Below are 72,089 nucleotides of genomic sequence, written 5' to 3'. Positions count from 1 at the left end.
TGTCGCAGCTCGCGGTCTTCATGATGTACGCCTACTAATATTTTGCCTAGATGCCGAAGTCTTTGAACGGGCTCTAAAGGCTATATATTTTCACGGTCATATAAGGCAAATTACGTTGCATAATTTTAAGAACACAACCACCTATTAAAGACACTCATACAAAAGGTGTTGCGTTAGTTTAGTTTCCGCTACAGCTTGTTTGTGTAGCCTTATCTTATTGATGTTTTGTTAGAGTAACTTTTCTCGCATTGTGCTCTTTCTTTGCGAGCGACAGGCGCCTCGGCGGGCATTGGCGAAAGCACGGCGAAGCATTTTGCTTCGCTTGGCTGCTGGCTCTCCCTGAATGCACGGAACACCGCGAATCTGGAGAGAGTGGCTGAAGCTTGCTGCGCACAGGGGCTTCCGCGGGACAAGGCAAGTAGCCGGTGGTGCCGGGCTGAACGTTTATTCACGCAGCTCACGAAACCGGCACTTGAAAAACTGTCCAGATCGCATCCGCACCAACCTCAACATTTGCTGATATAAACGCCACTGTCATTGTAGGCTTAAAATCAATAAAACAGAACCTCTCTAAATTTAAAGAGTAACGATGAGGGTTCCTTGTTGAAGCATATCACAATTCTTCTATAGATGCACTATACGTACAAAAATGCTTAAACAAGGAAACCGAAGAAATAGCAGGTAACAAGGACGTCTAGAAATTTTCTTATTGTTTTTTTGCTTCGTGATTGCAAAGGACACTGAAGGTGCTAGTTTAGGAAAGATGAAGTGCAATATATATAGCGTGACGTCGCGAAATATGTAGTTTGATGGTGATAGTGTTTTGTTGAACAATACAGGATGTACCTTGCACAACATGACTGAGGGCCTATAGAGGCAAAATCGGTATAAATTTACTAATCGTAAGGAACCTAAGTAACCTCCAATAGCACGAGAAAAATACATTTTTGCAATGAAAAGTTAGTCTCTTGAAGAATCACAAGAGCATAATACTTCACCTAGACCGATTGCCCGAGGGGCATTGGAGGGGGAGAAAGATGTCTAAATACGGCTAAATATAGGCGATATCGTGAGCCAAGGAAATTTCCAGGCATGGAATTCTGTCGGTTAACCCGAGACCGGGATGTCTGTAGGTCGTTGGGCAAGACCGTTGCTCTGCAATGTACAGTCCGCGCCACTCTTGTGTAGAGCGCGGGAATGCCGGCAAGCGGGCCGCCCCGTAGCCAGCCAGTGGCGCCTAAACGTAGCTGCTGGGCTCGAGATAAGAAGTGTCTGGGCATCTAATCTCGGGCCTAGCCACTACCGTTAGACGTCGGTGGCTGTCTGTGGAAGGCCCTGGTGGCCGATATTCGTGCGCTCTACACATGGGTGACGAGCACTGTACATAGCATAGGCTGATGACAAAGTATCATGCGACTTAGTTCGCTTTACGGACATTCACTCGAAACAAATAGAATGGCGTTTAATTAACTTTTGCGGCGCGTTTTGTATTCATAACAGTATCATCGCCTACTGTGGAGACAGTCGGCGTGTTCTTCAATCTTTCACTTGCGATTAGCTCTCCCACATGGTCATATTTTTAAGGTTCTTCTAGAAAGGGACCAAAGCTTGGAAAAACGTATTTTTCTTTTCGTCAGGATGACGAAACGGCGCATGAAGTAGCGCAATGCTTAAGAGGAATCTTTACTTCTTCTTAGCAGCACATTGCGCAGACATGAAAAAGAATGTGAACGGCACATTGCGCAGACATGAAAAAGAATGTGAACGGCACTTGGAGAAATGTGAAGTTAGTATGACGGATAAAGTAATTTCCTATTCATAATAAGAAGCGCACGACCTGCAGCTCTACTTGTGATCATGACTCGACTTTCTCGCTGAATGACCAGGTCTTCCTGCATGAGGTCGCAGGTCCTCTATCGGCCCAAGAAGCCACGTTGCTATGGGGGCAACTAAATGACCCCTGTGTGCTCGGCGTTAGATTACCATTAAAGAATCTCACTCGGTCAAAACTTGTTCGGCGCGCTTCATTATGGTGTTCATCACAGAGTTCCTTGTTTTTGGTGTTTTCTTTTCGACCGAAGTCAGTGAATGTATTTCGGCGTTGATTATATTGCTGAAGAATTAGGTGCTTATCTGCGTCATATTGCTATTTCCAAGTAACCTAAATTGGGAGTTTAAGTTTTGTGTTTTGAAATGTCGTACGTTATAAACAGATACACCAACTACAGAAAGACGTATCCAGAGTGCCGAAAGTAACTTTATTTAGATGAAATATTCACAGTGATGGTAGATACAAGTACGATGGTACCACGCGCGTTACAACTTGTTGCAGTATTTAAAGGTACACTCAACAAGGTTCGTGTTAGTGATGCTAGCACGCTCCTTTCGAATAATATCTCTTAGCGTAAATGCGCCTTCCACATTGGTGCTGCGAACTGATAACGCGAGCAGTGTGAGTGCGCAGCTTGATTTGATAGGTTTGATAGTGTGCACCATGTAGATTTGATGTTTTATGCAATCATCCATGAGGTACGGTATGTAGTCTCTGCCAAGGCACCAGCTTCAAAATGTACTCATGGTGCGCTAAGCAACTTGGAGGCTCAGTCTAGAGCTTACGATTAATGTACGCAGTCTGTACCGAGTATTCCTCAGAGTATCTGAACACTGAACCAAACATATTCGCTCGCACGCTTCATTTGCTCAACAAGATCGCTTCCAACAGTCTGCGACTCTATTTAGTAATAGTGGCATAGCACGTGTGCTGGCATCCCACCGTATTGGTGCAGTAATGATCGTCTGGCAAGTCTAGAAGACCCGAAACATCAGCAGTGAAGCTCATCACTGATTGATTGTGCCAATGACCTGAGTAAAGCACAAAAACAAAATCCTACTTAATACACCGCTTTACTGAATTATTGACAGCACAATGGATCAATTGGCCTTAAAGGGACCGACAACTGTCTAGGGTGCCTCATGACATGTTGGGGCAAATGAAAAGACCAGAATTTATAGTGATATGATAGAGCACGCAGTTCACGGCATAAGCATGGATTTGGATTGTATATCAGCGCAGAAAATGGCGAAAATTAGCCATAACACCTTGTTTCCGGAGGTGTAGTATATGAGATTACTGCCGCTAAGTCAGCTGTTGTAGACTGCCGCACACTTATTGTTAAACATCGTCGTGTTAGTATCACATATCCATGTGCACTTTATGCAAAGCGTGTTACGAAGTTAAAGCAAAGTTCACGCTAATTAGCGGCGCTGCCTGACGCGGCATCGAGTAACGTGGCAGGGCCGTAATATGCCTCAATTGAAGGCGACGCATATGCGTGGTTTTGTACAAGCAAGAATTTGCGAGTGAGTAACTCGAGTTCTGCGTTCTCCCATAAAGAAACGAAATGCCATGGATTAATTTTGTCGCAGAGGTGCAGCGCCTCGTAAATAGGTGTAGAACGTGCAAATACATTTATATGAATCGAACAGACCTTAATAATAACACTACTTGCATATCTTATGCCTTATCACTACTTGGCCAAAAATAAATGCTTTACCTTTATATTAGTAGAGTCGCTGCGTAAGAAACCACAAAAGCACGTGGCTATTACTGTAGAAATCGATCAACGATTCGGAAAAGATGTGCCGCTTTAACATTGGTTTGATAAACGAAAAATATCGACAGAACCCATCTCATGTTGACTGTCGATGGCTATGCGTTTGGCAGTGCATCAATATTTAGCCATACAATGAGTCGCCACAGTCTAAACGAGTTATGTGTGATGCCTATACTGCAGCGGGACACCTCTTTCCCACTTTCCAAAGAACGCTCGGTGCCATCTAATGTTGCTGCACTGGAGCCTGCTTCTAGGCTCTGAAATGCATGGTGCGCGGGTGCGCAGAGAGAGAAATGCGTCATGCGGCAACCAGGCTCCTCTCTCGTGCTTTTTTTTCTGAACACTCTGCACCATCTAGTGCTTATGTTGACAATTCCGCGCTCAGCGTCGCATTCGAGAAGCGCTGCCCTCGGGTGCCCGCAAAATCTGACAATTGTTCCCTTCTTTGCTGCCCACTCTCTCACATGTGCACAGTGATCCATGTTGGCGAGAGGTTCATTGACTAGCGCCACATGCGCAGTGCGTTCGTGGCTAAGCTCGATAAAGTGTGGGCTTGAAAGACGTTCATTGAAACGCGGGTGTGCCCAGTGCGCTGGTGGCGCATCTTCCTAAAGGATTGGGCAGCTGTCCTTGAGGAGCTCTTGAGACGTGGTTTCGATTACGTTCGGCATAGCCGAAATTTGAGGGATCTTTTTCGTTATTGCAGAGACGCACATTCCCCGTGGCGCATACCTAGTTATCCAAGTTGGCGTCAAATACGTTCATTGAAAATGGGTACACGTCTACGGGCACATATTCAGCCACTTCCAGAAAATTACATCAATGAGGTCATTGAAAACCAGGAGAAACTGAGTTCCATATTCCCACTGCTTCGAGTCAGCGTCAAAGAGTTTCATCCGACAGCGGCAGGAACAACTGTAAGAGGAGTACGAAGGAGGCAGAATGAAAGGAAAGCACTGATACGATGGCTAAAGCCTTTCCAATTTATTGTAGAGCTTCCCGTAGCAGCACGCCATTGTATACGAGGTTATACTGATGAACTTCTTGCAATCAGTGCCATTCGGCCTGCAAGATCATCGTCGTGGAACTCTGCCAGTATTCCGACTGCTGGACGACCGCGGAACTGAAACGTTTCACCAACAATGATGACGACTGTGTGACCTTTGACAACTGCTTTGATAGCGTCAATGTCTTTTTCGTCGATCTTGTGCAATTATTTTTGGCACAGATGATCCCTGTTCGGCATTGTGCGTGTAGCGGACATTTAATTCGAAATAGACTACCAACAATTCCGTTGGCTTGGTGCAGGTGATTGCCAACTTGGCTGAGGGCACGGCAGAACGTGCGTAGAATATATTCTGTTTCCTTCCACGAAATCGTGCGTAATCGATGCATTCCTGAAATGAACTTTGCTACTGCGATTTACAAAAAATACAAAGCCGAAGTTAGAAATGTGGATGTAACACTGGATCCAGCTGTGTATAGGCGGGGTGAAAAAGCTTCACGAAAGCGACCGTACGCGAAATGGACTCCTGACATAGTTTCGAATTACCTCAAGAAACTTGCGTGCACCTTGCGAGGCCACAACCTGGGACCTTTGAGTCGCATATATCGCCGCACTCATACGCAAATAATAATTATCTGAAAATCAAAACATCACCAACCTGTTTCCAGGCGAGGTTTTTTTAACTTGTACGTGCTGTTGACATTGCAGATGATCTTCCGTTCATATGGCGCCTTTGCTATTCTTAAATTCCGGAACACTCGACAAAACTTTCCAATGAGGGTTCCTTCGTTCGACGATTCATAAAGATCTGTAAACTTCTTGATCTAACCGCTTCTTATTATGTGGTTTTACGTGCCAAAACCACTTTCTGATTATGACGCACGCCGTAGCGGAGGACTCCGGAAATTTCGACCACCTGCGGTTCTTTAACGTGCACCTAAATTGAAGTAAACGGGTGTTTTCGCAATTCGCCCGCATCGAAATGCGGCCGCCGTGGTCGGGATACGATCCCGCGACCTCGTGGTCAGTAGCCCAACACCATAGCCACTGAGCAACCACGGCGGGTGATCTAACCACTAGGAAAGTTTCGTTTCCTTCCCATTTTTCAGGTTTTTGTTGCGCTTGCAAATTTTCCCGACAAGTACCCTAATTTCGCGGTGCATTGGTTTAATATAAGGCTCCTTAAGAAATTCGTATTTCAACTTCTTTTTGGGCCGGTGCTGCTTTCCCCCCGAAAAAATAGGAGTCGGATTTTCTTTCTTTTTTTTCCGTCTGTCAAGGTGGACAAACAGGTGTTTTTCTCAGATCAAACTGAATCGTCAAGAAAATTACTTGTGGATGTTTTTGTTTCGCTTTAAAGAGGAAACGCATAACTCTAGTCATGACACCTGTGTTGCATTAGAATGTGAAAGCCGAAAAATAAAACAGGAAAAGCCGACTCCTTCCCTGCCATAAACTCAGCTGTAAATGCTGCGTCAAAAGTAACTTTCTTATAGACATACCGGCTCGTCTGTCACCAGTGCGTAAAAAGTGTTCTTTTGGTAATAATTAGGAAATGTTTTATTGACCAGAATACGTGCAGACGCCTGTTGCCTATGGCGATTGATTAGAGGGAAAAAACATACAGTATTCTTTTGTGGCGCAATTGGCTATACCCGTTATGAACCCTACGCGAACATTTGTAGAACAAGTTTTTCATGACAAATGTGGAACATCAGAACGTTTCATTTACTTGAGTGACCTCTCCGTACTAGCATATCACTCTACTAAAATTTGGCACCAAATAAGAGGCTACAACGCTAAATTTCTGCCACAGTGAAAGTTCATATATTTAGTTCACTTGCGAAATTTACAGACTAAAGGATAATAAACGGTGCACCTTTTATATAACCGATTTTTCCACAACTCAGACAGTTAAAAAGTTTTAGTCCTCTCAATTATCAACAGTGGTTGAACAAAGACTATCACGAGAGCGAACGCTTCGACAAGGGGAAATGCTTTCACAAGACCAACCACTGCTTTCCTTTTGAAGAAAATAATTTCAAATGAAGCAACCGTTGCCAACCCGAAGACAAGGTTTCTTGTCGAAATAACAACTTTAGTCACACTCTTTGATCTACCAGTGCTGAAATACTTGAACTCTCTTATCTTCCTGTGAGCCGCTCTTTTCTTTTAATTACTCCTGCCCATGAATATTGCGAAGTCTAAAAAGGCAGCATTGAGCCGTGACGAATATAAAATTGAGAGCATAATTCACATTTGGCTCTAAGCACATGGCCGCATGTAGACTAAAAATCCCAACGCTCTATAAAATTTCCTGGTGTTGCATCGTCAAAGTGCTCCTTATTCTTAGCACGGAACTTTGTGTAGTGCGGAGGAGGAGTTCCGTGAGTTACTCCAGCTAAATAAATGTGTAATTATCTGTCTTTTTGAGGAAGTTACTAAAATCTATACCACCATATTACACATAAATTCACATTAAATATGGACAGGGTATAAGCGATTAACGGTGGTTGCAAAATGCATGTCTAATGACTCGAGTCAATGTTTCGACAAGTCGGGTTATGATACGGATCGCCTCGCGAGTACATTGGCTCCAGCCTGAGGCACGTCGCTATTTCGACTTCTCGTGATCAGATTAGACATGTACATGTTACTAAAGTTTTTTTGATAAGCTTCCGGAATTGTTCTTTCTATAATCCGCCACGTCATTTATATTGTGGTACTTGTCGGAGTAACACTATTACGCCAGCGCTCAGCTCTTTAGCTCACTTCGTGTTACATCATGTGTACTTCCTTAGTACATTGCTGCCTAATTCTTTCCAGGTTCTTGTCGTGCCTGGTGACATAGCGGTGCAAAAGGATGTCGCAGATGTGGTGCAGAAGACAGCGAAGCACTTCGGCAAAATAGATATTCTCGTAAGTTCAAAGCTCTGCAAATGGCTTTAAAGCCGTTTGCGGAGCATGACGTTTAAAGCATGACGTCTTTAAGTAGCTAGTATCACCTCGGAAGAACAAGAAATACAAAGAAAGGTGGAACAGCTACGCTAAAGGCAAGTTCTTTCCCTTTAAGAATCTTCGGATGAAGGTTTGATGAACCTTTGCAACAGAAACAAGAGCCTACACAACATAAACTGCGCAATCGGGGGTTAAAATACAGCGTTAATATAAGATTTGACAATATGGTTGAGCGGTAACGCGAGGACTGAAATGAAGCAGTCGTGAAATAATACTGAAAATCAACTGCCGCTATTTGAATTAGCTTTATTGCAACTTCTCTGGCATAATGTCAGCCATGACCCCCTAGTCAGCAGTAAATATTGTTGCGAGAGCGAAATTGACGAATGAATCTTTACTACCACTAATGTCTTGACAATAGGAATGTGCATATGTGATTTAGACGTTCATGTGTACGTCGCTGCACAACGTGACGCCTATCTTTTAACGGGCTACGCTTATGTGAGTTCAGCCCTCGGCTAACATCACACTCTGAAAAAAAATTCATGTGCCTTTATCAAGGATGTATTCGCAGTGTCGTACGTAAAGCATCCTGTGCCTCCTGAAGAACGTGTAAGAGCCCACTAGAGTACAAAAACAACGTAACCAAGTATGCCAAAATTTTTCGCGCATTAGTAAATATTTCGCGCATTAGTAAACGTGCATGCCTAACTTATGTTAGAGCTATTGAGTACTTTTCAGTGTCGTTTAGCAGCCGTGCTCGCTTCCTACTAGTAGTGAACCCCTTTGTTTTGCAGAGGGTGAATGCACTCTAGTGCAAATAAAGGACCTTCCTACTAGTGGTGCCCGCGACTACCCTGCGCCGTTCCAGACCGCCGCACGAGTAGATAGTTGCGACTCCTGGGATCCCCTGAATCTTCAGCGCTTGTGTGTAACCCTTTAGAAAGCAAACGTTCCACCGTAATCAAAGGGGTTGCTTACATACATAAGCGATAATAGTACGCTTTTTTCACAAGCGGTTTTAACGACTTGCAAGATATTTCACGTCAAGAAATAATTATGTTCCTTAACTATATCCATTGGAACACGGAATATCACATTTCCATTGCGGGAGCTTTATTACTTCTTCACAGCGGAAGAGGTATTGTGTGCGAGAAAACAAAACAAAAAAATGTTCTTCCATTGTGACCTTACACTCCTAGATCATAGAATGGTTTTAATACGTCACACTAACGGCAGTCTCATAAAACTCTCAAATCCATTCTTTTGTTATAGAAATCAACCTGAACCAAACTTCGTCCGGCTGCCCTTGGGTACTTGCTGCACTTAATGGTAATTTTAGTGCACTAAGCGGTGATTAGATAGAAACGGGAGTATCTCGGTAACACCGTGTACCATCATACTCGAACGCATTGCTAACGTAAATATAGTAAGAACAAGATCAGCTCATTACTTGGGCGCAAGCCTAGGATTTGTGCTATCGTGATTAAAATAATGCCTTGAAAATACTGTTACAAGAACATAATGTGCTAATCTTTTATTATACGAGCTGCAATAATCGGAGCGTCCTGAACAGTTTTAGCATATTTAATAGCCAGCTACTCAGCACTAAACAGCGTTGTTCAAGCGAAGACGAGTCTTGAGCTTTTATTAAGCAAACAGTAATTTGGTCGTCTGTGGCTGGCAGTCATGCGAAGGATGCTTCGCGGAGTCATTGACTTTCCGCTGTGGTGTCCTTGTGAGGTTTTATAAAATCTAAATACCAGTCGAACACTAAGAAACTATATTGTACCAAACTAATTACGATACCATATATGAGGTAATATATAGACCTTGCGGGGTTTCTGTAACTTGCTTTGGAGTGATAGAATAATTCTGATCCTTCAGATGGATGACACGAACGTGCAAACATCGTTTGCACGAAAATTGGGGATGCATATTCGGCTAATAAATAAACTATCGCTCAATAAATTTTTATGCTTAACAAAAACAGCAGCCATTGCTATTTTCGAACTTTAAAATTATGGGGTTTTACGTGCCAAAACCACTGTCTGATTATGAGGCACGCCGTAGTGGAGGACTCCGGAAATTTCGACCACCTGGGGTTCTATTAACGTATTTTCGAACTGTATCTGGTGAGTATGCAAGCAAATTCGCTTGGGACGACTAATGTATGCGCCGTCAAAATTACTGTAAATAACCACTTCGGCTCAAATCGCACTTAAACAACGCGCTGTTTTATGCATTGAAGCACGAGAAAAAAAGAAGCGTCAATTTATGTTCGTTGCGCTATTTAAAGGAAGTTCTAGAAACTAGTTTAAGCTGAGAATTCCTTAAATGTGGGTACGCCTTACGAGAACAACGGCTACAATAAATAAATTACAATATGTCGCGCAAAGTAACTAATTAAAATCTTATTGAATGAAATTTTGTATATAGCTGATTATGCATTTTTATTTCTTGCTCAGGTAATGCACACCCCGTTCAGCAATTCAGCAGAAGGGCCACAATTGCGGCGTCTCCCACAGGCAAAGCTTTAATAATGCGTATAGACTAAAAACCACCATATTAGTCGATTGAGTAGATACTGAAAAGCGGGCGAAGCAAAAACAAAAAAAAATAACTTCCAGGTAATAGGTTTGCCATGTGATCGTTCACAATTGGCAAGGACATATATGCAGTCAAAGATAAGCAGTCCAGTGTCAGTAGTTACTTCTATTAGGTATCTGATAACCAGTATATCTCGTGTGTACAACTGAACGGCCAACGGGAGAGGCAAAATTAGCCCATTTGCTTGCTGCAGCCGGACGTTACGTTACAATAAGTGCCGGCAATTCCTGAGCCAAAGCGTTACACACATGAGCATCCACATCAAGTTTACAGCATGCACAGCCCTGAGCATGTTTCCCACAGCAGACGTTCTAACCGTGTATTTATTTAGCTAATGAGAAAACTGTCAGTGCTATTACGGTGTCACAAAGTGGACTCAGAGTAAATCATGCTGAAAGGGGCAGTCTTTAGTGAAGTAAAGTTCGGGTTGCTGGCGATGGAGGCGGCGAGTTCTTTCAATTGAGATGTCATCTTTGGCGCGAACCAATGGGTACATGTTGGTCGGGTAGAATGACACGCGAACTTTTGGGCGACGGTGGACACGAGAAGAAATCTAAGAAGGTTGAGTGAATAGTTGACGCATCACTGCACGCTCCAACTTATTTACTTTTTTCCTTTCGGTTTCGAGAGCAGTGAAGTGCTCATAGCTCATTCCCCGGACCACTTTATTAACTTTACATCCTGCTAGGTTTATCAGAAATGGCTGTTTGGCCCATGACGAATATTCGGTATGCACCACTCGGAGAAATAGTTAGCACCCCGTGGTCCAAGACAGGCTGGCTTTCACAGGAAGATGCATTCTTCAAATGATCGACGGTGGTCCAAGAAATTATGTCCTGGAGGGGAAGTTTCGACAAGTGCCTTTCTCCTGACAAAAGCAAGCCTGCTTGTCAGACCATTACCTGAAGGATAATTTCTTGTTCAACCACTGTTTATCACACGCATCACACGTGACCGAAACTGCTAAACCTATACTTTTTTTTCGCAGCTATCTGGTACACACTGTCGGCTGGAAGAAAATTTCCCCTTTCGCTGAACTTCCTGTACATTGCTGATTACTGAAGTGACATTTTTTAGTAGTGTTCATGTCTATTCCTTGCAAGTGGCCTTTGACCTACGACGTAAGGGTGTCAGATACCAAAACCATGCGTTTTCGATGGTCACTTGATTGTTGTCTCCCATTATAATCTGAGGGCCGACTACGCTGTGTAATGTCCGCGTTGTGTGAAGTTGTGACAGTAACGTCAGTCACTAAAGGCAAATGACCCCCTCGATTATGCCTCTCGCCGCAAAGGTCCTGACAGGTGCCCCGCCACCATACGTGGATGGTGCCCAGAGCCTATGCGTATGGGTAAAGAAATCAGGAACGTGTTAGTTTTGAAAAGAAAGGCAGCAAAGGCTACGTTACTACCTTGTTAACCTGAATGTATAGCAACAAAGAAAGATCCTCTGACAATAATGATGAATTGGAAAGCTGCACAGCAAGATTACAAAACATAGCTATTTGTTTCGATATTTAGGCTTGAGCACCGTGTCACCGAGATTGTCGCTGTGAATATTTTACTTTAGTGAACGTGTCGACGGTATTTGTCGAAGTACGTCTTACAATATTCGGTCGTTACACCAACATTTTTTTTTAAAAATCACATAGCAGGATGTTCACTTTGAATCGAGATCTTATACTTTCATGGGTGTAATTTTAAAGGGACAATAAGACATACCGACTCTGACGTGATAGCGCTTCCATTTTGCTGCGTTCTTTCTGTTACAGGTTAACAATGCGGCAATTTCTGCACGAGGATCCGTTCAAAGTGCCTCAGTGGAAGACTTCAACCGATCGTGGCAGACGAACTTCCTCGGCCCTCTCTGCATGATCAAAAACGCTGTGCCCTACTTGCGTCAAACTAAAGGTGCAATTCCAATTGTATTCCACCGCGCGCTATCGCTGTGCGACCTTGTTCGTTCCCTGTGCGCTAGGCCATGTCCTAGGCACGACAGTTTGAATTATACTGTTAGCTATTTATTTTATTGAACTATTATGTTTATATGTTCACTAGATAGGTAATGCTACAATACATGCTCTCTACGACTGCAAATGCAATCCTTTTATTCGCATCACCAAAGCTGGTGCGAATGGGGTGCGGTAATCTATCATTTGGCCACAATCGTGTTTCTTGTTGTAGACGGACCATGATCAACACGTGTTGTGTTCACTAAACACTAAAAGTATTGATGTACCGCATCAAACATTCGCATTGTCATTTAAGTTGTCAGTGATTGGTGTATTTTTTGAAATATATTTCAGGTAGCATCGTCACATTTCTAGCATTGCATCGCTGATAACGGTGAGTGAAAAATCAAATATCATCACCCCACTGCGTTTGTCGACCTTTATGAACCTTGTACCCTTTTTACGACGCTACTACAGCATTAAGCAACATTGCCACCTATGGCGGAGACTTCTTCCACCGTCTTTGAAGCGGACGGCAGTCTTGGGCGGCAGTAGAAGGTGCTCAGCGTGATAAGCGGGCTTTGCGAACTTCTGGAGCTTTCAGGATTCTCAGTCGAGCATTTTTAACTTCAAGTAGTAACAGGGCTACCACACACATAACGAACTACGCAGTGATGATACAAAAGACGCCTTCAGATGCTTATTTGGTGAGACATTCGGAGCGCAACCTCTCATTTCTTATGTAATGTATTTTGGAGCATCCCAAGCGATGATACCGAACAGTACAATTATTAAATAAATGCATGCAATCATCTCTTTCAGTCTGAGCGGTTGCTGCATGCTGCTCGTCTATTAAGTAAGTAAATACGTAAATCAGCGAGTGAATCAATCAATTATTTAAACGATGAAGCCATTATTAGAAACGCAAAAGAGGACGTACAACACATTTGGATTGATAAGCGTGACTAGCTTCCTGTCCAATACGGCACGCAACCAAGACGCGCCGGTCAGCTGCGAAAAGGATATTGCCACCTGGTATCGTGAGGCAGCGCATAACATACGAAAACGAAACAGTGCTACGTTTTGCTTTCCGAGGGCCCACGCGCCATCACCCATATGAGAACACCATTAAAAAAATTCATAATTTTTTCCATCTGACTACGGGACAAGATTGCCGGAGGTACTGGCTAAGGACGTAGTCTGCGCATCAAGCTCCGCCGAGCGGCCGGAACACCAACGCTGTGCCTCTGGATAGTCCAGTTCATCGGGCAAGTCGACGGCTAGGACGCTTACCACTCGTGTCAATCCTTAATGCAGCGAAGTCTTGTTGCATCACTGAGAAGTTATCCGGTTGTAGCCATAGGCTGTCGACTTCAGTAAAAGTGGATGCTATTACAAGTAAGGCAACAGTGAAGTGTAGGTAAACAAAAATAAACTATAGCGAGACCTTCAGCATACGTGACGTGAAGCATACGCGCAGTATGCGCCCTCGCTTCTCAATATTTCTACTGCGTGTTCAAGTGCATTTCCTGCCCTTTTGTGGCTTTATCTTTAGAACTCCAGTTAGCAACATCTCTGTTGCCAGACAGAGGTGGTGAATCATGTAGACCGTTATAGCATCTTCATGAAAACATAACACTGTCGTAATCAGTCGTTGCTATTTAGCGGACTGCAAAACAGTATTTCTCACAGTTCGCCAAAACCAAGCAACCTCACAATCACATTATGAATGCTGATATTATCTGTTGAAATCTTATTTGAAAGGATATGGCGCGCGCGAAGTCTGCGTCTGATCCTTTCACGTAAATGTTTGAAACAGTGGCTCTCTGTTTCACTGGGGAAATCAGGTTTTAACCTGTTCAGAATCCTAACTGAAGGGCTAGTTCTTGTAGTGCCATTTTTCGTAGGCGGTAGGAAGAATTTTCTTTATTTCTAAATTATTCTTTGTATTATATTGTTTTGGAGCAGTAAGCTCCTGTTTATTTCCTCCTTTTTTTATTAAGAGGACTGTTGTGGCTTTAAACTAACTAGTTTTCGCACTCACAACGGCAAGTTTTTTTTTTCTTCACTAACTTCCCAAGTGAATTATTGAAAGCGTTGATTAGCGAAGCTAACCGACTGCCTGAAAGTTGGCACTTTACTTTCGATAACTCTGCTAATGTCTCTCTTTAATTGATCTCTTTTACGGATGGCAGCAGTCCCACCCGTAAAACACGACTAAAACTTTGCCAGTTCTTTTACAGTTGTGGGCAGTTTATCGCCCATCCATCTAGTCAATCACGCATCCGTCCAGGAGCTGGGTTTTAGGTTTCCAGTAAATCGTACGCATACCTGCTTAAATCAAGGTCAACCGCGAGCCATTGCCCATCCTCTTAGCTACTTGGAGTGCCTGAGAACGAACCCTATTACGTTGCAAGAAAATTTTAGTTTTGGGCTAGTTGATTGATTCTGTAAGTATAGGCACAGCGCTGTGCAAAAACATAGACCAAACAATGTAAATCCAACGCACATGTTCAAATCTATGTGAAGTGAAACTTCACTGAAGCAGGTAATGAAATGCTGTGAATTTGCCCTGTTTATTTGTGCGTCTCTGGCACAAAAGAAACTGTCGAGTGTATGTACTATCGCGCACCTATGCGACGCAATGTTAGAAATTTTACATTGGCTTGTAGTTATTAGTGTATTCTTGCTTTTTATACACGTATTTCGCCCCTTTCTTGGCCGATTGCTCGTTACCGGCATGTGCCATTGTTGAAAATATTTATCATAATCAACACGCAGACGCGCTTCTTGGCCAACGACCCATTGTGGTATTTACCATAGTATGCAATTCCCTACCATCAGCACGCGGCGATATTGTAAAATAGCTAGTTTGGCGCTATTACGATATGCACCACTTGCTTCTTGAAAAAATGCCCGTCTTGAGTATGTGCGATACTATAAAAACCATCATCACAAACAAAATAATTGTCATGTCATCCCAAAAAAGAAACACGTTTTTCATTCGCTTTCAATATGGTACGATTTACTTGCGGTTCAGGCGACGAATTTAAAAAGCTTGTCGTTCGTAAGTGATTTACGCGATTGGCTAGCCATCTTCGCTAATAATATGTTCAGCATTAGGATTCGCTTGAGTATTTTTTTACGATCAATTTTAGTGTAAGTGTAAAAGACTTTTGTAAATGAAGGCCCAGTTCTGACTCGAAGAAATAAAATTTATAATGTTTAAACAAGCTGTTCGCCATCCTGAACCAGTTCACGAACCGATTCAGCACAATAAACTTTATCCTATGGTATATGTCTTGTTGTTAAACTTAATAAGAGGTACAAAATGAAGGTTGTACAGGTCTATGCCCCTACATCCAGTCATGATGACCAGGAAGTCGAAAGCTTCTACGAAGACGTGGAATCGGCGATGGGTAGAGTGAAAACAAAATACACTATACTGATGGGCGATTTCAATGCCAAGGTAGGCAAGAAGCATGCTGGAGACAAGGCAGTGGGGGAATATGGCATAGGCACTAGGAATAGCAGGGGGGAGGTATTAGTAGAGTTTGCAGAACAGAATAATATGAGGATAATGAATACCTTCTTCCGCAAGCGGAATAACCGAAAGTGGACATGGAGGAGCCCGAACGGCGAGACTAGAAATGAAATTGATTTCATACTCTGCGCTAACCCTGGCATCATACAAGATGTGGACGTGCTCGGTAAGGTGCGCTGCAGTGACCACAGGATGGTAAGAACTCGAATTAGCCTAGACCTGAGGAGGGAATGGAGGAAACTGGTACATGAGAAGCTGATCAATGAGTTAGCGCTAAGAGGGAAAATAGAGGAATTCCAGATCAAGCTACAGAACAGGTACTCGGCTTTAAGTCACGAAGAGGACCTTAGTGTTGAAGCAATGAACGACAATCTTGTGGGCATCATTAAAGAGTGTGCAATAGAAGTCGGTGGTAACTCCGTTAGACAGGATACCAGTAAGCTATCGCAGGAGACGAAAGATCTGATCAAGAAACGCCAATGTATGAAAGCCTCTAACTCTACAGCTAGAATAGAACTGGCAGAACTTTCGAAGTTAATCAACAAGCGTAAGACAGCTGACATAAGGAAGTATAACATGGATAAAATTGAACAAGCTCTCAGGAACGGAGGAAGCCTAAAAGCAGTGAAGAAGAAACTAGGAATTGGCAAGAATCAGATGTATGCGCTAAGAGACAAAGCCGGCAATATCATAACTAATATGGATGAGATAGTTCAAGTGGCTGAGGAGTTCTATAGAGATTTATACAGTACGAGTGGCACCCACGATGATAATGGAAGAGAGAATAATCTAGAGGAATTCGATATCCCAGAAGTAACGCCGGAAGAAGTAAAGAAAGCCTTGGGAGCTATACAAAGGGGGAAGGCAGCTGGGGAGGATCAGGTAACAGCAGATTTGCTGAAGGATGGTGGGCAGATTGTTCTAGAAAAACTGGCCACCCTGTATACACAATGCCTCAAGACCTCGAGCGTACCGGAATCTTGGAAGAACGCTAACATAATCCTAATCCATAAGAAAGGCGACGCCAAAGACTTGAAAAATTATAGACCGATCAGCTTACTGTCCGTTGCCTACAAAGTATTTACTAAGGTAATTGCAAATAGAATCCGGAACACCTTAGACTTCCGTCAACCAAAGGACCAGGCAGGATTCCGTAAAGGCTACTCAACAATAGATCATATTCACACTATCAATCAGGTGATAGAGAAATGTGCGGAATATAACCAACCATTATATATAGCTTTCATTGATTACGAGAAAGCGTTTGATTCAGTCGAAACCTCAGCAGTCATGGAGGCATTGCGGAATCAGGGTGTAGACGAGCCGTATGTAAAAATACTGAAAGACATCTATAGCGGCTCCACAGCCACTGTACTCCTCCATAAAGAAAGCAACAAAATCCCAATAAAGAAAGGCGTCAGGCAGGGAGATACGATCTCTCCAGTGCTATTCACAGCGTGTTTACAGGAGGTATTCAGAGACCTGGATTGGGAAGAATTGGGGATAAGGGTAAATGGAGAATACCTTAGTAACTTGCGCTTCGCTGATGATATTGCCTTGCTTAGTAACTCAGGGGACCAACTGCAATGCATGCTCACTGATCTGGAGAGGCAGAGCAGAAGGGTGGGACTAAAAATGAATCTGCAGAAAACTAAAGTAATGTTTAACAGTCTCGGAAGGGAACAGCAGTTTACGATAGGTAGCGAGGCACTGGAAGTGGTAAGAGAATACATCTACTTAAGACAGGTAGTGACTGCTGATCCAGATCATGAGAGTGAAATAATCAGAAGAATAAGAATGGGCTGGGGTGCGTTTGGCAGGCATTCGCAGATCATGAACAGCAGGTTGCCATTATCCCTCAAGAGAAAAGTGTACAACAGCTGTGCCTTACCGGTACTCACGTACGGGGCAGAAACCTGGAGGCTTACGAAAAGGGTTCTACTTAAATTGAAGACGACGCAACGAGCTATGGAAAGAAGAATGATAGGTGTAACGTTAAGGGATAAGAAAAGAGCAGATTGGGTGAGGGAAAAAACGCGCGTTAATGACATCTTAATTGAAATCAAGAAAAAGAAATTGGCATGGGCAGGACATGTAATGAGGAGGGAAGATAACCGATGGTCATTAAGGGTTACGGACTGGATTCCGAGGGAAGGGAAGCGTAGCAGGGGGCGACAGAAAGTTAGGTGGGCAGATGAGATTAGGAAGTTTGGAGGGTCAACATGGCCACAATTAGTACATGACCGGGGTAGTTGGAGAAGTATGGGAGAGGCCTTTGCCCTGCAGTGGGCGTAATCAGGCTGATGATGATGATGATGATGATGGTATATGGTGACATGCTGTACAGTGTTATCGACTCGTACGGATGGCGCATGCGCGCGTTTTGTCACAGTGCGACGACACACACTCCCTGCAAATGTGAGAGAGAAACCAATACATTTTACATGAATATGAATCAAGTTTAAGTGTGCACAGCTACAAAAGCTGCACACATAAAGGCGGTCATCTTAAGCAGTGTTAACGCTAGAGTGTGCTACGAGTGGCGGCGATTCGACGCACCTATTCCTGCACTCGCTCGTTCCCGCATTTTGTTTTGGCGATCCATACTCAGTAAGGACTAAACTCTAGAATAAATAAAAGTTTCCGAAAGCAAGATTTCCGAATTGAATTGCATACGAGTACTAAAGAAGAACGACCGTTGAATATGGAATGTTTGAAATATCTAAGAAAGAAACACAAAAAGTACCGTGGAGTTAGGCAACAAAAGGCTTGTTTACATTATTTGATACGTGTACACAGTGAGGCATCATCCCGTCTGGTGCACACTGATTATGAAAGTAATGCGAAAAAAAACATAACAGGCCAAATGCGTGTAGTAGAGTGCAGTGCTTGTTGAAAGTGCTGTGGCCCCTGGCGATGTCTGACCTACGTCACCAGGGTAAAATGTGAAACTTACACCGTATGCACTGCAAGCGTGTGCTGAATTGGGCTGGCTGGTTCATGACGAACGCGGTAAAAACAGCGCGAGAGACAGGAAGAATCCAGAGGCGGCGTTTGCAGGGCTGTGAAGTGCGTCTATGCTTTCTTCCTGTCATTCGCGCTGCCTTTAAGCCCCATGGCATGCACTACTCGTATAGCACCAATTCTTCGCGCTCTCAAGCCAGGCTTCCCTCTCTCCCCTTCTCCTCTTTTTTCCCCCAAATACCCACCATTCTTCGGCAGAGGCGCGAAAAGTGGACGCGGTGGAAACGTTGTTAGTAATAGGTGTTCTCGACCGTAGCGCCGTACATATATGCTGAGCGGTGTCTACTTGCGTTTTTGCCACTGCCATATGGGTTCGGGTATTCGGGTTGGCGCTACAGGGTTGTATGTAAAGCTGGAATGTGTATATCTGTGTAGGTGGGATATGGGCGTTAGGGAGGGGGATCGCATTGCCCCTAAGAATGCTACATAGATTCGGAAGTTGAGATGCCGACAATGCAAGCAGCGGGCGTGCGGTTCTGTGCTCTGTCGTTCCTTTAGCACGTGGACCAAACAATGTAAATCCAACGCACATGTTCAAATCTATGTGAAGTGAAACTTCACATAGATTTCACAAACAAAGTCCTTCACAAACAAAGTCCTCTATTTCATAGGTCATCGCTGACCTCGGTTTGGTGACTACCTTTGATATACAGGTGGTCAGCGTCTGAAAAAGATGAGTCGACGTAGCTGTGACGTTTTTACAGTCTTTTTTTAATAGTCAAGATAATAGCACAGCTGTTGTTTCTACTATTCCGCCAAGTAAAACAATTATTACTACGGCGGCTGCAGCTAATGATCATCATCATGCCTTTGAGCAAACGACACGTCTCTCACTTCTGTTGGCAGATTCCCGACAACGTGCCTTACAGTGTCGCCAAAGTAGCCCTGGACCACCTGACGCGATGTGCTGCATTAGGTGAGTGCGCTGTAGGTGCAGTGACAAACACACCCGATGACGTGTAGTGAGCGAGAGGGCAAAAATTCAGCAAAGTAGTGGTCAACATGTTGAGTATCCACGAGGGACTATTTCTATACTCCGTCTCACATTCTGCATACTGCCCAGCGAAGGCTGCGGGCCGCGTCAGCCTGCCAGAGGAGAAAAACATTCAGATGGTGCGAGTCCACGCCGTGACGTGCGTCATCAATGTGAGTCTCTGTATGTTATGTTCTACATGTTGTAGAATTCAAAATCAATGCACACAATCTAGGCCTCTTGTACTCGCCATATTTTGGTGTACTCAATGTGTTTACTGTACATTTATAGAACGACTATTTAGGGGGGCTGGGTAGCACGTGTCACCGTTTGTGCTCCGGCCGCCGGCTGCATGACGCGGCTGTGCCCGGCTTGAAGGTAATCTTAGATTACCTTGTAGGTAAGCTGCGGTAGAGGCGATCGTCTAGCCTGCCCGAGAAGCTAATGGCTTCGTGTGCATTGTAAACTTGCGTGCCTAGTTCGCATTGGAACGAGAGGCAGCACAAACGCAAAATCGGCTCAGAGCTGCTGCCGCTCTTAATCATGCCAGAAATCTGACAGCGAGTGTCTGCGGTCAGGGGCGCAGCAAGGAAGGAGGGGCCTTATGGGGCTGCAGCCCCCCTGCAAAATATTTTCGTGCTGTCATGCACCGCCGGCCAAAACAGCCCCCGTCGCCGGAAATCATTGCGTAGAATGTCTTTTTTTACGCTCGAAAGGACATTTCGGTGCCATCATTGCGAACTCTGGCTGGATTTCGTGGCAACACCGATGCACCGGGAGTCACATAACGCCAGGAGCGCCTTCCAAGCACAAAGTTTCAAGGGCGTTTCGATGGCGCGTTCGATCACAGCGGCATCTCGCGGATGACGCGGAATCTGAGGAGCGCATGCATTTCAATTTCGAAACTTTTTGGGGCATACATTTCCCATAAACTTCTGTTGCGAAAGGTGAATTGACATTTCGAAAGTCGTGCTTTACATTTTGAATTCCGGAACTTTGAGGCTTCGATGCTCCAATTAACATATGACTCCAAATGTGTCTTCACGTTTCTAAAGTCGTACATCAGACCATATAACGAGACAAACCAACCCAACATGCTATCAGACAAGTTCACAAAGCACGCAGCGAGGTCCGATGAGACGAAGCGTTGTGGTGGTTCATTTGTGCACAGAAAAGAACACGAACATATTTTTTTCACCTGCGCCAAATCATCCATGTGAAGACACTAAAGCCAGCAAAGGTAGCTACGTTCTTATTTATTTTTCTACTTTAACTTTCATTCGCGAGAACACATTGAGCCACTTGGCTTCTTTTGTTCTCGCTACCCGCGGGCTGCCAAAGCCAGCCACAGCGCATGCGTTTTTCTCGCGTTGCCCGGACCACCGCGCTGCGCAGTTCGGAGCGCGATCATTTTATTCTGGCCGAGGGTATTCTCGCCTGGCAGAGCTTTGAACTGGCTTTCTGGCTAGAAGACGAGTAAAAGAAACAATAGTCGCTCACCGCTATTCACTGTGGGGACTCGACGGATTGCAACGCGTTCGTTGGGGCGCAACCTCTGGAAAATCTTGTCTCGCCAATGTAGGATACCGAGCAGTATGCGTATGGTTCTCTGTGGACGAAGCGTCTCACGTTTTCTTTGATATTCCATCGCTAGGTGCCCAAAGTAGGCATTCGTCTATGGTCAACATTCTTTCCTTCACGTTTTCTTCTTTTTTTTTTTGTTTCGGCGCCACCGCCCAACAAAAGAAGTAAAGACATTCGAATTCGATTTTCTCACTGCTTCTTTTTTTGCTGTAAGTAATGGGCCATGCGACACTTCAATTGCGGGATGCTCATATTATATTATTGCGATAGCAATTATGTGGACACTCCGGGCGCATTCCTGCCATCGCCATCTCCCTTATGTTCTTTATCAAGTCCAAAGGCGATAACACCCTGAACGCACGCGTCACGCTGCATGTGCGAGTGAAAGCGTAGGTGGGCGGGGGTGGCATGGGTGAGCCGATAATGATGGCTGTCTTTTGTGCGCAGGGGAGAAAAGCGGGGAAGAAGCGCGCCGCCTTCCGTCGCGCGCGATTATCAGTGTGAGCGGAGGGGCGGGGTGGGGGGTGGTAAGGTTCTGTGATCAGTGAATCTAGGGTTTCGCAACATGTTTACTTTTCTTCTTTGACGCAGTATATTATTACGATATCATCGAGCTATGCTCAAGAGACGAGCCGCCGCGAGAATGACGATGAAGTTGGTCGGTGCCCTTGGCACGAGCGAGTGTCCGCCTGGCTGCCTGGCTCCAGTGTAAATAGCGTGTAAATAGCCTCTTTCGTCTGTGTCTTTCCACACGTAACATTCTGGTGGAGGTCAACAATCCCCGTCCTCACCACGGAACTCCGAAGTGGTCGGCACACCGAGCTTGTCACCATGCCTACCGATGACGAGTCCGCCTCTGCAACGGCTTCGGCTTGTCCGACTGCTCCAGTCGTCACGGTTGCCCCACATCGTGACCCAGGTGTGTTCTCTGGCCTGGAGGGACAGGATCAGCTCTATGGATCACGCTCTATGGCTGGACGACTGGATCAAGCTCTATGAACACGCCAGTGCTAATAACAGGTGGGACCCAACGATTATGCTCGTCAATGTCATCTTTTATCTCGCGGCACCCCACGCGTGTGGCACCAAACTCATAATGAAGAGATAACCAGTTGGGACAGTTTCAAAGAAAAGATACGGGAACTATTCGGCGACACCATTGGGCGCAAGGTTGCCGCGAGAAAGGCTCTTGCGTCTCGTGTTCAGCCATCTACAGAGCCGTACGTTTCCTACATCCTCGACGTCTTGGCTCTATGCCGCAAAGTTGACGATAATATGTCCGAAGTAGATAAAGTGGCAAATGTGCTAAAAGGCAACGCCGACGACGCTTTCAATTTGCTTGTTTTCGGCAACGTCTCGACTATCGACGCCATTATAAGAGAATGCTGTGGCCTTGAACAAGCTAAGAGCCGCCGTATCTCACACCACATTGCGCGACTACCCAACACTGCTATACGTCGACATCTGAGGGTCGACCGCGTCAGACCATCACCTGTGACGACGTCACCCGTATTGTTCGCCGCGAACTCGAGGCCGCCTGTTCGCCAGCCTTCTCCATGATGCCTCGCGATCCGCCAGCAACTACCATTGCGATGATTCAGGCCGTCGTCAGACAGGAATTTGAAAACATGGGTCTGAACAACGTGTGTTCCACGTCCCGACCCAGCGTTCACCAGTTAGCTAGCGGCCCTCCTCGTCCTCGGCAGCCCTTTTCTGCCACATCTCGCCGCAACCCGTCAGAATGGCGTACCGCTGATGACAGGCCGATCTGCTTCCACTGCTGTCGGATCGGCCACGTCGCCCGTCACTGCCGCAACCGATGGCCACCGCTTCCTCGGACTTACGCCTCCACTTATCCCCGCACCTCTGGACCTTCTGTACCCTATGCCACACGCGATGAACCCACTGCTGCTTATGCCCCTGCTTCGAACTTTCGCTACAGCCGCTCGCCCTCACCTCGACGCCATCAGTCTCGTTCGCCCAAACACCGCCGCTTCTCTTCGCCGCCTATCGCCCCCCCCCCCCCCCCCCCCCCCCGGACCCGGCCGGAAAACTAGGCACTGCAGCTTCTGGAGGTGAAGATGCGTTGTCAACCCTGCCTTCAAATCCTCTGCTCACGTTACCTATTAACCGAAATCTTCTTGTCGTTGACGTTGACGGCTATCCTGTCAGAGCACTCATCGATACAAGAGCGCATCTTTCTATTATGAGTGCTGTCTTCCGACGACGACTGAGCAAGCTCCTCACCCCAGCGTCGGCACGCGTCGTCCGCGTTGCAGGTGGCCGTACTGTGCCTATCATCGGCATGTGTACGGCACGTGTCAGCATCGCCGGCCGCCACACTCCTGTCCTCTTTACCGTTTTTGCTCATTGCCCCCAAGGCCTCATTATCGGCCTCGATTTGCTCTCCGCGCGGTCTGCTCTTATTGACTGCTCTTCCAGTACCCTTCACCTTGAGTTGCCGATGCTCGCAGAACCTTCTCACGCACCCCACTGCCGCTTACGCCCCACCGGCTTTCTTCGCCTGCCACCAAATTCCATAGCCTACCTACATTGAAGTGTTGTCTTTCCCACCAGTTCGCGATGTCGAGTACCTCGTCACTCCTCTGCCCAACATTCCAATACAGTATGACGTCACCGTGCCTCACATCATACTTGCTATTACTGCGAATCGCACTCACCTGCCTGTCTGTAACTTGGGATTGGCAAAGCAAATTCTACCGCAAGGTATTGGCCTTGCCACCATTGATTGTCTCGGCGACCAATACGTGGCAGCGTTATCAACCGATGGCTCTCGCGAGCTTAGCATGCCCCTCGCGCAAGCCTCGGGCGTCGATCCCAACATAAAGAAAATGGTTGCCATGTACCTGTCCTCTGCGCAGGCTGAAGACCTTTGCGAAGTATTATCGTCCTACAGCGATATTTTCGACTTCGATGATCGCCCTTTAGGCCAGATTCTCGCGGTCAAGCATAGGATTCTTACTGGCGATGCTGCAGCCATTCACCGACGACTGTATCGAGTTTCTGCGTCGGAACGCCGAGTAATTCAAGATGAAGTGAGCAAAATGCTTGATAAAAACATCATTGAGCCTTCATCGAGTCCCCGGGCGTCACCTGTGCTGTTGGTTAAGAAGGACGGCACCTGGTGCTTCTGTGTATACTACCGTCATCTGAACGACATTACTAAGAAGGACGTCTACCAGATCCCACTTATAGACGACGTCCTTGACTGCCTGCACGGTTCCAGCTATTTATCGTCTATTGATCATCGTTCAGGATACTGGCAGATTGCTGTTGACGATTCCTACTTGTAATACCTAAACACCTCCGCTCCACCGTTCTAGAAGAGCTCCACGACGCACCAACGGCAGGACACCTCGGCGTATCTCGAACCTATGACCGTGTACGTCGCCGTTTCTTTCTGGTCGGGCTTTGCCAGTTCCGTACGACAGTACGTTGCCGCTTGTGAACTTTGCCAACGACGCAAGAAGCCTTCGCAGCTCCCCGCTGGTTACCTGCAGCCGCTCGACATCTCTGCGGAGCCCTTCCATCGTGTTGGCTTGGAGCTTCTCGGCCCATTTCCGGAATCCACATCAGGAAACAAGTGGGTTGCAGTTGCGGCGGACTACGCGACCCGCTACGCCGTAACCCGTGCTCTTCCGACCAGTTGCGCAACTGATGTTGCGGACTTCCTCCTACATGATACCATTTTGATCCATGGTGCTCCGCGTCAGTTGCTTGGAGACGGCGGCCGTACGTTTTTGGCCAAAGTCAACGACGACATCATGCGTGCCTGCTCAATACAGCATAAATTTACCACTTCCTACCACCACCTAAGGAACGGCCTCACTGAGCATTTGAACCGCACCCTTAAAGACATGCTATACAAATACGTTTCAGACGACCACCGTGACTGGGACCTGGCTCTACCTTACATTTCCTTTGCGTACAACTCTTCCCGTCTCAAAACTGCTGGCTATTCCCCGTTTTACCTCTTGTGTGGCCGCGAACCGACGCTGCCACTGGACATTTTACTTCCGTCCGCCACAGCTTCAACTAGCGATTATGCCCGTGATGCAATCGCCCATGCTGACCATGCTCGCCAACTTGCGCGCGCTCGTCTACAAGCGTCGCAAGACAAGCAGAAACAACACTACGACCTCCGTCACCATGATGTCCATATTGTGCCCGGCGCCCTCGTGTTGCTTTCGTCACCGTCACGTAAAGTCGGTCTCTGTGAAAAACTGCTTTCCTGTTACACAGGCCCATATCGCGTCCTCCGCAAAGTGACCGATGTCACCTATGAAATTGTTCTAGCCACGCCCAATACGTCCTCCGCTGTGACAACCAGTGACATTGTCCACGTTGCCCGACTCAAGCCCTACAACTCTCCATGCACCTTGGATATTTAACAGCACCGTGACGGTGCTTTTGCCGTCGGGTGGGGGAGGGGGGTAGTATTACGATATCATCGAGCGATGCTCAAGAGATGAGCCGCCGCGAGAACGACGATGAAGTTGGTCTGTGCCTTTGGCACGAGTGAGTGTCAGCCTGGCTGCCTGGCTCCAGAGTAAATAGCGTGTAAATAGCCTCTTTCGTCTGTGTCTTTCCACACGTAACAATATATAGTGACTTTTTCTTAGAAACCTAGATCTATTGGAGACTTATACGATACGTATATTCAATGCTCTTGTTGCTAGGTTTTCTGTATACGTGCAGTGAACTTTGTTTCCAGTGACACTCTTTTGCCTTTTATCAAGCTGTATCTTCGCATCTGTATATTCCATGATATCATCGCATTTCTAATGTACGAAGGCGAGTCAAATCAAAGTGAGCCAACCCACCCCGTTCAATAATGATTCGGTTGATTATCTACGATGCATGCGCATAGCACAGAGGTATCTCTGACTTACAAAAGTGACACGCAGGTGGCAGGATATATTTCCTTTAATGCTCTCATACACTGGATTTAACATGGTCAAGTGACATGATCGACACTCGAAAAGTTGAACGGAGTGGTGTCGTGATGTTGTTGACAGCTGAAGGTGTTTCTGAAAAAGAAATTAGTAGCCGTATACGTACAGGCTTTTAGGATGAACATTGCATTTAATTCGCCACTGTGAAGCATTGCATCAAACGGTTCAAAAAAGGACTTGAAAGTTGCAAAGACGATCCAACACCGGACGAAATCAACCGTGCAACCACCCCCAACACGATTGCAAAGGTTGATGAGCTCATTAGATAAGAACGAAGCATGGGCACCAAAAAACTGGCAGAGCATGTGAACATCAGTCATGGTTCGTTTCACACCATAATTCATCTACATCTGGGTTATCGGCTCTTGTGCGGGCAATGGATGCCGAACGTTTTGAACCACCACCAGAAGAAGGAGAGGTTCGGCGCTCCCTTGACTCATCTCATCCTATATCACAATGACTGCGATGACTTCTTGTCTGCAACGTGACCGAGGACGAATCATGGTGCCACCACTACGAGCCTGAAACAGCTTACCGGGGAAACATTCGAATTCACCACCCCCAAAGAAAGCGAAGGCCGTCATTACCGTCGGAAAAGTGTTGTTGCCTTCTTTTTTTTTCGATCATCAGGGGCTATTACTGATCGAATTTCATAAACCTTGACAGACGATCAATCGTTTCTGGTATTGTGAAACGCCGGATCGGCTGCGTGTCACAATCAAGAACAAGCGACGTGGAAAATTGACGAATGGGGATATCTTGCTCCGCGACACTGCCCGTCCCCACTTCGCTGATGTGGTTAACACAAAACTGTAAAAGTTCAACTGGGAAACGCTGCAACATCCGCCATGGAGCACAGGCTTGTCACCTTGGGACTTCTACATTTTGGGGCAATTCAAAAAACAGCTCAAGGGAACCTGAATTTGTGCCTGTCGACGACGTGAAAGAGTCAGTTACAGACTTTTGAAGCAGCAACCCAAGGAGCTTTATAAGAGGGGAATCACGCAGTTCTTTAGTGATTGAGACAAATGTCTAAATGCTCATGGAGGCTACTTTTAAATAAAGTACCCCGCTAGTCATACATTCCCATTGGCTCACTTTCATTTGCCTCACATTCGTATATGCTGCAGAACTTCTGCTTTTTATATGTTCACTCTGTAGAGGCTATAATTTCAGTACAGTTACTCACAATACGCGACCGGTGACAGGTTCTCCTGCGCAATACATTGGATCAAAGGAAAGCGTCATTGAGAGTTTTTACTGGCCATTGCATATGCGCAAAAATGTAAGCAAAGTTCTTGAATGTCAAACGTTCATCAAAATATTTGTCTTCAACTTCTTCGTTTCATGGCCTTTACGTTTTTCATATCAGCAACATGCACTGCTTTGCTGGTTTCAAGCTGACATATTTTTTCAGTTCGTGTGATATTTTCTGTACTTTTCAAATAGACAAAAATATGGTACCATTAATATCAGTTGTTTCGGGCGCAATTTTCTGGACATACGAGTATATTCTTGGATAAAGAAATACACATTTTACTTGTCTTGATAGTGCATAGCGTTCAAGAATTCGTTTTCAGAATCTTTGGCATTGGTAATGCAGTTCAAGTATTTGATACTTGGACAAATTCAATAAAGAGGAGGCCGAGTTTCAACGTGAGCCCCCTCCCTCCCCGTCCCACACTCCTCCTCCCCCGATTGAACTTTCTGGCTACGCCACTGTCTCTGTCTGCAGTCACCGAGTGAGATGTTTACAGCTGTTTGTAAGGCCGATAAACCTAATAACCTTACTTCTTATAGCGGTCTAATAATTTGTTATCGCAACCAATACTTCGTTTTTCCTGCTAAACCGTGCGTTTTCAAATATTAAACAACGAGTGAATCTGATACTGCTTTATTCAAAAAGCGATTTTCTCATTTTGCGGAAGTGCTATTAATCAGGAAGTCGGCGGCGAGCCGTAGCCCCCATTTGATGTCTCTTCTTGTTCAGTTATCTTCAGGTAACCTTGGCTCAGTTATATCCGCACGCACGCCTAATTCAATTTACTGTGCTGGTCACTAACGATATAATATTAGGCATGGGATATATTCGTCAGTGTTTAGAGGTCGTACGGAGCAGTACTGGCACGAGTTCTCTCGTAGACTACGTGCGAAAACTAAGGCACGGATTTTATAAATGTTCCGAGCACGAAGGACTTTTCGTGTCGCCAGGTCTGCTTTTCTCTCCTGCGAACAGCAATGTAAATTCATGGCGGGCTCGTCCACGTTCCTGCCAGGCATAGTTGAACCAAACTGCACGAATTCGATCAAGGAAAGTGCTCTACCTCCTCAATCGGTCGGTCCGGCCCAGAAAAAATTATTCTCGCTTGCTGATGCAGAATTTTCGAATATGACGTCGACCAACTGTGACAGTGTCGTTCGGTGATTCAGGACATCAACCCAATCGGCGGGATTTATTTTCCTGCATGAACCTCGGCCACGGCGGCCGCATTTCGATGGGAGCGAAATGCGAAAACACCCGTGTACTTAGATTTAGGTGCACGTTAATGAACCCCAGGTGGTCGAAATTTCCAGAGTCCTCCACTACGGCGTGCCTCATAATCAGAAACTGGTTTTGGCACCTAAAAGCCCATAATTTAACTTTATTTTTCTGCATGCTTCAAGGCATGCAGAACTGTACTTGTTCGTGTTGCAGCTTTAGGTACCTGTATAGCTTTAAGCAAAAAATTATCAGGACGTCGCGCACCACCATCATTTGAATGCCATCTCGGCTGAACAACAGTTTTGATGATTAGGGATTTATTCCTTGTAGTCGGAATAAACTGGTCGTTGCGCTGTTGCCATTTGACGCCTTGCGCTTTTTGTCTCCGAGGATGCCGAAAGCAAAAGTTAAATGCGATAATCGCGTTACTCCAGAACAGCTCAAGGAAGAAATCGGACACCTTATCAAGAACTTGCCGCAGCCGAATGCTATATTTGTGTATGCGGGTAAACTAAATTGACATCACTCATATCGGCCAATCTCTTTACATATGAGACATTAACAATGAATACTGACTTTAGAAACACACCGGCGTTGTATCTAACGCATGATAGGTGTCTTCGGTTCGTCTGTACTTCCTGAACTTCAGGAAGCACTCGAACTTATTTACGTTTTAAATCAATGCAGTTAACATACATTTGCCTGTCATCCTTTCCTATCGGTGCACATCTGGTTCATCACAGCTTCATGGCCGCCTCTGCACTTGCGCGACGCGTACGGTGCCGGTCTATTGCAGAAACTGCCAAGCTCGTTTTCGAACGATAACGGTATAGCACTGCATTAGACGGAGTTATAGTTTACAAAGCTACAGAGCGAATGGGATGGAGTCTAGGCTAGTTGACTGAAAATCATCAACCTTGGTTAGGAGTCCCCTTTTGATCGTTTTGTCGAGGGCGCCGTGATGTTGCGATCACAGCGCTGTCTATCGTCCTGCACCTTGCTGTGTAATCGCGCTGGAGAGCGCACAGTGAACGTGCTGGTGACGACGATTGGCAACTCTTCGCGTTTTCTTGAGAGGTGCAAACAAGTTGTTGCGATTGGTAATACTTTATATTGCCGTTACTAAGCACATAACTTGAATATAACTGCAATATTGAACAGCGATCGGCCTAGAGGCTTTGCAGCAACTCAGCCCATGGTCGAAATAGTAGGTGAGTCAAGTCTGGACATTGTCGATAAGTAACATACGTGCAATGTGTTATTAGTCTATGTCCTGCCTTCAGCTCTATCAGGGTAATCCTCGCTTGACAACAATTGGAGGTGTCTCCGTATGTCATACGGTATGTCACACCAGCATAATCCACCCAAAAGCAGCCAACAAACACTGACAACAAGGACAACATAGGGGAAATTACTTGTGTCTAATAAATTAAATAAAGAAGCGGTAAATAAATGGACATGAAAGTGGATGAAATACAACTTGCCGCAGGTGAGGACCGAACCCACAACTTTCCATTTCGCGTGCGATGCTCTACCAATTGAGCTACCGCGGCGTCGTTTGCCCATCCATTTTCTTGGGTATTTATGCTTCCTAGTAGAAACCTGAGAGCGTTACCCAACGCCACCATTCACAGACCTTAGCGGTGGACGTGGAACGTCCTTCCTGCCGCGGGCGTCACGAGAACGTGAAGGTTGTAGAACAACCACAACCCACAACCTTCGCGAAATGCGAAGGTTGTGGGTTCGGTTCTTACCTGCGGCAAGTTGTTTTTTTCATTCACTTTCAGTTCCATTAATTTATTGTTTCTTTATTTCATTTATTGAGCACAAGTAATTTTCCCTGTGTTGTCCTTGGTGTCAGTGTTTGTTGGCTGTTTTTGATACGACTAATAAAAAAATCGGGCCCCTCAGTTAATCCCCTTCCTTCTCGTTTACAGCATAATCTAGGTAACTTATCCAGGTAATCCAGGTAACTAGCGAAGCTCCGAGGAAGTTGGTTTTGCTAGCTTTTACAATTTTCGCGGTAGAATTTCCTAAGCACTGTCTAACTGGAACGAAAGGACCATTAGCTTGGAGTACTTGATAAAATTACCTAACGATAGTGATCGCTCATACGCCACAATCAACGAGATGCATACGACGCGTTGAAAGAATATGCGCAATCTTAGTTCTCGAGTGGCGCCTGTGCAAGAGCACCTCACCGGCTCGAGAGAGCTTAAATATGAACTACTCTCCGCAACAGCAGCTATATTTTCGGAAGTAATCCAGCGCTGGAGGCACGGCGTTGGCCAGACAGCTTGCCGGCGAGATTCGTAAGCACAGGAGAGCCCATGCGTACTGGAGGCGATCGGGACACAGGTCGTGCTTGCCGAACAAAAATTAAGAAATTTTCATGTGGTTTGTCGGTACCTATTGTTGTCAGAATACGTCCTCCGTCTACTTCCACCAGAATGTTGGTTGCTAATCATAATAATGTTGAAACACATTTCGCCAGAATAAGTTTAATGTGCACGAATGAAGAAATAGATGGCCTCGTTCATTCGTACAAGCTCGCCGACTCTAATACCCACCTTTCATTCATATCCCAAGTTCACCATAGGTGCCGATTCCCTCGTCGTGCACCTCATGGAAACAAAACCCTCTGTATATAAACGGGACGAAGCTGATGGAGTTAAGTCCTTTCTATGCATGCTGGCAATATAGAGGCGACGCTTGTCTGCAACCGCAGCGCTGGAGTTCACAGAGTCTCCAGGGCTAGAGGGGCACTTTGCATTCGCGTGTAAAGTTATTTTTCCGGGTAAATACAGCCAGTGGTAGCCTGTTGACCATGAGTCACCTGACATCGCAGCGATCATAGACAAAAGACATTCGAACCAAACAAATTCGAAATCACCACGTTACGATTCCAAGCTTCTGCCGGGAGAAACGGCGATCAGCACGTACTATTGCGAGGAGGACAGCGGCGTGGCTGGCTCGTTCGAGGCACCATTCCTCCTTGCCGATAAAAAGGTATTTAGGAGAGGCTCACGCTAGGGTACCTAAACTTGTCGAGCTGCGTTCTTGTTTGCTCAGACAGCTCATCACAAAGTTGTTTTTTTTCAATTAGCATTATTTACCTACATCAGAAGCCTTCAGCTTACCTATCTCTGCATATATATATATATATATATATATATATATATATTGAAGTGCACAGTACTCATAGAGCCCCCTCGGTGGAAGAAGAGTCTGGACTAGGGCCATCAGGCGTATAGGCTCGACAATGGTAGCCGCGACATCAACGCCGTTACCTGATAAATAAATGGCAATTCTCTGTGCGCCTTCTGTTGCTCCAAGTTGTGTCATGCTGCGAAGCAGCTCAGTTGGTTTTCTGTGACCAAGTTCGTCCGATGAGAAGAGCTGTTGAATCCGTCGCGACTCAGAGTCAGTGCTGCGCCGTAGTACCTGCCACTTAAAGGGAAGCTGAAGAGTCTGTCGAATTCAATAAGACGCTCATATACGGATGCGGGAACCTTATAAACCATGTAGGTAAAATTTGTTTTTTTTTTTTTCAATTAGGAGCGACGTAGTCGTCGGTTGAAATTGCGCTGTAGCTCCGCCCCCCGTCGAATGCCGCGCGCTGCTGCTGACGCTGACGATGCGAGCAGAGACCGGAAACCGCGTTGTTGTGACGTCAACTCTAGTGTTTCGTTCCTTCGCAGCGTCCGCGACCGTGCCTGATCGCGCTTGTTTTTGCGTGCGTGCCATTGTAATCAGCTTCGATCGACCCTGCATTCCTTTGTTGGTGCGTCTGCGCGTATGTAGAGTGGTAGTCAACGTGCGTGGTAGTCAACGTGTGTGGTAATCAACGTGAGTGGTAGTCAACGTGGTAGTCAACAAATGAAGGTCACTACACGTACTGCATGAACCGGGAAGCTTTTCACGCGTTTAAACCGTCTTTGTAGATTGCCGACAGCTTTGGACAGCGCACAAATGCTGACGATCGCATCCCCGCTTACGTTCTACGAGGAGGCATGCAGGAACAGAACACTACAGTTGTTTGACCGGAAACGAGCTCACTAGATCGGCGAAAGATCGGCGAGATCACTAGATCGCTTTGCAAAAAACATACTCACCAAAGCATTTCCAACACGAAGAGATCCCAAGACTTTGCTTTCGTTCGCGTCGAAAGCACTGCTCGCACCAGCATCGTTTGCTTCTTCGAGAGGCCGGCTCATCGCAGTCGGCTCGTACATGTAGGGAGTAACGCCGAACTCCTCAGAAAAACGCAGTCTCTCTAAATTTTCCATTACCGTCTCAGAAAAACAGCACCAAACTACCTGGCACCGTGCTTCATGTGTAGCGGCAGCGGTCGGTTACTAGTGCTGACGTCACGAGGCGCCCGACCAATCACAGGCGGAAACGAGAAGCGCGAGCTGGGCGTGTCCGCTGCTGCACTTTTCGTCGAAATAAAATATATTTGCGCTCTCTTTCGCTCAATTTCGATACTACATTCGAATTCGGAGGGTTGAAAACCCTTATGTACAGATCTTCCCTCATTATTTCTGGAAAACCTTTCAGCTTCCCTTTAAGGGTGTTGTACTGATCATGGGTGTAGGATCTAGCAAAATGTCGCGGACCGAAGCTGGAGCGGTCGGCTTACGCGCACTCATGACATTGTCGTACTTGGCCGCCTGAGATCTGACTTGGTGACGGGAAAACTTCGCTTCAATGTGGCCGAAGTAGAGTTCACATTCCGAGGGCCAGAAATTGGGAGGTTTGAGTGTTGCGACGGAAGGCGTTCGGTTTTCTTCGAGACGTCGTTGTTGGGCGGCCGGTTCCATGGCGTAGAGAAGGAACTTGGTGTACGTATACAGTTGTGATGTGGTGTCACGCCCGGGTCACCAACTTGTAGCAACAGAATGCCCACAAGGAATTGCAGCTTATTTATCACGTGACTGCCTTGATGCCCCAGCTACCATCGTCGAACCTATATGCCTATGCACTAGTCCAGTCTCTTCTTCTTCCACCGAGGGGGCTCTATAAAGTACTGTACACTACAATATATACCCTCTCAAGCCGGCACTGAGGCCAAAGTTGTCTGCGAGTTTTGGTCAATAGCTTAGTGCTCATGGTGGGGATGCGTTCGTCGTGTTTCCTTCGTCGTCATTGCAGTTTTGCCATCCGGCTCTCGTCATGCCGTCGGTGTCACGCCATCGTTGTCGTGCATTCGTTGTGACGCCACCGTGGCGATGCCCGTCCTGGCTGTTCAGTCGTCGTTGTTCCATTTTGGTGGTCAGGTCCTTTTTATGCCGTCGTCGTCATGCTTTATACTTCGACCAAGTAGTGCAAGTTGTGCAATAGCTTGGGCCCCTAGGTACATCGTCGTGGTCGCAATTCCGTCGTGGTCGTTGTATCGTCGTCATTCCAGCTTTATAAGCCGACTCTCTCCATGCCATCATCCTCACGCCATCGTCGTGATGCAGGAGTCATGCATTCTTTCTCACGTCACCATCGTAGAGCCATCATGACCATGCCATTGTCGTAATTTTAACTTTGTTATCCGACTCTCATCCTGCCGCCACCGTCCCGCAATTGTCGTCCCACAGTCATCGCTGCACCATACTGCTGTCATGCCATCGCCTTCATACAGTCGTCGTCATGCAGTCATCATACATCGTCGAATGCCATCGCGGTCATGCCACCCTCGTTATTTCAACTTCATCACGTTACCCTCATCACGCAGTCATCAGCTATTATCATCGCAAAGTCGTTGTCATATCATTGTCGTGATGCCGGTATCGTCATAGCGCCTTCGTCGACATCATTTTTTGTTCGTCATTCTTTCGTAAACATGATGTCGTTCAATCCTGATTGTGCCGTCGTTTTCATGCCATCGTGAACGGACAGTCGCTATCACCATTCCGTTGCCGTACCATCGTCATCATGTCGTCGTGGTCGTGCTATCGTCTTTTTTCCAGCTTCATCATGCAGTTGCCCTCTAGTATTACCGTCACGCCATCGTCGGCGTGCACTAGTCGTCATCTCATCGACCTCAAGTCATCGCCCGGCTGTGATCGTTATACCATTGCCATCATTTAGGAATTGACATACCATTGATGTCATGCCGTCACTGTTGCACTCCATTTCTTGGACCCCGCAAGTGCAACAGCCAAGTTGGGCAATATCGAAGAATGACGCATATAGCCAAAGGAACGAAAGTCTCATAATGACCACTACACATGTCAAATAAACGTGGCTTCAGGAATGCGGTGCGTCAATGCATTGCTCGAATACTACACATATTATCGCCGACTGTAATCTAGGTCGTCCTTGAAAACGTACTTGCTTTGATTGCTTTGATAAGTGCAAATATCAACCTCTTCAAATAACTGTTATAGTTGATGTGTTTGCCTATGTGCTTTTTAACCGCTCGTACAATTTTGTGACCTCAGCTGATACCTGTGGTAATTAAAAATTCCCTTTATCAAACTCTGATAAGAGGCCCTCCCGCAGTTTTAACTTGCGGAGCTCCTCCTGAAAATGCATCGCTTTTGATTTAGGTGTTGTGCGTGAGATTGTATTTGCACAGTTGAAACTCAATTGAACAAAGTAATGAACACAATCGAATTATTTAAATAAATCGGGCAGTTCGGAAAATCAAGTAAGGGATTTTTTGGCCCTTCGAAATCTAAAACTGTGACGTAGCGACATCAAAAAGGTATCGCAGCTTCGTATTTGCCTCTAACCCACGCCTGCGCGTGTAAAAAGACCTCGAGGGCGGCCCAACTACCACCACTCCTAGCGCCATCTGGTACCTCAGAGTGCTAGCGACTGCTGAGTCCGTTGTTTCCTGTATGGGTGTGGCGTGCAGCCTCGTCAAAATAAAGCTAGAGCCGTGACTAGGGGGTCTAGATGTTTAAATGCGATAGCGTTAGAGCGCATGCGCGAAGGAAAACCCGTCTGCGTCAAAATGAGAAAGAAGTGTTTTTATTGCAGATTTATTTCTGGAAAATTTTCGCTAAATCGGGTTTAATGCAGGCTAGTTTCGTTAATTCCGGTTGATGACAACATTCAACCTTGTGATTACTTGCTCGGGAATGGAAATTTATTCGCTATATCTTGACCTTCCTAAAACAGGTTTCGCTATATCGTGTTTTTTGTATAAAAAGAATTCATTGTGATTTTAGTTCTGTCACTGTTTTTACTTATTTCATTTCAGAGAACGCTCCGTATGGTGTACGTGTCAACTCAATCAAGTAAGAGCATTATGCAGTCTGTCGCTCGATTTGCGCAATCCACTCTCTCCTGTTTCAAGGTTTCCCTACAGACAATGACTAACACAATTACTATAAAAGCTTTGCTGATCGTACTGCAGTGTGGAAATTGATCTTATACGAAGCAATTGGCAGGTAGCTTGTGATCCTGCATTGTGATCCTGGTGTGACGCGAGCGTGTGAGTGATGACAACAGCAACTTGACGACGACGGTGAAGGAGATACAATAGCGACAATGGCACGAGTGATTTTTTGTACGCCACCGAAGAAAGAATATGGTGCTGCACTGAACAGGACTTTTATGTCCTGCTATGTTTATGTTTCTGCTGTACATTGCTCACAAGCAACGCCTAAATTTAAACACCAGATTAGGCGTGCGCACCGTATTAAACGCCGACGCAACGATGTTAAAGGCTATCAGTGATGCTCGTGGTGGTAACAATGATGATGAAAGGCGTATGCCATATAAATGTGGTAACCTATTATGTAAGAATAAAACAAAATCATCCTAGCTGATTGGCCAGCAATAGGTGTATGTCCTGTGACCCAGGATAGGGTAGGATAAATATTACAAACTAAGAAAATGATGGAAATATATAGGAATATCCTCATCCTCATTATCATCAGCCCATTTTTATATCAGCGGCAGAATGAAGGTCTCTTCCAGCGATATCCAAATAACCCTGTGTTGCGCTAACTAATTCCACGGTACGCCTTGCACATTTTCTCATTTCCGCACACCTCAAAACCTTCTGCCGTCTTCAACTGCACGGTCCTTTCTCTTGGAACTCATTCTGTATTTCCAATTTTCCACCGCTTGTTCGCCCCACGATTCACATGACTTACCCCGCTTCATTTCTTTCTCCTAATATCAGCCTATCGTTTGACTCAATTTCGTGTATGATCCAAACCTCTCTATTCTTATCTCTTATAATTACGCCTTACATTTTTAGTGCAAAGCTTCCTTATTACGTGTCAGTTTCTCCCCATGTGTTAATAAGATAGGTCCTGCTACCAAAACGTTGGCCAGCCTTTCTGAGGAACCTTGTGATCACGGTCTTCTGTGAGCACTTCACCTGAATGAATGTGCTCCTGCAGATACTCTAGAGAGTGAGCGTCAATTAATTATTTTTTGCTCGCCAGGCTTTGGAAGATTACCTTTGTGTTCTGCTCATTAATCTTCGACGTTACTCTTACATATTCTTCGTTAGGCTCGACAATAATTTCTTAAAACTCGTCTCCAGTCAACTGAAGTACGTTCGCCGTGTATGTGTTGGATAGCCGGCGTCTATCCGCTAATCTAATAGCCTGATTATTTATTCTAACCATGCAGTGAAAAGCACAGGGCAAATTGAGTCTTCCCGGCTGACCCCTTTCTTGATACGTATTTTCGTACTCGCCTTGTAGAGATTTATGGTGGCAGTGAAATCAGCAGCTATTTAGGAAGATATCCATGTATCCTTCCTGTACTCCTTGATTACGCAATACGTGTTTGACTGGTGCTATCCCTACTGGATCAAACAACTTTTTCATAACCTATGAAAATCTTTTTTGGAGGTTGCTTGAGCTGGCCAGATTGCCAATTTACCTGATTTTTGATGGAGGTGAGTCATCGTAGACTACCTCTTTTTGAAGACGGCATGCTCTCTTGGTTGATTGGTCAAGTGTTGCTTTGATAATCTTGGGAATTACCTTATTGAATATCTTCTACAACACTGAGAACAAGCTATCGTGACTACATTTCCTCAATTCTTTAACGCCTCCCTTCTTATGGATTAGTATAATGTTGAAATTCTTCAGGCTCTCCGGTACATCTGATATTACCAGGCTTTGCGCACGAAAGGTCGCAAGCTTTTGAAGAGTAATATTATGTCCATATTTGAATGAATCAACTGTTATTCAATGTTTTCCTGGCCTGACATGTGTCGAAAAGTCCTTATAAATTCCTCGCTAGTTGCACAAAGATCCTCTCTGTCCAGTTCGTCACCACTTCCAATGAAGACTAGGTGGCTGTTTCAAGTACTGTACACCTCAGTATAGAAAACTTCCGCTGCCTTTATTAAGCTATCGAAATTGCTGATGGCATCACTCTGCTGATCTACCGCTAAATACGCCTTAACCTGCCCGATAGCAAGTTTTCTTCTCACGGATGCACGCTGTGTCCATTTTTACTGCTTCCTTAATCATTCGTACCCTTGTAGTTTCGAGTATCACTTAGGTTCTGCTTGTTTATCAGCTTTGGCCCTTCAGAAAATTTTGCGATCTCTTGAGTTAGACACGTTCATGCGCTATCGTTTCTTTATTAGGTCGTTTGTTACTTTGGGAGGGCTTATCTGGTGCCTTAGTTCCAACTTCAATTTCATCTCAAATCGACCTACTTAGAGTTTCACAAAATACATAAGCGTTATTTTCATGTGACTGTTCCAGAGCTACATATTTGTTTGCGAGCACAAGCATGAATTCATCTGCTATTACCCTGACTGCGTCTAGCTTTATTTGTTTTTTACTTCTTTTGCTCTTTCTTTCTTGTGATATCTCTCTTGCTCTAACCTGTGATCACTGCCGTTTGCTATACCTTACACTTCTACAAGCTGTACTAGGCTGGTACGGGCAGTGTATGAAACTTGCTTCCTGTTTTGTTTCTATATTAATGCTTGTGCTGCTCCAATTTCTTTTACGGCACTTCCCGAAGTCGGTATTCATTATTGGAAGTCAATTCCGTTCCCCTGAATTTGACAGTATCTCTCCCCTACTATTTCTGGAGCATAGTTGCCGATCACGTGTTCTCAGCCGAATTTCTTGCAACTTTCACGTTAAAGTCAGCAATGCATACAGTGGATTGAGTTATTCAGCATACCTCACTGTTTATGCAACACATAAAAAAAACTCCTCTATTTCTTCATTTCATGAGTGGAGGTTGGAGTGCGGGCTGGTAATACATTTAGTTAACATATCCTGTTTAACTTTATTACGACGGTGGCCACGCTGTCGATAACAGTGTAGAGTTCCTCAATGTTGCCCGCCAAGTCCATATGATTTAGAAACCCTACCCCGTAGTTCCTCTATCTGGAAAAAATCTGCCGCAGAGGACGGACGTGGCCGTTATTCACCACTGTCTAAACCTCCCCAGTCCTAACCTTCCGAGGAAATCTAGGGCTCCCTAAGCATAGAACATGATGTGCTATTTTGGTGAGAGGTCTTTGTGTTTTAGAGATACTTGGTCGGTGAAAATTCTCTGCTGTATAAACCGGACTGTCAAGTATCACAAGCCAGAACTGTGCAATCGAATGTGATAAATACTAAAAGGCGTCGTACATCGCGCGCTTTTCGATTAACCTGTTTGTGTGCCTCGGGAACATACATGTTACGCACTGAGCGTGCATTATATGTACAGGTTTTATTCGTGATCCATTGCTACATAACACACAACAGATTCGAGCTCATTCACACTAAATTGGCGGTCACATCACACCACGCTAACTGGCTTAGCCTACGAAGAGGCTCCAGGAATTCCCCAGGTAGCGCTTTTGTTTAAAATATTGTGTGCTTAATACGTGCTGTTTTGTCATATTTTACAAGTTTGTCCGGGCTGAATAAGGCTTGTAGTACATTTGTGCGCACATGTACTAGCGTCATGTGTGGCTAGCCACATGGATGGCTAGCAATTGCGCACATGTATGTTTCAGTAATTTTGTCCTTATGAGTGAACAGCACAGTGCACTCAACACAACGCTGTCAAGGCTATGTTTTCCTTTCCTAATTGCCTCATGCCACGAGGTTAAGCGCTGGTCGAGCTGGTGCGTGATCAATAGAATAAAAAACAGCGCAAGAAATGCACACACAAACAAACACAAGCTGCGCACTGGACGGATGCAGGAGATCTTCGGTTTAGCACTTCGTTCTGTTAGTTTTTGTTTCTTGTTCACCCGTTTACTTCCGTGATTTTCACGTTACGCAAAAACCTGGACCGCAGACCAAAAGAGCCTGTGTTGTGGTTCAGCTGCGCTGTAAGCATTTGACAGTGGCGGTACTTATTACCTCCCATGTGATACTTTGTCACCCTTATCCACTCAATCGTAGCAACTGCTGCAAAGGAAACCCATTCGGGTTCCTTGAAAGAAAACCCTCGCAGTTGAACAAAAATTCATCCTGGTCCGGGGCTCGAACCTGGGACCACCGCCTTTCCGGGGCAGCCGCTCTATCGTCTGAGCTAACCAGGCTTTTTTTTTCTTTATTTCCAGCTTGGCTACAAGCTTCAAAAGAGTGTGTGATCATAGATCACACTCGTTTTATATGTGTCAAAGTGTCAAGCATTGACACCACAGCTTCATCACAGTCCTTCGTCTTGTACACGTCACGTACCTTCACAACCATTTCCACAAAATATTCATACACAGTGCGGCCATTAACATCACAATGCCTATATGCCAACAGACTACGCCAGACTGCGTGCATTCCAAGTAAAAAGATGACATCAAACCAGGCGGCTAGCAGATGGCAGGGTGTAGCCGAATTTGTCAACACCTCGAGAAAAGGCAAGAGTTTGACGTAATGGTTCTTCAGAAACCCGCAAGTTGGACAGATATAATTTAAAAAGACTTCTGTCCACCAAAGGACCAGGCAGGATTTCTAAAGGCTACTGAACAATAGACCATATTAACACTATCAATCAGGTGGCAGAGAAATGTGCGGAATATCAGCAACCCTTAAATATAGCTTTCATTGATTACGAGAAAGCGTTTGATTCAGTCGAAACCTCAATAGTCAGGGACGCATTACGGAATCAAGGTGTAGACGAGCCGTATGTAAAAATACTGAAATATATCTATAGCTGCTCCGCAGCCAACGTAGTCCTTCATAAAGAAAGCAACAAAATCCCAAGAAAGAAAGGCGTCAGGCAGGGAGATACGATCTCTCCAATGCTATTCACAGCGTGTTTGCAGGAGGTATTCGGAGACCTGCATTGGGAAGAATCGGGGATAACAGTTAATGGAGAATACCTTAGTAAGTTGCGATTCGCTGATGGGATTCGCCTTGCTTAGTAACTCAGGGGACCAATTGCAATGCATGCTCACTGATCTGGAGAGGCAAAGCAGAAGGGTGGGTCTAAGAATTTTTCTACAGGAAACTAAGGCAATGTTTAACAGTCTCGGAAGAGAACAGCAGTTTACGATAGGTAGCGAGGCACTGGATGTGTTAAGGGAATACATCTACTTAGGACAGGTAGTGACCGCAGATCTGGATCATGAGACTGAAATTATCAGAAGAATAAGAATGGGCTGGGGTGCATTTGGTAGGCATTCTCAGATCATGAACAACAGGTTGCCATTATCCCTCAAGAGAAAAGTGTATAGCAGCTGTGTCTCACCAGTAGTCACGTACGCGGCAGAAACCTGGAGGCTTACGAAAAGGGTTCTACACAAATTGAGGACGACGCAACGAGCTATGGAAAGAAGAATGATGGGTGTAACGTTAAGGAATAAGAAAAGAGCAGATTGGATGAGGGAACGAACGCGAGTTAATGACATCTTAGTTGAAATCAGGAAAAAGAAATGGGCATGGGCAGAACTTGTAATTAGGAGGGAAGATAACCGATGGTCATTAAGGGTTACGGATTGGATTCCAAGGGAAAAGAAGCGCAGCAGGGGGCGGCAGAAAGTTAGGTGGGCGGATGAGATTAAGAAGTTTGCAGGGACAACACGGCCACAATTAGTACATGACCGGGGTAGTTGGACAAGTATGGGAGAGACCTTCGCCCTGCAGTGGGCGTAACCAGGCTGATGATGATGATCATGATGAATGAATAAAGGGAAAATCAGACATCCACGCAATCGCAGCAATTGCTACCAAGGACTTCGCCCTGCCATCTGGAAGCGCCCTGGTTAACTCAGACGGTAGAATGGCCGCGTCGGAAAGGCGGTAGTTTCAGGTTCGAGTCCAAGAACAGGACGTGTTTTTCTTCAACTGCGAGGCTTTCCTTTCAGGGAACCTGCATGAGTTCTCTTTAGCAATTTGCGCGATTGGGTGGATGACTGATTTTCCCTTTATTAATTACTTCTCTCCACCTTCCGTGCTCCCGCAGATCTACAAGGTTAAAACTGAAGAAGTTCTAATTCTTGTTGACATGGAAACTTTGTTACGGATCTCAGGGTATTCAAGTTCACCACTCTCAAAGTTACGGTAAAGCGTCCAGTGGGAATGTTGCAGTCCTGTAGAGCATGTTCGAGAAAACATATATGTTTGAGGGGCGTCTACCTTCTAAGCTTTAGTGAAATAATTTATGTGTCACATAATCAAAAATGTGACATCGAGAAATATGAATGAAACACACAGGCACGGCCCGATTGCGGTGCTGTGTATGGATGAATTGCTACTTTAACATAGCATGCTGACTCTGAAACGAGACCACCGCGGTGGCGCAGGCGTCGTCAGCAAAACTTACGCCCAGTGATGGCTAGAAAAAATCTTTCCAGCGTCCATAGCAAACCACGGCGTAGATTAAGTAAGCTAAACACCACAATTTAAAAAGAAAAGTGTTTACGCAGTTCAACAAAAAGACAGAATGCTACCTTGGCTTGATTGTATATTTCTTCATATTTTTGTTACGTCAGTACGACGGCACCCCCGCACCTTTGGTGTATTGAGGCAGCATGTCAGAGCAATAGTGCCTAGCTGCCTGCCTTTAAGACCACGCAATACATCACATATGCAATTTAATTACCGCTTGTGATGACGTGGGTGGAGTGGGTTCAAAGTGCATCATGGTGCGCGTAGTAGTCGTGTATGCTAGGAGTGTTTACGTGTTGCCACTCACTAGCGCCGCCATGGAGCGCTGGCCAGATAGGGTTCACTGTAGCAGAGGCGGCTCCTCTCTGTATAGGACCCCAGGATGCAGCTTCATCTTCTCGTTGCTGTTCTGCAATTTCGAACAGTACCACTGAACTAAACGTAACAGCGCAAACATCTAAGACGAGCCACAAAAAGAAAGACAGGACACACACTGGGGCTGACTAACAACTTTTTTCCTTTCGTCGTCAATGCATATATATACCTAGGCCACATAATCGCGCAGGCGCTGAGAATACATTGCTGACATCTGCCAACTTATCGTTTACGTAAACGTAGGAAATCAAATTCTGATTGGTGCAGGGACAACGATGTGTCACTAATGCAATTATTTCCTTGTCTTTTTATGTGATAGGCCTCTAAGGCAAGCCGCGCATGTTCATTCTTGCTTTTTCCAAGAATTATCGTCCGATCAAGTCGCGCCTCGCAATTGCTGCAAGAGTTTCTATGCGCAACCAGGTGCGCTCGTTTATCTACATTTTTGTTTACTTTTTCCGCATGTTCCCTGAGTGGCTCATTGACGCAACGCCCTGTCTGGCCAACGTATGTTCAGCCAAAATTCCAATTCAACCAATTGTCCAAAATTCAATCCCGTGCGAAAAAGGAACTGTTGTCCTTCAGGTCTGCGCACTCGAAGATTGTGAAAAGAGGTATTGCATCGTCATGTATAGAATTGGCACTTAAGAGTTCGTGTGTGCACAAGATGCAAGAAAGTTTTGACAATCAGATCAGCCGACTTTTTGCAGCAGGGTTCCCTATGTCGCTTTTGACTGCAGTGGTTGAAGCTCTGATCCAGAGAAGTAAAACCACAAAAAGGGCGCCCGCCGAACGTGAAACGCGAAGGCCTGCGGTGGTCCCTTTTATACATAAGGTGACCCATCAACTCAAGAACGTTGCTTGCAGGCATGGCGTTCCTTTGGCAATTTCAGCGCCAAACAAGCTTTCAAAGCTATGTTCCCGCATCTGCGGAGAGAACAGAGGAGGATGACAACGCCGGCATGATGCCTCATACGTGTCGTGCGCTGTGGGCGTGGTTTATGGCATTCCACTCTCATGTGGTAAGACATACGTTGGCCAGACAGGGCGTTGCGCCAATGAGCGACTCAGGGAACATGCGCACAAAGTAAACAAAAAATGTAGATAAAAGAGCGCACCTGGTTGCGCATAGAAACTCTTGCAGCAATTGCGAGGCGCGACTTGATCGGACGATAATTCTTGGAAAAAGCAAGAATGAACATGCCCGGCTTGCCTTAGAGGCCTATCACATACAAAGACAAGGAAATAATTGCATTAGTGACACATCGTTGTCCCTGCACCAATCAGAATTTGATTTCCTTCGTTTACGTATACGATAAGTTGGCAAATGTTAGTAATGTATTCTCTGCGCCTGCGCGATTATGTGGCCTAGGTATATACATGCATCGACGACGAAAGGAAAAAAGTTGTTAGTCAGCGCCAGTGTGTGTCCTGTCTTTCTTTTTGTGGCTCGTCATAGATGTTTGCGCTGTTAGGTTTAGTTCCGAAGTATGTACCAATTAGGCCCAAATGAAGTGTTACCGAACAGTACCAGTGAATATAAAATACATTTATATGATTGGGTATTAGCAGCATATGGTGTGCTCCGATAACTTGCCGAATGAAAGATCCCCATGGACACGTTTGTGGGCAAATCTTTAAAGGCCACAAGCTCGCCCCCCCAAAAACTTAATTGTTTCCGAATTCGGACGCACAAACCTAAACCGGTGAATGTATCGAAAAGTTTGGAAAGCCAAGTGTGGACGGCTGTCCTCAATTTCAAGTTACATTATTAGGCACAGAAGAAAATGGGCACTATCATGGAATTGCTGGTATGTAGAAGTCACGGCATCAAACAACCCCGCATCACTTGAAGTAGGGCTGCGCCGGGTTGTTCGTATCCCTTGTATCGCCATGTGTCTCGACAAGGAGCGAACAATAACTATGCACATCTTCTGGCGGAGTCTCCGCACTTACATTATTTTTCATCCGTAGTCGTTCTTATGTAGCACAGTACTACGTTGACCACATAGCAAGGCCGTCGGCAATCGCATCGAGGCCGTGATATGGGCCGCATAGGCTATATCTGGGTGCCTCGATAGCAGACAGGCGCGAAACTACCCAGGCACCCAAGGCTTCGTAAGCCCGGAGTGCGGTTCTGATCAGGCGTGCGAATGCGCAAGTCAACGTGCTTCCAATGACGAAATCAGAAAAGAAACCAGCGGATGCAAAGAATCAACTATTTTCGAGAAAGGTGTTACATGGGTTGGTAAACAGCGAATGGATTATGGGGCTGACAGAGTTGATAACGGGGAAATGCAGATTAATAAGGTGGAATTTCATACTGAAGTTTATTTATTAGCCGATGAGGATGAAGCCCCTTGTGCCCCGCATCGCCTTTCGCGCAAATGTGAAGGCGACGTGCGAAATAGGCGAAAATGACAGGCAAATTGACATAAAACTTATGTGCTTTTTCTCTGCAGCCCGGGTCGTATCAAGACGTTGATTGCGAAAAGTCCTGAGCTCAGCGTAGAGGAACACATGGAGGTACGTCGCATAAATAGTAGTGTAATGATTGTAATAATAATAAAAAACGCGGCAGAATTCGTGCATCGTGCCAGATTGTCTGGTGTGCTCTAAATATACTCGTTCTAAGCGTTTTCTTGCGTACAGAGTAGCATTTAATGTTAGAAGCAGCACTGTGTCTGCGATTAAAATTATGGGATTTTACGTGCCAGAACGTGTCTGGTTAAAGGCGCTCCAAGACTGCACAGTTTAATTGATTTAAGAAAGTCAGTTCACTTGAAATAGTGTTTAGGGCTGCAATTCTTGTATATTTAGTTTCATCTTGAAGCCCCTTTGACCACGGGCAACCTGTTGAATCTGATATTGAATGTGACTGTGTATGCACAGGATTAATTTTCTAACTGCATCTGATTGGTTTCTTTCTTGTGTAATTTTTTTTATTTCTTTTTTATTTATTCGTTTTACTTTCAGGGCCGCAGGCATTATAGAGGAGAGGGGTAGAAAGTATGATACATAGCGAACAACCAGCGCTGTGAGAGAAAATAAAAATTTGATAAAAACGTTTCCGGTTATACCACATTGGCTGCGGTCATAAAGGTAAACAAGAAATGCAAGAATTCTTGGTAATACGATGTCAGTTAAAGTTTTAAGAAAAAAATCACCGACGATTACGACAGTCCCTATTGCAATATTTCAGCGCAGCTCTATGCGTGTTCTCATCTCGCGACATATTGGCTGATGTGTACAATGGTTCTCGTGCGGCACGCTGCAAACGGAGAGAAGTGCGGCGCCAGTGCCTCGCTGACCAGGAGATCGCGAGAGCCGCGGGGCCAGCGCGTGGGTGACGCGTGGGCGCGATTCGCAGAAGCCGCCGCCGAAGAAACTTCCCAGACGACGCGCGCTACGCTGGCGCCATCTCGCAGCCACCGTTCTCGCACTAAACTTTTCTCCTCACGCTTTCACCGTGCCTTCCTCCGCTTTCCTACTCGCGCCACTTCCCTCTCGCAGCATTTTTCATTGCCCGCTGCGCTATCATCGTTTGCTCTGCTCATTCGCTCGGTTACGCCGACGATCGCCGTAGGAGCCGGCAAGAGCTGCGCTCTAAAATGGTGCTATCCTTTATAGCTGCAATATCACCCATAAGGTTGTTCCGGTCTATACAAGTACGAATTGAGACAGACTGGGAAAAATGTATTGTGCTATACATTTGAGCTCCCACCTATTAGGACAGTGACTAATACGGAGGGATGCATGATGCGGTCTTGCCAAAAAAAAAAAAACTGCACCTGCAATGCAGGACCAATAAAGCCTGTGAAAGAGTGCTAAACGTACAATCTGACGGCAAAAAGACGGCAAAGCAAAGCTGAGATTAGATTTCAGTGATATATTGCCCGTAGTATTGGTATAAATTCACCAGAAAAACTAGAAGTGTGCCAAACAAAGTCAACGCTAGCGAGGCGAAGAGCGACGTACGTGGTATATGCATCTGTGTGTACTAATATTGGAGCATCAAAGATGCTGCTGTTTTGCGGAATTAATTTCGCATTTTTTTCTTCGGACCATTATCAGACCCTACATTATTTTGCAGACCGCCTGTTTCGTTTTGCAGAGTGAAACTTTTTGTTCGTGTTCTTACGCCCATCTATACATACGTTGTGTCTTTCGCGCAGACTTTTGTTGACATCATATTTGTACACGTCAGAAAAGAAATACCGATTATAATTAGAAATAACTTATCTCAAAATACAATAGATTCCAGTTACCAATTGCTTTCCTGCGAAATCAACTGAAAGATTGACTAACCTACAGATTACTGTAAATGTAATTTCCTCCGTACTTTTATTAACATTGCATGAATAGAGTAAGTACATCAAGCTGACCTGTCTATTCCAGTGTGTCCTCTGTAGTCCTTCACCCGTTGTTTATCATCACTAACAGTTGGTTTTCAAAATTTTCTTTGTTAATTTTCCTTCGTTTTCTTTTCGACGCACCGACACTGAAAACTTTCTCCATGTGAGCGCTGCATCCGCTGTTTATCTTCACCAACAGTTGCTTTACAAATTTTTATTTGGTTATTTTCCTTCGTTTTCTTTTCGACACATCTGGCAGCGACCCTGAAAACTCTCTCCATGGGCGCGCTGCATAGAAAGTCTGTGTTGCAACTGACCAACATGTTGCACGGAATATTGCGGCTACTGAGTGCCGCTATGTTCTGGTTCGAATCCTCTAGTAAGCACGGCGCCGAATTGTTGCTGGGGGTAAAGGAAGGCTCTCGCGGTAGGGCCAGTGAAAAAGCTAGAAATGATCCATAGATGATTCTGTGGCATCAACTTCCGAAGTGGCTGTCGTTACGAAGCGCTAGAAGATTCGTTGATATTTGTTGGCCCGTGGCTGGTGGAGCACCTCCCGGCGCTCTTTGGCTAATTGTAATGAATGCCAGCAAGCGTTAAAGTTCCTAGAAAATGTAGTCAAATGTGTAATACAATTTAATATAAAGCTGCATATTATTCAGCCCTAGAATATAGGACTCGTGTATTACGACCCCAGATTGGAGTGTAAAGGACTTACACATATGTTAGATAGAAACCTAGTATTTAATAGCCAAGGACTTCTCTCGATATTAGATAGGCCACAGATTACACTAAGCGACGAAAGAGAAGCTGAGCATAATAAATATCACAGGAGCCTAAAAACTCTTTCAGTAAAGGCAGAGAATTTTATTGCAAAATAAAAGCTGAGAGGCTGCAAGAGAGGGGCGCAAATCCGCAAGCCTGCCATGTTTTCTTAACCGAAGGGTAGCTGCAGGACGCGGATCGTGAGAAGCTTGTAACTCAGGTATATGTTTTCCTCCTGTTTGGACACTGTTGGTTCCGCAAAATATAGGTGCTCTAAGCTGCATGGTCTGTAATAGCTTGCTTCGGTAAAAACGTTACCGGTTTCACGTTGTCGGCTAGAAAAATAAGTCATTGAACCACACGGAGCATTGCCGATCAAAGAAAAGGATCGCTAAATCACAAAATTATTATAAATCTTATTTATTACAATAAATATTACATTTAATTTGCTACTTACAGGTCTGTTTAGCATGATTTTTTATCACAAGGCCATGTGGGCCGATCCCGGAGTGACTGCAGTGTAGGGTAAAATTTAGTAAATGTTCGACAGTGTTTACTTTATTAACGCCCGTATAGGTTTCATTTTCCCTACTATGAAACTAACTATCACTTCTTCGCTAAGTGAGAACTACATTTTCATACCTATTTAGAATCATGAAGACGCTTGGCGACGCGAAAGGGTCGTTCTTCGCTCAAGAGATCACATGTGTAAACCAAGATCTCACGTGCGCCAAACCCGTGTTACGTCGCCAAATGAACGAACAGAGTGAGTTTAAGAATTTTTAATGGCCTAATTAAGCAGTCTTGTTCGGGATGCCAAAAAAGTTTTAACACATTCAAAATTTTTACCTAATACACTTTTATAAAGTAGGTATTTAGGATCAGAGGGCGCGCTCATAAAGTTACGGCACAGATAGCCCAACTGATCAAGGTTAGGCTATCTATGTGTACCTGATCTGGTTAGGCTATATGATAGTGATCAAGGTTGTTAATAACATAATGGGCGTCAATTGACCATGCCATATCTCTAGCTGTATCGACAGTCAAATATTCGTATGTGGTTTCTTTCCAGGGCAACGCTGTTTAGGCGGTACGTAATTCTCGGGGTTCTGATGTAAATAACTATGAAATGTTGACAGCACATGTTAATCTATCACACAGGTATCGCGCGAATATAACACACTTACCGATATCCACCGCTGCATAGCTGCAAACAGAGCTGTCATTATTTCTTTCATACTTAGCGTGGCAAATCAGTTTGAGCCGAATCCCGCAAAGTGGAGGACGCATTATGAAGTGAATAAGTGTCACCGATCAGGATGTAGCATGAAGCTACGAAAGAAAACCATATGGGTTTTCCACAACAAAAAAAAAAAAATTTCACGTTTAAGAACAAATTTTGCCGTCGTTAGGCATTCGAACCCGTGACCAACGCCTTTCCAGGACAGTCACTCTACCATCTCAGCTAACATGAAAAGGGCTAGCTGATCGCAGCGACAGTGTGAATTAATCGATAACTCGAAGAACAAGGAGACTGAATGTGACAAATCACTTCCACCAAATCCTGTAAAGTGGAGGATGCGCCATAAAGGAAAGTTTGTCGTCCATTCGAACGTAGTGCAAGCTACCAAGGAAATCCATACGGGTTCCTCAGAATAGATTTAAATATTTAAGTATATAAATTCCTAACCAAGGACTTCATACATAAGTAGCAACCAAGGTCCTTCAAATGATCGTGCGCACTGACGTCAGTCACACTCCGATCTTTGACATTATGCAAGGATCGGTGGCGTATCTTTGTAATCTATACTCGCGACATAAATTCTGGGAGAGAAGGAGAGAGAAAACAGTTAAGAGTAAGCCTAGTCCGGGTCTTCCGTTGTGACGGACGTTAGCACTTCCTGTCGCGGTATGGTCATGTGATGGGCCCTGAACATGGCGGCGAATGCGTGCCACGAGGCGGGTTCATAGCCTCGGCGTAGACCCTGAGGAGGAGGGGCCCAAACTATCCCCCGCGGAAGGGAGGTGTAATGGGTGTTGGCGGGCGAACAGATAAGGGTTTGAAAGCAACTGAGACAGCCCCACTAAGTGTATGGAGCGCTAAAATACTGCCAACAGGCGTTACATGTGCATGACCTCATCTGGATTTGATGCTATGGAGGATAGCATGATATGACAATGTTTGTATCAGCGTCTGTCGAGTAAGAGCGCCACATGCGCAAGAGAACTAAGGAGATGGAGAATGAAGAAGTCAGTGATTTACGGAAGTCTCTGAGCTCGGCGCGCACTTGTTTGCGGTGTTCTCTTCAAATTGCTCTTGGGGAACAGTTCGCTGGCCATCTGATCACGTTGCTTGGTGAAGAGGTTTGGCAGATAAAGACATCCTTTATCCCGTGAGGTGCAGGGACCCATTCCTGTAGCACTCGCGAGTTGCGCATGGGACAGCTTGTAGGTCTTCATAGTGGTATGTGTACGGTCAAGGAGTACGTTAAGTGCGAAGCCACAAAACGCCCTCTCACCACTGGATTTCATGGTAATTATGCGAGTGAAGGGTTCAAGTAAGGAAATGGCTTCTGCGAGAGCCCCTGTTCCGGCCTATGTGGCCGACCAGACCGCATTGTAATCCCTCGGAAATGTTGACAGGGGTCCGACTACTCGTGCGGTGGCCTCCTCTGGTATGTGAACTCCATCCACGATAGTATACGGCGTGGCCTTGGTTGAAGAAGTGTGCCGCTCTTGGTGCTCTTCTCAGATCCTTCTCGAGGTCAATGGTCCGGGACACGGGAATTACAATTCGCAATACCGGCTACTATAACGAAAGCGGTGGTTCCAAGCGAGGCACGCGGTGAGGGCCGTGTCTGGGCTGTTCGAGGATGTTTCATCACTGATTTTAAGCTGCGAGCCGAAGTTACTCTGTAAAGCGAGCTCTGTATGCGAGCAGCGGCGCGTCAATGGCCTTGTAGCGGTGAGGTGCACCCTTAAAGCGAATAACGCCGCAGAGCTCATGCGAACAAGAATTCGCTTTGCACGACCGCATATAAAGTTGCCAATCCCACCGTCCCTCGCCGCTACGAAGCAGCAGACACGCCGTGCGGTCAGTGGTCCCGTGATATTGTTAGAAAATCGCAAGGGTGTACGTGGTGGTAGGAGAGGAGGAGGGTGCTCCCACTTCGCTGACAATTACGTAGCAGAGCTTGGAGCTTATTATGTTCGGTAGAGTTGAGCTGCACGTACGGGCATGCGTACATTATCCAGACATATGTTATTGCCTCGCTGATTTTGCGCAGTTCATGGCCCTTGGGGATTGATCTGTGATGTGTTGTGGTTCAACATGAGATACGCAGTGGAAGTGGAACTCAGAAACTACGCCTTTGGGGTCGTATTTTTCCTTAGGACAAGTTTTCAATGACACTGCTGCAGTTCTTGCACGATGCAGAGTTGGTAGCTTCTATTTACATTTCTTTTATTCGTGATGCTTTGCAGCGAATCCCCTCGACCACAAAAAAATAAAACGATCGCCTTTACTTTGGCGATAGTTCCTCGTAGCAATCTTGGCGCCCGCCATCCTGCTGCCATATGAATCAAATGAATATGATGGAGTGACCTTGTGGGATACGTTCGCCAGCCATGCGGCGGAACTATTAGGTTGCGGGTAGCTTGTGCTTTTGCAGGCGCGCTAATACGCAAGTGCGAAATTTTGCAGGCCACCATTGCAATCTGAACCTGGCAACGTTTAACACTAGAACTTTATCTAGTGAGATGAGTCTAGCAGTGCTATTGGAGGAATTAAGAGGCAGTAAACTGGATGTAACAAGAGTCAGTGAGGATACGGCATATAAAGAAGCATATAAAGTGCTAAAAAGCAGGCACGTCCCCTGCTGCCGGGGCTTAGCGGAGAGACGAGAACTTGGAGTCGGATTCCCGATTAGTAAGGATATAGCTGGTAACATACAGGAATTCTACAGCAATAACGAGAGGGTGGCAGGTCTTGTTGTGAAACTTAATAAGAGGTACAAATTGAAGGTCGTACAGATCTACGCCCCTACATCCAGTCATAATGACCACGAAGTCGAAAGCGTCTATGAAGACGTGGAATCGGCGATGGGTAAAGTCGAAACAAAATACACTATACTGATGGGCGACTTCAATGCCAAGGTAGGCAAGAAACAGGCTGGAAACAAGTCAGTGGGAGAATATAGCATAGGTTCTAGGAATAGCAGGGGAGATATATTTGTAGAGTTTGCAGAACGGACTAATCTGCGCTCTTTTTCTTCTGTTTTGTGTTTAATGCATGCAATGCCTGTAAGGCTCGCCTCATTTGCTGGATAATATTTCCAGAAAATGTCAACATTCCCTTGCTGTTTGTTGTCTGACCTTTTTGTTCATGCAGCTGATCGACAAAATAGCCGGTCCTCTGCATGCGCTGGGACGAGTGGGCACACCAGAAGAAGTTGCCGACTGCATCGCCTTCCTGGCATCCGATGATGCCGCGTTAGTCACGGGCACCATTACGCCCGTCGATGGGGGCCTAATCCTTCTGTCCAGCGTCTCGGGTCCCGCTCGATCGTCGGATACGCACTAGTCTGCGCCAGAAGCCAATGACATAACTTTTCCATGCTGACAAGGTACACTGCAAGATCTAAGTACACGCTACATTTTATATATATAACTCCACTGTCTTGTAAATCAATGAATGTTTGGCGACTCGAGCTCTTCAGAGAAACAATTTCGCTTTTTCTAAGCTTTGTGAGGCTAAGCAGGAACGCATACACGGCTCTGCAATACAGTAAATATTGGACGAAAAGTTACGCATGCTAACGCGAATTGCTTACAAGCTTCAGGTTTCATTATGGAGGACGCACGTCGAACGTGCTGCCTTCGTTAAGCACTCAACACCTAAGGGCAAAATGACGTTCTCTGCAGTGTGCCATGCGACCCCTTGATGACCGTGGCTAAAATATTGAATAAAGTTCTTGCTTTTCTTTCTTTGCGTTTCTTTTGCAAAAATACATTGTGACCCTACAGAGTGACCCCTGTCGTGGTTGTATGTTATTGTGATGAAGGCGCTCTGGTAAATACTTAAACAAGCGGCAATGTGGGGGCGATTAGCAGCATAGGGCGATTAGGCACCCTGTGGAAAATAAGTGAATCGAAGCGTACAGGACGCAGCCACCAAACTTCCAATCTGTTAGTCGCATTTCTTTATATATTGTTAGGTTTTCTCAAACTAAAAAGGAGAAAATATGCAGTTATAGCCTCATACCACTTCAAGATAGTCCACTTATCATCCTAATGTACTTAAGCGACTTCTTTTAAATTCAGCATTCGCTACATTTAAGTAGCTTGAAACACTCATCCATCAGATCAAATAATGGCCCAACCATTAAAGGACGTCTTCTCGCGAATGTCATGCCGGAAAAAAAATTTCCAGTCCTTCAACTGGAAGTCAAGTTATCGTATGGATACCCAGCTTTCCTTCATATTTCCTCTCCGCAAGCGCGCTAGGAGCTTCACGGTGGAGAAACCGAGAGGACAAAGCCCCAGCCAAATGCTGAGTGTTGCGGAGAAGTCAAAGCTCGTCTCTGCACTACGCCACTTAGTGTGCCGCTACCATCGCGGAAGCCACGCGCAGCAGACGCAGTTACGCGCAGTGCAAACGCGAAATTACCTTCCTGTCTTTTTCAGATGGCAAACATATATGCGTTTCACTCTAACTCAAAATTAGCCATTATGTAATATGCTCTCGTGGTTACAAAACGAGAAAATAGCGTCGGTGGGCGACCTGCTTTCAATGACGCCGCATGGAGGGACTGCGGAAGCGAAAGAAAGCGACCTTTCGCTGTTGTTTGAGACTAGATCAAAGATAGAGAGATAGATAGAAAGAGAGAGATGAAGAGGAGAGGCAGGGAGGTTACCTAGACGTTAGTCTCCGGTTCGCTACACTACACTGGGGTTCGGATATAGTGGTTAGACAGAAGGCAGAGAGGAAAGCGTCAAAAAAATCAAACAGTAGATCAAAGATTCACTGCTGCATGCAGTGGAGTAATATTTCGCTCACATGTTCACAGAAGCTTCAGAAAGCAGTTCACCACTAGCCAAAATGTTACACAAACTGGATAAAATAATATGTCGTCTGAAGGCTTATAATCACAAAGTGATATTAATCTATCTTTCGCTTAAGTTACATGCACTCCATGTTATTCGGTAAATTCCGACCCTTTGGTTTGCTCTTGTTTTTCGCTTTCATGCGCTGGGGCAAAGTGAGAGCAAGTGGGCTTTTCCAAAATTCTCTGGGTTTTTCTTTTTCCGAGCCCGTGCATCTCTACTCAGAACATGACGTTATTCAAGAAAAAAATATATATTGCATCCAGTGCTTCAAATAAATTGCTTGCTTCCTACCGAGCTCAGGTAGCGAGAGTAACACTATTAAAGACCAGATGCAGAGCATTGTTAAAAAGTTAAGAAAGCAATATAAGGTGCAGAGCTTTCACTCCTGAAAAAATACCGTGGCGTACGTTGCCCTACGGCAATAATTTAGAGAAGTTCGGCGTCACAATAGATGTGCTGTGTAATAAACTCAATTGTTTTATTAGGACTAAACATTAAATAAGTTCAGCCGCAACATACCCTACTTTGAGACTCTACAGCCAACTTAAGTACTCACATAAAGGTGCGCTAGCATGACAGCGTACACACCCACATCTGACGCTCCTTCGCGTTATAATAATAATAATTATGTAAGCGCAACACATGTCTGACTTTTAGCTCCATCATTTCTGCATATCAGCATCCATTGTACACCTTCTCCATCTGTATATATCATCATCGGCTGCCCAGCTTGCTCTTCATGTGGCTGTACGAGCTCGGCTGGTGAAATTGACATTCCCTTGAGCACACGCCAAACAGCGTGAAGGCGAAAGGCTGCGTGCTCAGACAGACATTCATTAAATCATTTGACATTGTCATTCGAATGCGTTGTTACTTCTCATTGTGTTCTGCCTCTCGTCCTTCGTCCGGGTTGCGCTGCCCACCCATAGGAACATGTTCAATCACCAACTCGCCCAGCTTGCCGTCTTACTTCTCATTACTTGTCTTCTCCCTCCAAAGGTCGTAGATTCGAGTGCCTTAAACTGACGCTACCTTAATTAACTGTGCCTCAACTACATTCGCCTTAAGACCAGAAGGTGTAGGGCTGCAGTGCCTGCATTACCCTTATCTTAATTTGCCTTTTCCGAATGATGAGCCGCATTGGAGATAGCTGCGGCAGAAGACAACGACGAACGCGCGACCAGTCGCACCAGCGCGCGTCTGCGCGAGGCGAGCTTACATGACCGGCCATACCGCATGCTGCGTTTTCCACGCCATCGGGGTTATGAGCCGCTTAACGCTGTCACGTTAATAAAGCAGTTGCTTATAGGTGGTGGAAAATGCTTTTCGTTCCCCAAGTCCTCTCGCATGTTCTCACTAGAGCACCGCTCGGTCGCCGCATAACACCACCGGCCATGCTCGTTCCAGTGAATTCAGACACATCCCATGCCAGCGCGCCACTGCAGCTTTCGCCATCCGTCGTGAGCATCAACAGCCGCTAGCGCAACCCACGAGTTTTTGCTTGCTTACGAGGGGATGACACCGAGAACTGGCTCCAAAACTAAGACCTCGTAAAGGACATTAAAAGCAGTACAGTTCAGAGAACTGGCGAAACATCCCGTTCCACCTGTCCGATTTCGCGAAAACCTGCATTTGGAACCATGAGCCAGATCTTCATAACTGGGCGACGCTAACGTGATAGCGTCGGCAGGTTTTCGGCGCTCCCGCTGTTCACGCTCAGGCCGCGAAGAAGCTCGATGAGCGCGTCCAATTTCTTGAGGAATTATACACCTCATACAGTTAGAATGTGCCTACATTACGCAAGCGTATGAATACCACCATGTTCTACGGTGACCGAATACGCCACATTATTAAAGGCGTAAACACAATTGTCTTCAACACCCTTGCTACGCAAAATTCTGCTACTACACTGCAAATAGAAAAACACCCTGATGGGCGTTTTTCGCTTGTCCTCAACCGCATTCCCTTTTGTACGTGCTTTTGCTCCCCATTGATAGGGCGTACAATAAAACTCCCGATTGAGGTAGGCATTATTTCAGCATACAATGGGAGTACCGTAATATACCCACTTCACCCCCACTTGACTGGGAGGTACAATGCGAGTTTTGTGAAGGAATTAAAGGCATTTTAGTATAGGTGCAGCAAGCTCGTAGCGGAATACTTGGTGACGTGGGTCACGCGCTTACACAGCACCATACGGAACAACGCAGGCCGAAATATCGGACGTCGGCGATCATGGCTCAAGGGAACTCGGCCGTCCATGAGCTGTCACTCCAGCAGTCTTTGCGCCTGCTCGGAGCGAACGCCGGCGTCCGACACTTTGGCCATCGGTATTCCGTCTGCCACTGCATGGGCACGGCGTCCTGCCACAAAGCATCTCGCCGCGTGTTCGCCACACGTGACCCAATCGACGGCACAGGGTCACCGCTGAATTGACCAAGTCACGCGCCCACGTGGTCTAACGGTGGATGAACCCGTCGCCGCACTTTATCGGAAGTGCTTCCGAGGCCAGCAAACGCCTTCGAGACATACTTGCTGAAAGAAAAAATACACGAGACACACGCATACAGAGAAGTTAATTTATTAGACACCAAATATATTAAAGATAATATGTTCACTTTCTGGCCTAAAAGAAAGCACATTTTTGCCCCAGTAAAAAAATTGTTTGGACTTAAAAAAAGAACACTGTACGTTGTAAACATGCCAGTTGCTAGTATTCTACATGTCCTAAAGAATGAAACTAGTAAATGAAAGAAATGCTAAGAAATCTTATGTCGTTTCATATCGAACTATAACCATAGAACCACGTGTTCGTATTGTTACTTTGTACTGTTACTTTGTATGTTCGACGTCGTCGAAGAGAACGAGCCAGAGCCGAAAGGAGCCGGATAAGAAGTCCTACCCCGTATAACCGCGGTGCCGAGCTCCAGTTCCCGGAGCTCGACCAGCATCGGTCCAGCAAACAGCCCCCCAGGGAGGTCGCCGTCACTCCAGATCGTGGTCCAGGGGTCGCCACTACTCTAGTGTATCCCGGAGCCATTCCCGTGGTCGCTCCAGGGGACGAACTGCTTCCATGGAGAAGCCGGTCCAGGTCAAGATCCAGAGCCCGGGGACATCATCATTAGCTGCAGGTGGTCCACAAGGAGGGCCGCCGCACTTGGGTAGATCGGGTCCGTGGAGGACCATCGGAGGTTAATGTCGAGGTCACTGCCAGAGCATCATGATAGTTTGGAAAAAATCACGAGATTAGAGTGCGAGGACGCGGCCATGAGAGAGAAAATTAATAGGCTAACGGCTGAGATAGCAGAGATTAAGGGCGCCAGGAGCTGGCAACCCACCGCTACCGTCAATGCGGAAATTCTGGTAGGCCCGATGGCCGAGGGTAGCGACGGGTCATGACCACCGAAGAAGAGGGCAATAGCTTGTGCTCAGGAGAACGTGTCACGTAAAGCTAAATCATAGGTGCGCGAGAGGTTAACCGCGCTCAGCAAAAGTATGAAACAGGTAGGTGATAGGATCACTGAGATGCAAAGCAAGATGACGACCTTAGAAGCAAACACCAACCAGCGGTTGGCCAAAATGGAATCCTTTCTCGAGTTCGTTGTGGGCCCGGTAACGCCACCGAACCCACCGATACGTCTTTCTGACTCAACAGCTAGCAACGTAGCCCCGACTCTAGCCCAACCTAGGATCGGTGTCCAGCTCTTAAGAGATGGCTCCGCCCCTTGAGACATTCCCAATTTGGCAATGGAACTGTAGGGGATTCTCTAGGAAGAAGGCTCCCCTACAGCAATATTTACGCAGTTGTGAAAAGATGCCCCAGGTTATCTTATTACAGGAAACCCTCTCGCCTGGCATCTCGATGACTTGGCTTTGCTCGGTCACCGTGCAGCCGGGGGGAGGGGGTATGTACCCTCCTTAGTAAGAAACTCAATCATGTGACACATGATCTCAATTTGGCTGGTAGTAATATTGAGCAACTTATGGTAGAGATCATACCTGTTCGGGACAACCGAGGCAGCATATATGTTCTTAACATATATAGTAGTTCCAACAAAAAAACGCAACAATTTACAACTGCTCCGCAAGGCCGTAGACATGGCAGGCTCATGCGCTCTTATTGTCGCTGGGGACTTAATTGCCCCGCTTCATGTCTGCGCTTATAAGTATGATACCAATAAGGGTAAGCATCTCTGGCAGAATGACATGGATCTGGACCTGACGCTGATCACTGACCCTAACTTTCGAAGCTGAATCGGGACATCCACGTGTAGAGACTCTACCCCTGATCTCATCTTCGTCGAGAACGTGACTGAGGCCAAATGGAATAACTTGGCAGAGAACCTTGGTAGTGACCACTATATTTGTGAGGCCCAGCTTCCTATCGTGGGTAAAAAACGGCGCGAATTATCGTACACGGACTGGGATAAATTCGAAAAGCTTCGGGAGGAGAGGCCTCCCTCAGATTCTCGACCTACCATAGAGCAATGGATGGTTCAGGTCCAAGAGGATGTTCGGCGTGCAAGCTTTCAGGTCTGCACCGACCTTCCTGTTGAGAAAATGGATAGCAGGTTAGTTCATCTGTTAGAGGCCAAACAGTCCATTCTCAACAGATGGAAGTGTCAACGACTTAATCGCAGGCTACGCAAAAAGATATCTGAAATTAACAAACACATTGAGGAGCATTTTGTAACCCTCTCTAAACAGCAGCGGGACGAGGTTTGCAATTAGATAGACGGCCAAATGCGCAATGGTAAAACTTGGACCTTGCTTAAGCATTTGCTTAACGAGACCAATACTAAGTTAAATCAGAGGCATGTCATTTTTATAACCATACATGAGGCCGCACGAATGACCTATGAGGATGAATTAATCCGCACGCTTGCTAACAAATATCTCCCAGTCGGCTCAGGGTGGTCTCCTGTACATCTCGATTACCAGGGCCAGGCCAATTCCTACCTGGATGCAGAGTTTGGCGTTGAGGAGATTCGGACATAGACTCAATGGACTACACGGACTCAATGGTAGATCCGCACCAGGGCCGGATGGCATCTCCAATAAGGCGTTCCGAAATCTCGATGAAACATCAATCGCATACCTCACAGAGGACATTAATGAAATTTGGAGGAATGGAACCGTCCCTTTACCTTCGAAGACTGCTCTCGCAGTACTCATCCCCAATCCTGGCAAAACACCTAGCGTTGGCAACTTGAGGCCCATCTCGCTTACATCCTGTGTGGTTAAGGTAGCGGAGCACGCGGTCCTGAATCGACTCTCCTGGTTCCTGGAGAATAACGACATTTACCCCCATAGTATGATAGGATTCAGAACAGGCCTATCCGCACAGGATACCACGAAACTGATAAAGCACCAAATCATAGACAACGACTCTAGCTACAATCGAGCTGTTTTGGGACTTGATCTTGAGAAGGCCTTCGACAGCGTTCTACATTCGCATATCCTAGCCTCGACATATCGGCTCAATCTGGGTGCGAGATTTTATAACTATGTTAGATCGTTCCTCTCGGATAGGAAGGCGACCCTCCGGATGACCGATCTCAAATCACAACTGCTGGAACTTGGCGAGAGGGGCACCCCACAGGGGTTCGTCATTTCCCCCTGTTTATTCAGTATAGCTAGGGTCTACCTAGGCAGAAAGCTTCTCGAGATTGAAGGCATCAAACACACTATGTATGCTGACGATATAGCTATATGGTGCACAGGAGGCAATGACGGTCAGGTTGAGCGAGCCTTACAAGAGGCCATAGACACTATCGAAACCTATCTCGAACCCACCGGTTTCAGATGCTCCCCCTTGAAGCCGGAACTTTTGCTGTATAGTCACAAGAAACGCGGTCCAAGGCCCCAGGGGTGGACATCGTTAGAAGACAGAGACATTAACCTATATACAAGAGATGGTTGCCAAATACCCAGAGTCGATTCAATCAAGGTCTTGGGCGTGATCGTTGAGTAAGGGGGTACAAATGGTAAGACTATACGCAAGCTAATTGCTAAAACTGAAAGTGCTGTTCGTTTAGTTCGAAGGTTATCAAATCGGCATCATGGACTCAAGGAGGATAGCCTCATTAGGCTAATGCGTGCCTTCGTTCTGTGCTACTTTAGATACGTGGCAGCCATGCATCGATGGAAATGGGCAGAGCGGGATAAATTGAATACACAGCTTAGGAAGATTAACAAGCGGGTTCTCGGGTTACTCGTATACACTTGTACAGAGCGCTTAATGCAGCTTGGCATTCATAGCACTCTTGAAGAGATTGCATATGCCCAGGAGCGCGCAAAGCTAACTCGCCTCACAACAACAAAGGCAGGGAGATCCATCTTGCAGGAACTCGGATATCACCCCGATAGAGTAGCGGAGGAGTTCGCTGACGTTCCTCTGTCTATTCGTGAGAACATTACGGTCGCGCCAATAACTAGGAACATGCACCCCGATCATAATCGCGGTAGAAGGAAGGCAAGGGCGGCCAACTTCCTTAGGCAAATACACAGCGATCAGCGACAGGTCAGCTTTGTGGATGCCGCTTCTTGTAAGGGACGTCGGGCGTTCACCATCGTCACTGTTGATGGTCGGCAAGGAATGACCAATGCTGCCTCGGTTCGGACGAGGGACTCCGAAATCGCTGAACAAATGGCTATTGTACTAGCCCTACTGGATAGCTCACGGGATGTCATCTATAGTTATTCAAGATCTGCAGTCACAGCATTTGAAAAAGGCACCGTATCCAAACAGGACCTCACACTTATTGGGGGCAAGGCAATCGCGCACCACTTCCTTTATTGGTTTCCCGCACATCATGGTCAGATAAAGGGTGCTCCTCCCAACCTCAACGAGTCGGCTCACGGGGCTGCGCGTGAACTTGCCCACCGCGCTACCCTCGACCAATCGGAAGCCGACTCCCCAGAGAACAGGGACACGCCCTCCACCTATAACGAGATTACTAAACACTACTACGTCAGCCATAGAACCTACTTTCTTCCTCATCCGCGCCTCAATAGAGCTCAAGCATTAACGCTCCGTGTACTATAAACGAATACCTATCCCAATCCGTCGCTCTTACATAAGATCTATCCGTATACTTACAGCAGCGCTACCTGCGACAATTGTGGAGAAATAGGCACGTTAGACCACATGCTCTGGCGGTGTGCCCGGTCACGCTCTATCATTGGTAACAGCTCGGCCAGATGGGAGGCGGTTCTCCGCAGCCCTCTTCTGGCTGACCAACTCTGGGCTGTCCAGCAGGCCCACGATGCGGCCGAGAGGCTCGGCCTCCCGGTTCCCACGTGGGAGCGGCCGGCTTCGTGAAGACTCACGATCTGCAGGACTTCATTAAAGCTTTACCATACCATACCATTACGCTGTATTTCCGAGCAAGCTATTAAAAATTAAATTATTGTATTTTATGAGCCAGAACACCCATCTGATAATGAGCCATGCCGTAGTGAGTAAGCCCGGATTAATTTCGACAACCTGGGGTTCTTTAACGTGCACCGAAATCAAAGTACACGGGTGTTTTTGCATTTCGCACCCATTCAAATGCGGTTTCATTTACGACTAGATTTCAGAAAGTTCCCAACAGGGTCCCCCTATATTTTTACAGTGGATGCTTTTTAAACGGAACCTCATGGGACCAGGGAAATTGGTTCCTTTTAACAGGAGTTCCATTAACTGATACATATTGCAGAGAGCCAACCAACCAACCATGCGGATAGTGTTCTGTTTAAGTGGCAGTTTCGCTTAAGCGATTTCCGTTTATCGAGATTCCACTGTAGTTTGTAATAGTGGACGAGTTGTGTTCTGCATGGGCACTTTAGCATGGCTACCATGTTTACTTGAATATTGTACAAGCAGCGACATTTCATTGTACTCAGTGGAATATATAATGCCATCAATGTCACCTGTTGCAAATGCAGCCACGAACAGGTACCTTCGCTGATCATATCCAATAGCAGCAACTTTAGACGGAATTAGTCATGCCTTCTCACGTCTAAGTGCCTTGTTTTCAGAAATGAAATCCTCCTTATCCCATTGGCCTCCAATCGTGTCGTCCCCCGAGCTGAGGTCAATTGAGATTGTACTTTACTGCACTTCAAATAGCATATCGCTCTTATTTAAAAAAAAGCACATGGCACCACGGTCACCCCCTAGGTATTGTCACGTGGTGGTGACGTTGAAGAACACAGCAGCAATACTGTGAACGACAAAACTAACTTTTATTGGGCGAACCTGTGCCCACAAAACAGGCTACACTTATAGCACAACCATAGCGGCGAACACGGTCGGCGATCGTCGAAAATCTGATCGGCGGGTCAAGCGCGCCGGCCTCTATACACCAGTCGTCGAACGTTCCAGACTAATCGTTGGGACCCGCGTGCCTTCCACAAAGTTCTACACCATTCGCGTCACGTATTGAAATCAGATAACACAAGATTCGGCGAAAACAGACAGCGGATAGAAGCATCGATGACTTTCCAAAAACTTCTAATAGATGCAGGCGCATCACATGCTGTGCGATAACATTTGTTAGGCGGCGAAACGTGATCGCCCGATAAAGATAACTACACGTGTCAATATAACATTTCAGCTGAAAAGCAGTAGCAGTCATTCTGAGGCAAAAGCCTAACTCTTCTTTTCAATCGGGATGCATACTCAAAGCACTCCTATGTAATTGTAGAGAGGACTGGTTGTGTAGCAGCCAGGACAGATTTTTTATACATAAACGAGCAGAATTGTGTGAGCTCTCTTAGGAACCATGCTTTCCAATTATACAATGGGGTTCAAAATAAAGTAATTGGAAAGCAAAACTGCATTTCACTCAAGTAAACAGAATACTGCTAATGCTGTCTTCCAGGGTGCGCACTACATTCCCTTTCTTCGAATGTGAATTTGTTACTTTGCCATGGGTTGCCAAATGTATTGGTGTATTGTTGGTCAAAAATAGTGGAACGGATATTGGTGTCAGGCTAGAGGAAATGTTTCGACAAGGAGACTTGGCAGGCTGAACAACGAATGTCTCAGGCTGGAGCCATTTGGTTCCCTGGTAAAGATGTTGTCTCCAGCTTGAGACGCCCTTTGTTGGACAACTCTTGATGACTAATGTCGCCATCTTTTCATTTACTCTCGTCTTATTCAGGCTATTGCTGCACACAGAAGCTGTACTTTCTTTAAAAAAATATTAATGAGCTCAAGGGCCTTGTGCATGGCTGTGTCTCCAAGTGCAAAAAATTATTTTCAATGAATGACAGAGTTGGTACGTTTCTTGAGAATTCAGTAGGAAAAACCAAAAATTAAGCTGACAGACTGGCTATGACTACAAGTAAGCATGAAAGGATGTGGAGGGCTATTTCTTCATTTCACACCCCTAGCCAGATGCCAGCCAGACTTCTAGCCAAAGCTGAGAAAATTTTTCTAATGAAATGCATATTAAGAGTATTCTCTTCATAATCTGAAAATTAAAAATGGTTATTTGGTTATTCACATTTAAGTAGAAACAGCACCGAGCACACTGACAAAGTAAGGGCTTATAGAGTAATGATGCGTAGTGCTGGCTGACAACTGATTTATTTTAGAACAGACTAACAGTTAAGTACTTTGGAAATGCTTCCTAAAAGCCATAAAAAAGCCTAAGAGGAAGCGCTCGTACAAAATAATGTAGGTGCATGAAAAATCCACCTGGTCATCGGTTTGCATACAATTGTGCCATTTACTTGACGGTTAACAAAACAGATGCTACTGAAACATTTATCCTACAATTTCACAATTCTGTGGCCTTTTATTACTGCTCGGGTCAGTTGATTGCTGTTGTTACTGCTATAAGAGCACGGTGAAGTGTAATGGAGACGGGACAAGTGCTACTGACAACTACGAACATTGGCGAATTTCGCTACAGCAGGATAATACACGCATTGCCCTGCTGCAGCGAAACTTTCGAGTAAACTTTCACAGTTATCAGTAGCACTTGTCCCATCTGTCTCACGTCACACTGTTCCTTCTATTGCGCTTCACCATACTGTAATATGCGTCACCAATTGACAAAATTCTACCCTTCTGAAGTCCTTACTGTTACTTCGCACTCGTTAAATTCAGGCCACCAGCCGTACTGAGCACAATGTAGTATAACTGCGTGGACTGGGCGCTCCTGTCATGGATTTATTTTGGCATAATGGCACCACGTAAGCAAATAAATGACAAAGACATGCAGGAGAGAAGCGGATAACCTTAACTCTGGCTTTAATAACAAAACAAGCGTCATGTACAACCCGTAGTGACATGAAGTGACGTCATTCATTCAAAAATAATTTCTTCGTGCAATACAACTGAAAATTACTGATGCATTTCTCCTTTTCATGTGAATCTGCCAAAGTTTAATTATCTAACACATGCCTGGTGATAATGTCTGGCGACAATGAGTTTTGAAGAACACAGGAACGATGCCATCTATTTTGCAGTGCATCACAATGTGCGGATGAGAGTTGTTGCGCACAAACAACATAATTACGATCTCAAAGTAATACAGTGTATGTCTATGCAATTCAAGCACGACCGGATGGCAATGGCAGACTGTACACAACCTCCACTGCAAGAGAGCCAGCGCCTGCAAATTGTGCCACACGCAACAAACAAATTTATTTTCCTGGCTTCAGTCTTTTTTTCTCACATCAGAGCAAATCTCTCTTCACCTGCTTCACACATAAAAAAATTTTTGCCTGTAGGGACCAGCTACACAATTACCCACGAAGTTCACAAAAGCATACGAAACAACTGCAACCACTTTTTTACTTCACTCATCTCATTCATTATATTCCATCTTCATGCCTAATTTAGTTGCGCAAATCATTCTTTTCCCAGGCCCTTGTTAGGAGAGTTTTGTGCTGTGACAACAAAGGCTGAAGCCAAAAAATGAAAAAGGTTGGTTATGGATTGAAGCACAATATGCATCCAGTGAGCTAGGCCGCAAGCGTTGTTTAGTCTGTTGCCATCGTAAGGTCGTGGCTACATCGGACAGATGGGATGCTCTATTAATGCGAAATCAGGGAGATTGAGGGAGTATGAGCTACCTCTGTGAAACAACCCTCCCTCATATAATATTAGACACTTCAAAGAATGTGGCTACGGTCCTGTGTTCCACAAGACTTGCGTTGTAGCCAGGTATTACGACGTGACAACGTGCGAGGTAATTGTGATGACAAATGTATCAGTGATCAATTAGTTGCGCTGCACGAAGAATTTCTTTTAAAAGATATCATCATATCGTGTCTCCACCTGTTATTAAATATTGCCTGTTTCCTTCAGCTAGCACTTCAGCTAGCTGAAGCAATGATGGTGTTTGATAATTGTTTATTTATACCAGAATTTGTATAACCAAATGGCCACACACCGCTTTCGTCACGTTACAGAGGTGCTTGCAAAGCCTCGCAAACATCGGCCATTTTGGTCAAAACATGCTTTGTACATATGCTTTTCCAAAAATAAAAGCTGCCAGGCCAAGAAGGCAACAAGAATCACGAGCATTAGGTTAAATCCACTGCAATGCTTTAATTTTTCGTATTTTCCCCCTATACTTAAGTGGATAAGCAAGAGTGCGAATGTTACAGAACTGCACCAAATAAGTTGCTGAAATTACGCAAAAATGTTAACGCAACTAAGATTAGATTTATGTGCAATAATAAACAGAAGTCTCAGTTTCTTTCCTTCTGACACAAACATGATATATTTTATTCCTTTGGCATGAAGTAAAGCATATGTAGGCCGGACAAGTCTATATTTCAATGAGAGCATTCACGATTGATCGCCACTATAACGTAACCATTAGGGTTGATGCACTGTAAACAGTAAAGATGACGGCCTGAGTATCGAAATGCAACGTGTTAGCGAAAGCAGCAACTAGTAAAGCCAAAAACTAATGGAATCCTACAAAATAACACACAGGAAGGGTGAATGTGTCAGTGCAGCATCTGTTTTCTGATTTTACAAGAAAATGCCATGCTTGTTGACAAACCTACAACCACGGCACATTTGTATGTGACCACCCCTGCCTCTTACTGTGCTTTCGTGCCTTTGACGAATCCTTCCTGCATCTTTATTTGCTTGTCTGTTGCAAAAACAGATCAGTTATCAGTCAGTACACAGTGCACCAAGCCACTTTTCTATGCGGACTCGCTTTGTGTCCTTAGCACTGCTCCCACCTGTTCAGAACTAAGAATCGCAAAAAGATTTGTTCTATTTAAATCTGCATGCCAGAAAATGTGGTTTCTGTAATTGAAATAGGGTAATTGTAAGTAAAACAAATGACAATGTTCCGATGAACTTTGTTTTCATAATGAAATTGTTTATTTGGGCACATAACCATTCACATCATTCGTACTAAAACAAGAAAACAAATTCAACAACACACAGGTTTATACTGGTTGGCGTTCTTTGACTTTAGCACACAAATTGAACAAAAGACAGACAGCGAGAAATATCAACAACCACTAACTTCCAGATGGCATTATTGGTCACATGTGCACATGAGATAGCTAAGAAAACCAAGACGAAAATAAACAAAGGAAAAAGTACATTTTAACAGAAGAACAAGACAAAACAAAGAAAACGAAAGTTATTTTCGTAGCTAAGTCACAATAGAGATGCAAATGAGAGCCATACTTTGGCAAGCACACGTTTGGTTATTTCGCCCAGTCTCTCGATATCACAATTGCTTGTTTGACAGTGACAGCGATGGGATATCTGCGCATATCTTTATTGGACATGCCAGCTTTGATCCTTCGAAAATCCTTTTATGGTTATTTATTTAGACCTGCTTTCTCTGTACTGACGTTGCAGTCGAGGTTATGCATTCTGTGCAATGTAACTTCCATTCAAATCAATCACACAACGCAGGGAGGGAATTATCTTTGGAAACTATGCAAACATTTGCAGGCAGGAAAACATCGCAGTCCCTTTGGTTCAAGGAAAAAACAATGTCAGGCATCACCTATAAGGAAAAGGAAATTAACAAATTTTCTTAGTGTAATCTCTCTGTTGTGAGGTACGATGATAGCCTAATATGAATTTCTCTCTGTACATGTTTGGAACAGTATATGCTGTGAAATAATTTAATTGAAGCAATTCTCTACAGTCTTTTAAATCCTACCATTGCAGCTTACCCTTACTCTAAGTAATACAAAGCCTTTTATTATGACTTCCTATTGCAAATCTAACTGCCTTATTTGGAACCTTTTCAGCCATGCCAGCTAGCTCAATAGTGACACGTGTACTTATATTTATCGGGCGACCACGTTTCGCCGTCTAACAAATCTTATCGCACAGCGCGGGACGCGCTTGCATGTATCCGAAGTTTCTGGAAAGTTATCGATGCTTCTATCCGCAGTCTGTTGTCGCGGAACCTTGTGTTATCTGATTTATTCGCCTGACGCGAATGGTGTAGAACTTTGTGGAAGGCACGCGGGTCCCAACGATTAGTCTGGAACATTCGACGATTCTGTATAAAAGCCGACGCGCTTGACCCGCTGATCAGATTTTCGGCGATCGCCGACTGTGTTCGCCGCTTTCGTTGTGCTATAAGAGTAGCCTGTTTTTGTGGGCACAGGTTCGCCCAATAAAAGCTAGTTTTGTATTCCACCGTATTGCTTCTTTCTTCACCGTCACTACCACGTGACATCTGGTGGAGGTGCTTTTCGTTCATGTACCGGACGCCCCCGACAAGCCGTGATCCAAGCCCGGACCGCAAAGAGCACACCAACGTAGTCCCGGAGCATCGAGCAAGCCGCCGTCTTCAACAGCTGCCCCCGGAGCACGGACTTCTACCTGAGAAGACCAAGAAGATTGTGGACAAGGCAACCCCAATGGCAGCCCCAGCGTCCCCCATCGTGCTGCAGCAGCCCAGGGAACCTCCGACGTTCCGCGGATCAACATTTGAGGACCCGGAAACCTGGCTCGAGACGTATGAGAGGGTCGCTAGGTTTAACAGTTGGGACAGCGACGACAAGCTGCGGCATGTCTATTTCGCACTGGAAGACGCCGCCAGGACCTGGTTCGAAAATCGAGAAGCCACCTTAACGACGTGGGACCTGTTCCGAAGCGGCTTCTTGCAAACGTTTACAAGCGTCGTGCGAAAAGAGCGAGCCCAAGCACTACTAGAAACCAGAGTGCAGCTGCCAAACGAGACGATCGCGATCTTCACGGAAGAGATGGCCCGTCTTTTCCGGCACGCCGACCCGGAAATGTCAGAAGAGAAAAAAGTCCGCTTCCTGATGCGGGGCGTGAAGCAAGAACTTTTCGCAGGACTTATTCGTAACCCGCCGAAGACCGTAGCTGAGTTTTCGGCAGAGGCATCGACGATCGAGAAAACTCTGGAGATGCGCACCCGGCAATATAACCGCCAGGGGCTCACGCCGCAGTACGCCATCCAAGGACTGGATTCCGGCGACCTTCAGGAGACCATCAGGGCCATTGTGCGCGAAGAACTGCGCAAGGTCCTGCCTTCGTCGCAGCCCCAAGTGGCTTCGATCGCCGACATCGTCAAAGAAGAGGTGCACCGATCGCTTGGAGTTCCCGAGCTGCAACCACAATTACCGCAGCCCCAGCCAGAAGCGATGACATACGCCGCCGTCGCACGCCGTCAAGGTCCCCCTCCGCGATCACGCCAGGGCCCTGCAACGACGCAATTCCGTCGTCCGCCGCCGCCGCCGCCAGCACGCCCACCCGTCGCCCAGCGTACTTACGCGAGGAAGACGGACATTTGGCGAGCCCCCGACCACCGCCCGCTCTGCTATCACTGCGGAGAAGCCGGCCATGTGTACCGCCGATGCCCATACCGCGACCTGGGATTGCGAGGGTTCGCCGTCGACGCACCGCGCCCTCGGGAAGGTCAACGCCCTCGTGACATCGCCGACTACCTCACCGCTACTCAGTGGAGCCCTCGACGACCGTCCCGTTCGGCGTCACCAGGCCGCTACCTGTCGCCACAGCGCCGACCATACACTGGCCCAGCCCGGGGTCGGTCCGTCAGCCCATATCCGGAAAACTAAAAGCAGCAACCGATGGAGGTGCGGTTGCTGTTCGTCGAACTGACGAAGATCCTCCGCCGCCGACGAAGACGCCGAAAAGACTACCTCGACGACATAACAACGACGTCACACCGCCGTCCCGACGAAGTCTGGCAGGAAAGACCACGCCGACGAAAGACCACTTGACGACGCCACGTACCAACCACACGTCAACTCGACGCAGCCGTGATCCGACGCTGAGGCCTAACTGTAACGCAAGACAAAGAACCACCGACCTCGACGTGCTTCTCGACGGCCACGCAGTTACCGCCTTAGTAGACACAGGAGCCGATTACTCCGTCATGAGTGGACCCATCGCAGCCCAATTGAAGAAAGTTAAGACTGCATGGGAAGGCCCGTTAATTCGGACCGCTGGAGGACACCTCATCACGCCGAGTGGAATCTGCACGGCAAGAATTACCATTCATGACCGGACTTACCCCGCCACTTTCGTTATCCTGCAACAGTGTTCACGAGACGTCATTCTCGGCATGGACTTCCTGAACCAACACGGCGCAATCATCGACCTGAAGTCGAAGTCAATAACGCTGTCGGAAGATCAAGCGATACCGCCGGAGAGCCCTCGTAGTCACCACGCCTTGAGTGTGCTCGAAGATCAAGTGAGCATCCCGCCTCGCTCCAGCATTATTATTTCGGTCGGCACCGAAACACCCACTGACGTAGAAGGCGTCATCGAAGGCGACCAACGTTTGCTGCTCGACCGTGAAATTTGCGTCGCAAGAGGGATCGCTCGCCTGCACGGAGGAAACACGAAAGTGTTGCTCACAAACTTCAGCCAGGAGTTCAAGCACATCAACAAGGGCACGGCGATCGCATACATCGAGGAAATTCAGGAAACCAGCGATGCCTTTGTCATCTCGGATTCTGTTGCATCTACCCCGACGACCGTGGTTCCCGAGCCAGACTTCGACATAAATCCAAGTCTCCCCGTGATTAAGCAGCAACAGCTCAGAAGTCTGCTTCGACGATACAAAGACTGCTTTTCGACGTCATCGAGGATTCGACAAACACCAGTCGCAAAGCATCGCATAATAACCGATGAGTGCGCTCGACCACTACGCCAGAGCCCTTACCGAGTTTCGACGCGAGAACGCGAAGCTATACGACAACAAGTCGACGAAATGCTGCGCGACGACATCATCCAGCCGTCGAAAAGCCCGTGGGCGTCTCCAGTTGTTTTAGTGAAGAAAAAGGACGGAACCCTACGCTTCTGCGTCGATTATCGTCGACTGAACAAAATCACGAAGAAAGACGTATACCCCCTCCCACGGATAGACGACGCATTAGATCGGCTCTGCAATGCTAAATACTTCTCATCGATGGACCTCAAGTCTGGCTACTGGCAAATAGAAGTCGACGAAAGGGATCGCGAAAAGACCGCCTTCATCACGCCAGACGGCCTCTATGAATTCAAGGTTATGCCATTTGGACTGTGCTCGGCGCCTGCAACGTTCCAGCGCGTGATGGACACGGTGTTAGCAGGATTGAAGTGGCAGACGTGTCTTGTTTACTTGGATGACGTCGTTGTCTTCGCCGGAAATTTCGACGATCACCTTAAGCGGCTCGCGACGGTATTAGAGGCCATCAAGTCATCAGGGCTCACTCTGAAGCCGGAAAAGTGTCGCTTCGCTTACGATGAGCTTCTATTCCTAGGCCACGTCATCAGCAAATCTGGAGTACGCCCTGACCCGCAGAAGACAGCTGCCATCGCAAAGTTCCCGCAGCCAATCGACAAGAAGGCAGTGCGCAGATTCCTTGGCATGTGTGCCTACTATAGGCGCTTTGTCAAGGACTTTTCACGTATCGCTGAGCCACTGACACAGCTAACTAAATGTGACGTCGAGTTCAAGTGGGAAACGCCGCAGGCCGACGCATTTCAAGAACTCAAACGACGCATGCAGTCGCCGCCCGTACTTGCGCACTTCGACGAGCACGCCGATACCGAAATCCACACTGACGCCAGTAGCCTAGGCCTCGGTGCCGTGCTAGTCCAGAGAAAAGATGGTCATGAACACGTGATAGCTTACGCTAGCCGGTCGTTGTCAAAAGCGGAAGGCAATTATTCTACGACTGAAAAGGAATGCCTCGCCATCATTTGGGCTACAGCAAAATTTCGCCCTTACCTCTACGGCAGGCCATTCAAAGTCGTCAGCGACCATCACGCGTTGTGTTGGTTAGCTAACTTAAAGGACCCTTCAGGACGGCTGGCCCGGTGAAGCCTCAGACTACAAGAATATGACGTCACGGTAATATACAAGTCCGGAAGAAAACACTCCGACGCCGACTGCTTATCACGTGCCCCCATCGATCCCCCGCCGCAAGACGACGAGGACGACGATGCCTTTCTTGGAATAATAAGCGCGGAAGACTTCACTAAACAGCAGCGAGCAGACCCGGAGTTAAAAGGCCTCGTCGAATACTTGGAAGGGAACACCGACGTTGTCCCTAGGGCATTTAAGCGCGGGTTGTCTTCGTTCACGCTACAAAACAACCTGCTCGTGAAGAAGAACTTCTCACCAGTCCGCGCCAGCTACCTTCTTGTTGTACCGTCAGCGCTGCGTCCAGAAGTACTGCACGCCCTACACGACGACCCAACCGCTGGGCACCTCGGATTCTCCCGGACGCTGTCGAGGATACAGGAAAGGTATTACTGGCCGCGTCTGACCGCCGACGTCGCCCGTTACGTCAAGGCATGCCGAGACTGTCAGCGGCGCAAGACACCACCGACAAGGCCAGCAGGGTTACTACAGCCGATCGAACCTCCTCATCGACCATTCCAGCAGATTGGGATGGATTTGTTGGGGCCGTTTCCGACGTCAACATCCGGGAATAAGTGGATCGTCGTGGCGACGGACTATCTCACCCGCTTTGCTGAAACTAAAGCTCTACCGAAAGGCAGCGCAGCCGAAGTGGC

The 72,089-nt window shown here is 46.1% G+C and overlaps 1 long non-coding RNA gene across 1 annotated transcript; it reads left to right on the top strand.

Moving 5' to 3' along the window:
• The first annotated feature begins 12,476 nt into the window (after positions 1-12,476).
• Positions 12,477-52,965, top strand: LOC140216412 (uncharacterized). The gene is made up of 5 exons (XR_011893074.1): positions 12,477-12,533; positions 19,554-19,623; positions 35,924-35,960; positions 45,323-45,386; positions 52,371-52,965. It is a non-coding gene; the product is annotated as an uncharacterized lncRNA (long non-coding RNA).
• The last annotated feature ends 19,124 nt before the right edge of the window (positions 52,966-72,089 follow it).

This window comes from Dermacentor andersoni, chromosome 3 (assembly GCF_023375885.2).
Source record: "Dermacentor andersoni chromosome 3, qqDerAnde1_hic_scaffold, whole genome shotgun sequence".
Classification (NCBI taxonomy): domain Eukaryota; kingdom Metazoa; phylum Arthropoda; class Arachnida; order Ixodida; family Ixodidae; genus Dermacentor; species Dermacentor andersoni.
This window is presented reverse-complemented; position numbering and strand designations above follow the sequence as displayed.